This window comes from Arachis ipaensis, chromosome B3 (genome assembly GCF_059453495.1).
Source record: "Arachis ipaensis isolate K30076 ecotype BB chromosome B3, ASM5945349v1, whole genome shotgun sequence".
Classification (NCBI taxonomy): Eukaryota; Viridiplantae; Streptophyta; class Magnoliopsida; order Fabales; family Fabaceae; genus Arachis; species Arachis ipaensis.
The window spans coordinates 138,176,890-138,248,978 of record NC_142438.1 but is presented as its reverse complement, the minus strand read 5'-3'; the positions used below and the strand labels follow the sequence as shown (position 1 = coordinate 138,248,978).

General features: G+C 35.3%; 6 protein-coding genes and 1 pseudogene across 9 annotated transcripts in view; 4 read left to right on the top strand and 3 right to left on the bottom strand.

Moving 5' to 3' along the window:
* The first annotated feature begins 414 nt into the window (after positions 1–414).
* Positions 415–1,542, top strand: LOC148572587 (uncharacterized). The gene is made up of 4 exons (XM_088507611.1): positions 415–470; positions 541–670; positions 790–1,278; positions 1,408–1,542. Exons 1-4 carry the CDS (start codon positions 415–417, stop codon positions 1,540–1,542), a joined length of 810 nt encoding a protein of 269 aa, XP_088363737.1.
* A 5,777-nt stretch (positions 1,543–7,319) lies between these two features.
* On the top strand, positions 7,320–8,104 carry LOC107633831 (MLP-like protein 423 pseudogene; annotated as a pseudogene).
* Positions 8,105–14,453: 6,349 nt separating this feature from the next.
* On the bottom strand, positions 14,454–16,624 carry LOC110270394 (uncharacterized). The gene is made up of 3 exons (XM_088507610.1): positions 16,169–16,624; positions 14,914–15,766; positions 14,454–14,845 (listed from the first exon to the last, which is right to left on the bottom strand). Exons 1-3 carry the CDS (start codon positions 16,622–16,624, stop codon positions 14,454–14,456), a joined length of 1,701 nt encoding a protein of 566 aa, XP_088363736.1.
* A 3,212-nt stretch (positions 16,625–19,836) lies between these two features.
* On the top strand, positions 19,837–21,023 carry LOC148572586 (uncharacterized). Its single transcript, XM_088507609.1, has 2 exons — positions 19,837–20,175; positions 20,547–21,023. The coding sequence occupies exons 1-2, from the start codon at positions 19,837–19,839 to the stop codon at positions 21,021–21,023; spliced, it is 816 nt and encodes a 271-aa protein (XP_088363735.1).
* A 4,267-nt stretch (positions 21,024–25,290) lies between these two features.
* LOC107631454 (transcription factor SRM1) lies at positions 25,291–30,596 on the bottom strand. 4 transcript variants are annotated; one of them, XM_016334902.3, is made up of 3 exons: positions 30,266–30,596; positions 28,035–28,702; positions 25,291–26,200 (listed from the first exon to the last, which is right to left on the bottom strand). In XM_016334902.3, exons 2-3 carry the CDS (start codon positions 28,418–28,420, stop codon positions 25,726–25,728), a joined length of 861 nt encoding a protein of 286 aa, XP_016190388.1. In that variant the 5' UTR covers positions 28,421–28,702; positions 30,266–30,596; the 3' UTR covers positions 25,291–25,725. The 4 variants fall into 4 exon arrangements, with proteins under 4 accessions (XP_016190388.1, XP_016190389.1, XP_020975321.1 ...); XM_016334903.3 differs by lacking the exon at positions 30,266–30,596 and adding an exon at positions 29,365–30,241; XM_021119662.2 differs by lacking the exon at positions 30,266–30,596 and adding an exon at positions 29,748–30,160.
* Positions 30,597–47,717: 17,121 nt separating this feature from the next.
* Positions 47,718–48,050, bottom strand: LOC107633833 (uncharacterized). Its single transcript, XM_016337430.1, has one exon. The coding sequence runs from the start codon at positions 48,048–48,050 to the stop codon at positions 47,718–47,720; it is 333 nt and encodes a 110-aa protein (XP_016192916.1).
* Positions 48,051–64,871: 16,821 nt separating this feature from the next.
* LOC110270393 (uncharacterized) overlaps positions 64,872–72,089 on the top strand; it is an 11,875-nt gene continuing 4,657 nt past the window's right edge. The window contains exons 1-3 of the mRNA XM_088507608.1: positions 64,872–65,197; positions 69,189–69,300; positions 69,577–69,678. Of these exons, the coding sequence (XP_088363734.1) occupies positions 64,872–65,197; positions 69,189–69,300; positions 69,577–69,678 (540 nt within the window). The remainder of the gene's footprint in view (positions 65,198–69,188; positions 69,301–69,576; positions 69,679–72,089) is intronic.

Genomic DNA, 72,089 nt, shown 5'->3' with positions numbered 1-72,089 from the left:
CCACAACTGTTGAATTTATACTTGAGATTAAAGTAATTTTTTTTTATATATGTGAGTTGAATTTATACTGCAACTTCCGTAACCACCCTTTTTTTTTCAGTTTTCTAAATTTGAATTTTGAAATTGGACATATTAAAATTTGAAATTTAAAGTATAAAATTTAACAGTTAGAGTAACGTCCAGGTATTTTAAAAAATTGAATGCTCATTAATGTGATAACAAGTTTCTGTATTTGATATTGAATTAAATTTTTTTCTGAATTAAATGTAATAAAATCTCGGGATATCTCAATTAATTTCACTTGATTTGTTTCCTGTAATTGTTCCTTTATAAAATTCATAACGGCCAGCCAGTTGTAAATCCTATTTGTTGTCAACCAACCTAATCTTGTCGGCAGTATATTTTACAATTTCAATGGCCACTGCAGAGAATGTCACTGCAGTTGCACCTGATTCGGTCTCAAATTCTAAGTAAATAAATTTACTTTTCATCAATTTCAATATTTACGTGATAGTAAATGTTTCTAATATTTGGTTGCAGGTTTGAAGCTGACCCTTTTATGCGTATAAATGGTGTGGAATTTGTTGCAACGAGTGCAACCCCTACGCAAGACCCGACATCGCCGCAACTGCAGAATATTTCTATAGATGAGTTATTTCGTGCAATTGAAGTATGTTAGCCATTAGATTATATTAATCCAATAATCCAAAGGAATAAAATCATTTAAATAAGTCTCCACTTCCGACTTGATTAGCCATTAATGTAGACCTTGGTGCTGTTTATTTACAGGACTTGAGGAGAGATGTGAAGGAGCTAGGAGAGCTAAAGAAGTCTATGGAAGAACTAACTAAGGCTTCTGGAAACATAGAGAGATCACTCAAGGTGATGGAGTTTAAGTTGTACCATAATGAAGATAAGTGCAAAGACCATGATGAGTACAACACAAACCTACCTCCCAAAGATTCAGTCAGCAACGTTGATTTTACTCAGCAAAGTATAGACAGGAACCCAATGATGACACCAGTCGCTGATCCACCATTGAGAAAGAGGTTGAGATGCAGCCCCGCACAACTCGACAATGATGTCACCATTGATATCTCTGATGTCGAAGATGATGCCACTATATCAGATAAGCATGAATCGAGGTTGTCTCGGGCATCACAATCTTCACGACTTAACAACATTAAAGGAAAGTGCATTGTCAACCCTCAACTTAGAACCAAGGCTAAGTCTACAGCTTTCCTTGCCAGCAATTACTGCAGGACATTGCCGACTAAGGTAATGGAACCTTGGTTATTGAAACTTTATCTTCAACTATTTTTTACTTGCTAGCTTAACCTCAAACCTCATTGCATTATTTTTACCTAAAAATTGGATGAATTTCATATTCTAATGGTTATTTCACAGGTTGAATCCTCATTGACTCGAGGAAAATTGCTCACCTCCCCTTCTCCTAATATGCGAGTTGCTAAGATGACAAAGACAGGGGATGCCACATTATTTTCTGTTCCACGTCGACTTCCTACTTATACGCAACAATGAGTTGCTCTTAAGAAATCATGAAGCGCGCCCAGTTGGCGCCGCCCCATTTCTTGAAGCAAATGCGGCAAATCATAACCCCAGAAGAGGTAAATGGCAAGGTTTGGGTAATAAGAAAAATTATGGAAGAAAAATGAATTATGTTCACAAGAAAGGATCTCACCAGAAGTGGGATAAAGAAAGGAATAATGAGCAAAATAAATCAATTAAGGATAAATATTTCTGTTGTGGTGGAAATGGCCATTGATCACGTACCTGTCGTACCCCAAGGCACCTAGTCGATCTTTATGAAGCATCTTTGAAAAAAGACGACAAAGAAAATGAAACAAATTTTGTTTCAAATAATATTAAAAATTTCACCATCCATTATGATATATCTAATTTTTTTGAGGATCCTGAAGGAAATATTGGTCATTTGATCAATGATGGAATAGTTTAATATGTGTTTGTTAAGTATTCATGTGAATAAATAATGTAAGAAATTTCTTGTTAAGTTTTATGCATTTAAATTTCAAAATTACTGAATGTGCCAAGATAATAGTAATAATAAAATTTTTAGTATATACTATACTTCTTAGAAAAATATTTTCAATCAAGAAAATAATTTTACTGCGTAAATATTTTTACTCATTTTATTATTATTTATTTTTGAAGAAAATGGTAAAGACATATGGTGAAGATATTTGCCTTACAGATAGTGCAATTTTGCACATCATTCTCAAAAGTAATATATATTTTACCCATATTGTGCCAAAAGAATAATATGTTAATACTATTATTGGCCAGGGTAATGTGATAGAAGGCTCCGGAAGAGATATAATTTTGTTTCCTGGAGGAACAAAATTCATATAAATAATGCACTATTGTCTACTAAGTCTCTAAAAAACTTATTGAGTTTTAAAGATATTCGCAGAAATAGATATCATATTGAGACAATGAATGAGAAAAATCATGAGTACTTGTATATCACAACCCATGATTCAAATAAAAAGGTTATATTAGAAAAGTTACCCTCACTTTCATCTGGGTTGTATTATATTAAAATTATTACAATTGAATCACATGCCATTGTAAACCAGAAGTTTACTAGCCCAAATGAATTTATAATTTGGCACGACCGATTGGGTCATCCGCGAACAACTATGATGCGGAGAATTATTGAAAACTCTCATAGACATTCACTAAAGAACCAAAATATTCTTAAATCTAGTGAATTTTGTTGTGTTGCATGTTCTCAGTGGAAGTTAATTTTAAGGTCATCACCAGTAAAAATTTGATTTGAGTTTCCTGAATTCCTAGAAAGGATTCAAGACGATATACGTAGACCTATTCATCCACCATGTGGATCTTTTAGATATTTTATGGTCCTAATAGACGCATCTTCGAGATGGTCACATGTGTGTTTATTGTCTTCTCGCAACCTGGCGTTTGCGAGATTACTGGCTCAAATTATTCGATTAAAACCACAATTTTCAGAAAATCCAATCAAAGCAATTCGTCTTGATAATGCTGATGAATTTACTTCCCAAGCATTTGATGCTTATTGTATGGCTAATGGAATAAGTGTTGAACATCCAGTAGCTTATGTTCACACACAAAATGGGTTAGCAGAATCACTTATTAAACGCCTCCAATTAATTGCTAGACCCTTACTTATGAGAACAAATCTCCCAACCTCAACTTGGGGGCATGCTATTTTACATGCTGCAGCACTTATTCATTTGAAGCTAACGAGTTACCATCAATTCTCTCCTATGCAATTAGCTTTTGGCCAGCAGTCAAATATTTCTCATTTAAGAATATTTGAGTGTGTGATATATGTTCCCATTGTACCACCTCGCACCAAAATAGGACTCCAAAGAAAATTGGGGATATATGTTGGATATGATTCTCTCTCTATAGTGAGGTATCTCGAGATACAAACTGGAGATGTATTTAAAGCCCGGTTTGCGGATTGTCATTTTGATAAATCAAAATTTTCAACATTAGAGGGAGAGAATAAACTTCCTGAAAAGGAACTTAATTGGAAAGCATCATCTTTGATGCATTTAGATCCTCAATCAGGGCAATGTGAACTAGAAGTTCAAAAGATTATATATTTGCAAAGAATAGCAAATGAATTGCCTGATGCATTTTTCGATACAAATAGCATAACCAAATCTTATATACCAGCGGAAAATGCTCCAATTCGAATTGATGTCCCAGTAGGACAAGTAGCCACTGAAGCAAATTCACGCCAGAAGCGTGGCAGGCCTGTCGGTTCCAAAGACAAAAATTCTCAAAAAAGAAAAGAGGTAAATACGATCCCTGTTGAAAAAGTCATAGTAGAGACATCTGCAGTTGTCCAAAATTCTTATATAGTTTTAACGTCAGAAGACATTCAGGTACCTGAAAATTGTGAAAATGACGAGATCTCGATAAATTATGTCTTTACAAGACAGATATGGGACCGAAATAAGACAATTGTCAATGAAATATTTGCATATAATGTGGCATTAAATATCATGCATGAAAGTAAGGATCTTGAGCCAAGATCAGTCGAAGAATGTCGACAAAAGAATGATTGGCCAAAATGGGAAGAAACCATGAAGGTTGAGTTAGACTCACTTGCAAAACGTGAAGTCTTTGGACCTGTAGTCCGTACACCAGAAGATGTAAAACCTGTTGGATACCGATGGGTATTTGTGAGAAAACGAAATGAGAAAAATGAAGTTGTGCGCTACAAAGCCCGACTTGTGGTACAAGGTTTCTCACAAAGACCCGGTATAGATTATGAAGAAATGTATTCCCCTTTAGTGGATGCGATAACATTGTGTTATTTTGTCAGTTTATCCGCATATCATAAACTACATATGCATTTAATGAATGTGGTAACAGCTTATTTATACGGCTCATTAGATCGTGATATCTATATGAAAGTCCCTAAAGCACCGAAGATATCTAAACCATCCAATGAATATTCGCAGGGATTATACTCAGTTAAATTGCAAAGATCTTTATATGGTCTAAAGCAATCTGAACGAATGTGGTATAATTGTCTTATTGAGTATCTGACCAAAAATAAATTTAAGAATGATGATATCTGCTCATATATTTTCATAAAGAAATCTGCATATGGATTCATTATAATTGCTATGTACGTCGATGATTTAAATATCAGTAGAACTCTTGAAGAGATTCCAAAAATTATAAAAACTCTAAAAGAAGAGTTTGAGATGAAAGATCTTGGAAAAACTAAATTCTGTCTCGACCTGCAGATCGAGCACACAACAAATGGGATCTTCATTCGTCAAACAACATACACAGAAAAGATCTTGAAGAGATTTTATATAGATATGTCACATCCATTAAGTACCCCCAATGATCGTAAGATTTTTAGATGTGAATAAGGATCAATTCCGTCCTAAGGAAGAAAATGAATATATCCTTGGTCGTGAAGTACCATATCTTAGTGCCATTGGAGCACTAATGTATCTTGCTAATAATACACATCCCGATATATCATTTGCTGCGAATTTACTAGCAAGGTATAGTTCCTCTCCAACCAGAAGACATTGGAATGGAATTAAATAAATCTTTTGATATCTTCGAGGAACGGTTGACATGGGATTATATTATCCATATGAATCCAAGTCACAATTAGTTGGCTATGCAGATGTTGGATACTTGTCTGATCCACATAAAGGGAGATCTCAAACAGGATATCTATTCACATATGGTGGTACAACTATATCATGGAGGTCCACGAAACAGACAATAATTGCAGCAACATCCTCTAATCATGTTGAAATACTAGGGATTCATGAAGCAAGTCGTGAGTGTTTTGGCTTAGAAATTTGATTCAATATATTATGTCATCATGTGGATTAATTGATCAAAAGATAGCTCTGACTGTCCTGTTTGAAGATAATACAGCATGCATTGCTCAACTTAAGGGTGGATACATCAAAGGAGATAGAACAAAGCATATTTTTCCCAAATTCTTCTTCACTCACAATCTTCAAAATCAAGGCACAATTAATGTCCAACAGCAATCAAGTGATAATCTGGTAGATTTATTTACAAAGTCACTCCCAAAATCCTCCTTTGAAAAATTGGTACATCATATTGGGGTGCGTCGATTTTGAGATGTTAAATGATGTCGACAAGAGGGAAAGACTGTACTGTTTTTTCTTTGGTCAGGTTTTTTCCCATTGGATTTTTCTTGACAAGATTTTTAACGAGGCAGTCCCCATCACAAAGGATATTATACTCTTTTTCCTTCACTAACGTTTTTTCCCATTGAATTTTTCTTTAATAAGGTTTTAATGAGGCATAATGCTAAATGGTCATCCAAGGGGGAGTGTTGTGATAAGTATGAATGATGTGGATGACCATTAATAACATGAGTGGCTCAATATTTTCATGGTAGAATACTCATATTACCAAGAAAACTTACATTTAATAAATGTTAAAAATATGGACCCTATATATATTTAAATAGGGGTATGATACGAAGCAATACACAACTACAATCAATAACAATTTTTTTTTCTATTTATATTGTTTATATACAAAACTCTTCCTTTCTTTGTTTCTTTCATACGATAATATATATATATATATATATATATATCAATCATGATTAATATTATTATCTAATTATATTTCTTTACTTGTTACTTTTTCCTTAATTATTTATTTATTTCACAACATTTTCTTATTTTTGTTAGTACATTTGAACGAAAATGTTTAAACTTATTTGCTCAAATTTATAGAATCTGTATCTATTTAACACCAAGTATGTACATTACTGCATTTGATTAATTTAGATTGAATAAGTATTAAATACTTTGGACTTATTAATTGAAAAAATAAATAAAAATTATTAAAAAGTAGTAGTTTTTTAAATTTTATTAGATTAAAATATTATAAAAAAGTAATAGTTTCTTAAATTTCAATAATTATTATATAATTTTTTTTATTAATGTAACAATATAGTATAAATTATTTGTATAATTTAGAATGTATATCTTATTTTTTATTCTCTTAATGACATAAAATTATCAAATATCTACCTTTTTAATGAGAAAATAAAATGTGAAACATTTTTATTAATTATAATTCCATTTTTTGAAAAAATTGTTTATATATGATTTTTTTTTAAATTATGTTATATTTTTTATAATTATGTGAAACCAATTATTTTAATTTATTTATTAGATATATTTTAATAAAAATTAAAGATAATAACTTAAATACAATGACCATTAAATGTATTTTCTCTTGTGAATTCAATGAATATATTAAATACATTGTTTATTGTATACTATTTATTAATTACATTTAATCTCAACTATTTAAATTAAAGATTTAGCTAATATGTATCCTAAGACATATAATAAGCTAGCTTATCACTAATAAAAAGTTTTAAATTTTTTTATTTAATAAATATAAAATAAATGTATTAAAAATTTAAATTTTTTATATTTTTAATAAAAAAATTTTAATTTGTAAATTATCCATACAATATGTAAAACATCCAAATGTGTCCGTACTTGGACTCGCCATTATTCATAAAAAAAAAATGAAACTAACATTTTATCCATAAAAAATGAATATAGTATGATAAAAATACTCAAAAAAATCTAAAAAACTAACTACAATATAAACCAACTAAACCAACCGTTATAATAATTTTCGATAAAAATCTTTTTATTGGTCACACTTGAACCGTTTCCATTGTTATATATGTGCAAATCTTTTAGTACGTTCTCATAAGTCACAACAATTCTCTCCCCCCGCTCTCTCGCTCTCTTATTTTTCTTCTTGAGTTGATATAAGCAATGGCTGGTGTTGTTGGAAAGCTTGAGGCAGAAATGGAGGTGAAATCAAATGCAGACAAGTTCTGGAGTGCTATCAGGGATTTTGCAACCATATTCCCAAAGACTTCACCATCTATTTACAAAGGCACTCACATTATTCAGGGTGATGGCAAGGCTCCGGGCTCTCTCATGAAAGTAACTTTAGACTTAGGCATGTAATGTCTTCCTTTTTTTAATTAATTTTGATATATTTACATAACATAGAATATTTTGCTTATTAACTTCTTATAATCAGTCAAACTTAATTATTTTATTTACATCATAATATATAATTATACGCATTATTAGAACCATATATATACTATACCTTTTCTAGACAAGTATTAATAAAATTTAAAATAAGCAATAAAATGAGATTTATGTTATTTGTATTTTTCATCAATAATTCTTTTTTTTTTTTTTGGGTCTCTCTCTTTCCAGGCCATGAACTTGATGTGAAGACAGTTACAGAAAGGATTGAAGATGTTGATGATGCAAAGAGGACAATAATTTATAGTGTGATTGATGGTGACCTCCTTAAGTACTTGAAGAGTTACAAGGGATATATTAGTGTAACACCAAAGGGGGATAATAATGGAAGCATTGTGAAATGGTGGTGTGAGTATGAAAAGGCTAGCCAAGAGGTTCCTGAACCTATTTTAATAAAAGAATTTGCTTACAAGATCTTCCCAAATGTTGATGACTATCTTCTTAGCAAATAAATTTATAATGGGTTATATATATATATATATATATATATATATATATATATATATATATATATATATATATATATATATATATATATATATATATGCAACAATAATGTGATGTGTTAGTGTAAGAATAATGTTGCATTTACATATATCATATATGCGTGTGAAATACTCTGTTGATTTACATCTCATTCATCTAATAGGATCGTCGAGAATAATTATGTAGATAAATAATGGAATGAAATGTGATACGGTATAATATCTAATACAATATCTATTCACATGATATCATGTGTTTTTTTTTTTAAGAAATATGAATTTAAATTATTATGAAAAATATTAAAAATTAAATAAAAAATTATTCAAAATCTAAAAAATATATCCAAAATTTAGAAAAAGACTCTTTGTGGCATAACCGCGATAGTCATTCTCTCGTGTGCTGTGAATCATAAAAGATGTGTTGTTTCTACCAGTAGACGACTAATGTGTGGGTGATGGGACGTAGAGGAAGCAAAAGCCGACAGACAATTGGTGCACGGGTGATGGGCGGCATGCCATGCGACGTACAGTGATGACTTCTACGGAGCGAATTTGACAAAAAAAAAAAAAGAAGAGATAGAAAAAGAGGAGAAAGAAGAAGACAAATGCACAAATATTTAAAAAAAATTTTGAAATTTAAAAAGTTAGCCCAAATTAGCTGCATATATAATTGGTTACTTATATATATTTTTTGAACTCCGCTAGGAAGATAATGAAGAATCTTGACTATGTGTACAATGTGTTTTAAATTTGGTCCAATACAAAGAATAAAAAGAAACCAAAAATAATCATCCAACATTTGTTAACAGTATATAATTAAACTGAATCAAACAAAATAACCATCTAATTAAGAATTAAAATAAACATCTACATAACTAGTGAATCAAACATCAGCATCTAAATCAAAGTACAGCGGCAGCAACAATCCGGACACAAAGTCCTCGATTCTATTTATCAGCCTCTCTGCGAAATATCCTCCTTTCGGAATAGTCAATTCGAACACGAATGCACCGAAGATCGAGTAGATCCCGATCAGATCCGTCCTAAATCCCGATACCATCACTCCAACGAGAGTTGCTGCGTGGCTGTGGCAGCAACGGCACATCCAACGGGTGTTGGAGAGGCATGGGTGTGACTGCGGATGGATCCGTCTCCGCTACGAATGAACAGGTGCACGAAGACTGGCTTCGGTGATGTCGACAGTCTCCTCCAGCAACGATGGTGGCACGATCGGTATGAAGGGGATGGAATGACAAAGGTGAGGGTGCGGTGTCACGAGAAGGAAGGGATCTAGCAGTTATTATGAAATTAGAGTTATCATATTTAGTGTGAATAAATTCAACTACTAATCCTAATTTTTAAAATTTTAAAATCTGAATTTAAATAATTATTAAATAATTAATTAAAAATCTAATTTTTAATTTTTAAAATGCTTTTTTTTTTAAATTCATTATATACATTGTACACTGAATACATTAGTTTCCATACTTTCTCATATTTTTTTAACAAAGTCTGTTGGTTTAATTTATTAGACATAAATAATGACCTGAACTAACACTTAATTAGATCGGCAAAGTACATTAACTAGCTAAACACGTAACAGCTAGAAATCAAATAATTATTATTGTATGCCTGATGAATGATGACTGATGACCTGGTATCGTACGTGAGTGTATATATATAATATGTAAAGTCAAGCCTCTAATAAAAATGTTTGGCCTTACTTAACTCCTTTGGAAAAATGAAACATCTCATATTTAGCGTTGACCAAATAATTTATAGAGGTACAAAATTTTCGTGGGACTATATACAATAAAAATATTTGATTTATTTGACAAATATATATATATAAGAAGTGAGTAACTTGACCAGAGAAATGGTCTTCTATGGATTACTTTTATAATAATTTAAGTTTTTGTTTTTTTGTTTTTTATAAATAATTGTATAAGCTAAGTGAGATATAGGGCTGCCCACGCATCATATCAAATTGGATATAGTCTATAATTCTATCCAATCCGCATTATATTTATTGGATCAGATCGGATACGATATCCGTATTTTTTCAAGTTGGATCCGATCCAATCCGATCAGCATACTTGCGGATCGGATCTGATTGAATATCAGGTATATCCGTATAATTCAAAAAAATTGTTGTAAGGCCCTTTTTTGTTCTAGAAAATCTATTTTTTTACATGTTTAAGATTATTTACTCTTAAAATATTATCAATAAAAGTTATTTTAAATAATAAAAGAAAAATAATAACACAAGATATAAGTTTAATTATTTAAGTTAAAGTACAACATAAAAAATTAAAAATAAGATATCATAAAATTCATATCACATTAGGATTTACTTTCTTAAACTATGCTATTTATATGAGAGGTGCGGATATACGGATCGGATCCGCGAATATCACTGTCAAATCCGCAATCCGATCCTACCATAGTGCGGATCGGATTCGATTTGATCCGACGGCTCTGCGGATTGGATAATATCCGTAAAATTCGGATCAGATGCAGATAATTACTGCGGATATGTGGATATTATCCGATCTATGTGCAGCTCTATGAGATAGCTATGTATGATTAATTTTTATATTTAATCCTATAAATTATAGTAATTAACCTTGTCGTCCCGCAGCCAGGGGTGACAACGGGGCGGGTAGGGGCGGATTTTCGCTCTACCTGACCTCGTCCCGTCTTACAATAACTCGCATAAAACTCGCTCCGCTCCTATCTGCGGGTAGTAAATGGTTGAACCCTAACCCGCTCTCGCGGGTACCCGCCCCACCCCTATAATTATTAAAATCTAATAAATAAAATTAAATTTCAAAATTTATATAACCATCATCAAATACATAACATAAATTAAAATAAAATTTTAAATATGATACAATATTATCAATCATTTTGCTAATTATTTTACATATATTACACATATTATATATTAAAACTATATATTATATATATATACCGAGACAGGTAGGGGTGGTAGTACCTAAAACCCGACCCTGTCCCGCCCCGCTAAAAATCCGCCTCCGGTGCGAAACGGGTACCCGCCCCAAACAGGTAGGAGCGGGATGGGTACCCGCAAATTCGGGTAGTGTTGCCATCCCTACCCACAACTAGGTCTTCCATGATGTGTCACACTATGATTTGGCAAAATAATTAACGATTTTTAATTATCAACTTCACATAAACAAAGCTATATTTAAACTTATCCTAATATTATTGGCACTAAAACTACTTTGACTTCTTGTATTAGCTAGTGATTGCAATACTATATATATTTGGAACACTTGAAGCGTTTCCATTATTAATTATATATGTGCAAATTTTGTTGCAGGTTCTCATCATAAGTCACAACAATTCTGTCTCTTGATATAAGGAATGGCTGGTGTATGTTGTTGGAAAGCTTGAGGCAGAAATTGAGGTGAAGTCAAAAGCAGACAACTTCTGGAGTGCTATCAGGAATTTTGCAACCATATTCGATCCCTAAGGCCTCACCATCTCATTACAAAGGCATTCACATTATTCAGGGTGATGGCAAGGCTCCTGGCTCCTCCATGAAAGCAGGGACGGATGTATGTATACAAGTGTGTGGGTAATCGTCGCCATTACGATTTGAAATTTTTTTGAGTAGTATAAGATAATAATATTTATTTGTCCCCACTAAATTATTAAATTTGACCCCACAATAATTTTTTATTCAACTTTTGGTACTTCATAGTCAATTTAAAAATTTCATATTAGATGTCATTAGAATGATCAATTCTTAATTTAAATGGAATTTGTGTTTTTTTCTTAAAAATCAACTCGAAAGAGTATTATTTATCTTTTTTTATATTAGTTTTAATTTTTTTTTCTGTAACTACATTAATTAAAAGAACTTTTTCAACTATGAATCTCAATAAGAATTAACTTCTAATTGTACAAGAAGATTTTTAAATAAGTATTTACTTATATATATGTAAAAGAAATATTACACATCCAAGTCTTTTTATGAACTAAGTCTAACTAAGTTAAACAATAAAACTTAAAATAATATTAGTCATAACTGATTTTTGTTGTCTTAGACAAATTTGATTGGACTTGGTTAACAAAAAAATATGAATATGTAGCATTATCCTATATAAAAAGACAGAAGTTTGGCAAAAGTTTTGTTGTTGAATCGATCTTAAATTTTTTGAAAAATTAGCCGTCAGGGGTATATTTGATGCAAATCGAAAATTTTTGGGACAAAATTGAAATAAAATAAAACTTAAGAATATTTTTAAAACTTTTGTCAAAATTTAAGGACGAAAAATATATTTTACCCTATTTATACATGATTATTTTAGTGTTTTAATTTGTAAAATTAGATATTATAAAAACTAATCATGTTATATTTACATCGAAAATAACTACCTGTGTATATATATTGAAATAAAAAATACACATTAAAAATAAATTAAACAATACATATATTTATATACAAATACATAATGATTAATAAATAATTTGATAACTAATTTTTATATACACATAATATTTTTATTATATAAATTATTATATATATATATATATATGTGTGCCCCCACTATCAAAATTTTCTGAATCCGTCACTGCATGAAAGTAACTTTAGACATAGGTATGTAATGTTTTCTTTTTCTTTTTTTTTTTTTAAATTCGTTTCGATATATATACATATACATAACAACGAATATTTTGCTAATTAAGCTCTTATAATCAGTTAAAAAATAATTATTTTTGTTTACATGATAATATATAATTATACCGCTTGTATAAAAACTTTTTACATCCTGACCACAAAGAATTTAAGTTCATTTTCTTACATTATTAGTATTATTATTAGGTTTAATTACTCTGTTGGTCTTTATAGTTTTGCAAAATTTTCAATTAGGTCCCTATACTTTTTTTTCTTTTAATTGGGTCCCTGCACCTATTTTTTTTTCAATTAGGTCCCTATTGACAGTAAACGTTACAAAAAACGTTAAGAATGAGTGATTTGACCATTATAACCCTTGCTTACCCCTTACAAATGAACGAGACTCAGTAGGGTTCTGAGTTGTAACTCTCTTCTCTTCGCCTCTTCCTTAAACTTCTCCTCCTCCGTTTTCGTCCCTTACCCTTACTATGTCAATACTCATGGATCAGAGTCAGTTATCTTCAGGAGTTTGTAGTTCCAAAACCCTCGTCAAGAAGAGACATCTTTGTTTTTGTGGTGAGGCAGTTGCTGTGATGTCTTCTTCGACAGTAGCAAGCCATGGAAGAAGGTGTGTTGGTTGTGAGAGAATGCCAAAATGCAAGTTCTTCAAGTGGATTGATGATGAAGAAGATGAGAAGAGTGGATGGTTGAAGCAAAAGGAAATGAGGGTTCGTTGCTTTTGTGGAGACACTCTGATTCTTCGTAGTTCAAGTACATCAAAAAATCTAAACAGAAGATTCATTTCTTGCCCTAATAGGAGATGCAAGTTTTTTGAGTGGGTTGATGGGAAAGAAAAAAAAGTTATTTAGAGAAGATGGAGTAAACAGTTCACAGCAAGTACTTGGAAGGGTTAGAGAATTGGAGGCACAAGAAAGGAAGATAGACAGATTAAGTGTGGATCTAGAGAGATTAATTGCAGAGGTTGGAGAAATAGATGCCTGTGTAAAAAGGTTATGTGCTGAGCTGAGATCAGTGGAAGAGCAATTTGCTAAACTGGAAGATAGTATAAAAAAGTAATACAAGATGCTAATTATGCTGGTTTTGATATTAGGTGTTTTGATTGTTGCAGTGTTATATGTAAAGATATAGAAAGCATGGCTGTTATGATAATCTAATAGTCTATATAAGACAATAGTGTATTGTTTATGTTGAGTACAATAAAGTCATATGAAATGTTGTTTAATTTCTCTAAATGAAAGTTGTTCCTTTGTTATTTAATATGCATACAAGTATGAGACTGAGAAAAAAGTAGGTAAAACAAAAGATGCATTGAATTATAATAGATACCATTGTTTTTTACATTATATAATGGAGGACATCTAGATAGCCACAAAATAAATGTGACACCCACTCATAACAGTTTTTCACCCATATAACAAAAGTAGTCCACAACACATAATAACAGTGGTTCAAACTATAAAGAAAGCAAAGTCACATGTGAACACAAATCCTACATAACACTAGATATAAAAAAGAAACCCTAAACTCTCTTCGACCTCAATCAAGTGTGAGGTCAACATGTTCAGGCGGCTGATTTGTTGCCTTCCTAACTCCAATTTTGAGTCTTCCACTTCTTCTCGCACCAAAGATTTTGGTCTTGGGCAAAGGTTAAGATGCTGGTGCAGTGAGCAGTGATGCTGGTGTAGGCAAGGTGGTGGGCAGTGATGCTGGTGTGGATAAGGTGGCCGGCTGTGATGGTGGTGCAGGGGTTTGTGGAGGCTGTGATGGTGGTGCAGGGATTTGTGGAGGCTGTGATAGTGGTGCAGGGGTGTTTGAAGGCCTTGATGTTGGTGCAGTCATGGGTGCAGCCCTCCCTCTACCCCTTCCTCTGCCCATCCCTACTGCTGCTCTTCCTCTGCCTCTCCCTCTAACCATCTTGGATCTAGCAGTAGGAGTAGCTGCAGATCCATTTGCTTCAACAGCAGCACCAGGTTTATTAGCAGCAGCATCAACTCCTCCAGTTCCAGTTGCAGCATCAGATCCTTGTGTGCCTTCAGGAGCTACAAAATGAAATAGTAGTTAATAATAGTTCCTCAACATATGAACAAAATAAGTTAGCAACCAATACCTGTCACTATAGGGTTTGGACAAAGTCTCCTATTGTGTCCGTATTGGCCACAATTACTGCAGGTAACAGAAATTCCAGTTCTTCTATATTTTGTTTGTGTTCTGTTTTCATCGGGTTCCCTTATCCTAACCATCCTTGGCCTTCCTGATTTAACTCTGAAAATTGGAGGGATGATGGTATCACATTGTATCTTTGGCCACATATTTTTTCTATTGATTGGTGATATTGACTGCCCATATGTAGCAAGATATGCTGCCTTGCTGTAATAGTTACTACAATAATCTTTCGGGTTGTCACCCTTCTCAAAGATAGCACAGCAAGCATGTGGACAGGGCATACCACACAAACCCCAGAACCTACAACTACACCTTCCAGCCATCAAATTGACCACAAACCTTTCCATGATCATCATGTTCTTATGGTGCACTTCAAACTTCAGGTCTCCTGCCCATTTAGCTTGCCACTCCATAGCTCTAACCACAATGATATCTAGCCGTTTCTTAGGTTTTGGCAAAGCAGAGCCCTCATACCTCTCTGCCTTCTTCTTTTTCTCTGCAAACCTTGTCATCAAGTAGCACCTAATCCATTCAAACATAGTCAGAATTGGCTTATCTCTTGCCTCTAGGATTCTTCCATTGAATACCTCCGAGATGTTGTTCATCAGCATGTCACTCTTGGCCAGAAATGTGAAGTGACTCTTGGTCCACAATTTTGGATCCAAAGCAAACAACTTGTCATAACAGTCTCTGTTGATCTCCTTTAGTTGATTCATCCTTCTTTCCCATTCTTCCACATAGGTAGCTTTGACAATAGATAGAATGAGGTCCCTTAGTACAGTTTCACCCCCCATATACTTTTTTACAGTTGGCATATAAATGCCTCAAACAAAGCCTATGCTCCAGTGTTGGCAATGCCTCTTGAAAGACTTGCATCAGTCCCTGATTTATTGTTTCAGTGCAGAAGACAATATACCCATGTAACAGATTAATATAGCATCTAAACATAGCAAATTAATGTTCACTAACATATCAAATTTTGAAGCAGCTTAATATTCACAAACCTAGTAGATTCATGTTCACAAGCTTAGCCATTGCATATATGATCATATACATTTCAGATTTATATCCACAAACTTATCAATTGCATATATTATCATATACATATCAGATTAATATTCACAAGCCTCCAGTTGCATATATCATCATATACATAGCAGAGTTATAATCAAATTAGTGGGAAAAAAATTTAGTGATACCTTTTGTTGGTCACTCATGAAAACCCACTTTCTTGATTGTCCAATGTCATTTAACAGCATCTCCAAGAACCACCCCCAGCAGTCCTTAGTCTCTACCTCTACTACAACTACGACAATCGAAAAGTAATTGTTATTTGGATCTCTGCCAACAGCAACTAGCAGCTGCTGTCTATGGTCGCCCTTCAAGTGACAACCATCCATGCCAATAATAGGTCTACAACCCGCCAAGAAGCCTTTCTTGACTGCATCAAGGCACATGTACATTCTCATAAACCAGGGCTGGTGTGTAAGAGAAGGCCTATCAACCAATATACTCAGTCTAGATCCTGGATTTGCCCTAAGTATCTCTGCACAGTAATCCCTTAGCTTAGCATACTGTTGGATTGCCCGCCCATGTACCTCTTCTCTTGCCTTCCTCCTTACCCAGTAAGCCTTACCAACACTGATATTGGCCATGTATTTGTCTTGGATAGTCTAAATAACTGTCGCAAGCTTCATCTCCTCCCCTCTACTGATGTTGTTGGCAATCTTCTTTGAGATCCAACTACTTGATGCAAGTCTTCCGCTATAGTTCCTTCCACATGTATGTTTTCCATTCAAAGTCTTGATCCTGAAACAGTCAGAACCCCCGACCTTACTCACAAAACAAATCCACTTGCACTTTCTCTTTCTTCCTTTGCAAACAACTCTACACCTCACCCTATCATTTTTTCGAAACATAATGTACCTACCATTCAATAGGGCATGCTCCTTAACAGCCTCTTTGAATTGACTAAGTGATTTAAATTTTAGCCCTACCTAAAATTCATACTCTCTGTTCATCTCTGCCTCATTGTATTTAGGGAACCTCCTCTTTTTTATCATATCATCAGAGTCTCCCTCATAACTGTCTATGTCATCAGTCTCATATCTATCAGATATGCCCCAACTTGATCATCACCCTCCCTTAAACCTTCATCACCTTCAGCTGTTCCAGCTGCTGCAGTTCTCTCATCATTTAGTGGGCCAGTAAATCCACCAAATGTATTTGATTGTGGATCATTATCATCAACCTCAAACTCAAAGTGATCATCATGGTCACCATCATCAGCACTATCATCAAATACCTCTTCTTCAGTAGAAGGTTCTGACTCAGCATCCACTTCAACCTCTAGCAACCCAAAAACACTATCTTCACATTCCTCTGGCACATAATCAGCATCACTTGAAGTGATTTCAATCCCGTTACTTTCTCTGGCTCCATCGACAACATATACCTCACAATGTTTGCATGAACTTGACACCAGTGACCTAGCCATTCTCATTGCATCCCCATCGGACTTCATCTCTTTAAGACCTGACTTCAAATCCATCCCAGGTTCCTTGTACCATACCCTGGCGAAACCCTTATACCCTAGTTACTTTAGCTGATTGACAATCTCTTGCAATGACCATTCATCAACATCAAAATGTAAATCCTCCACAACCATTCCTCCTAAATACTCTAATCGTTTTCCACTGTCAACAAATTTGCCACCATGGTGGATTTCGATAGTGAAATCCGAATCACCCATAACTGCATACCAAAAAAAAAATAATGCCATAAATCCCTCTTGAAACATTTTCAGAAACAAAAGGAAGCTCTACTAAACAATATGACAAATTTTTCCAGGAGAAAAAAAGAAAAATCCTTCAACGACTGAAAGGTTGAGCATTGTCTTACTTAGAGGCAGCACCAACGCCTACGACGACGGCAGTGATACCGGAGACGCGAAACCCTCCAGCAATATTCCGGTGGAGTTGAAAGACTGCAGCTGAGCGAGTTGGCAACCAACGAATGTGAATGGGTTTTTTCTCTAAGTTTGGGAGAAGAGAACGAACAGTTTCTTAAGTGTGGGAAGGTAAAATTGTATTTCAGAAAATATGAGTACAACGCGAGTTAGGAATTTCACATAAAGTTACAGAATCTTTAATTTAGGAATGGAATATTTCGTTAAATCTAATTGTTTGGTCACGGTAGGGACCTAATTGAAAAAAAAATAGGTGCAGGGACTCAATTAAAAGGAAAAAAAGTATAGGGACCTAATTGAACATTTCGCGAAACTATAGGGACCAACAGAGTAATTAAACCTTTCTGAAATACAATTTTACCCTCCCACACTTAAGAAAATGTTCGTTCTCTTCTCCCAAACTTAGAGAAAAAACCCATTCACATTCGTTGGTTGCCAACTCGCTCAGCTGCAGTCTTTTAACTCCACCAGAATATTGCTGGAGGGTTTCGCGTCTCCGGTATCACTGCCGTCGTCGTAGGCGTTGGTGCTGCCTCTAAGTAAGACAACGCTCAACCTTTCAGTCGTTGAAGGGTTTTTCTTTTTTTCTCCTGGAAAAATTTGTCATATTGTTTAGTAGAGCTTCCTTTTGTTTCTGAAAATGTTTCAAGAGGGATTTATGGCATTATATTTTTTTTGGTATGCAGTTATGGGTGATTCGGATTTCACTATCGAAATCCACCATGGTGGCAAATTTGTTGACAGTGAAAAACGATTAGAGTATTTAGGAGGAATGGTTGTGGAGGATTTACATTTTGAGGTTGATGAATGGTCATTGCAAGAGATTGTCAGTCAGCTAAAGCAACTAGGGTATAAGGGTTTCGCCAGGGTATGGTACAAGGAACCTGGGATGGATTTGAAGTCAGGTCTTAAAGAGATGAAGTCCGATGGGGATGCAATGAGAATGGCTAGGTCACTGGTGTCAAGTTCATGCAAACATTGTGAGGTATATATTGTCGATGGAGCCAGAGAAAGTAACGGTATTGAAATCACTTCAAGTGATGCTGATTATGTGCCAGAAGAAGGTGAAGATAGTGTTTCTGGGTTGCTAGAGGTTGAAGTGGATGCTGAGTCAGAGCCTTCTACTGAAGAAGAGGTATTTGATGATAGTGCTGATGATGGTGACCATGAGGATCACTTTGGGTTTGAGGTGGAGGATAATGATTCCCAATCAAATGCATTTGGAGGATTTACTGGCCCACTAAATGATGAGGAAACTGCAGCAGCTGGAACAGCTGAAGGTGATGAAGGTTTAAGGGAGGGTGATGAGCAAGTTGGGGGCATATCTGATGGATATGAGACTGATGACATAGACAGTTATGAGGAGAACTCTGATGATATAAAAAAGAGGAGGTTCCCTAAATACAATGAGGCAGAGATGAACAGAGAGTATGAATTTCAGGTGGGGCTGGAATTTAAATCACTTAGTCAATTCAAAGAGGCTATTAAGGAGCATGCCCTATTGAATGGTAGGGACATTAGGTTTCAAAAAAATGATAGGGTGAGGTGTAGAGTTATTTGCAAAGGAAGAAATGGAAAGTGCAAGTGGATTTGTTTTGCGAGTAAGGTCGGGGATTCTGATTGTTTCAGGATCAAGACTTTGAATGGAAAGCATACATATGGAAGGAACTATAGCGGAAGACTTGCATCAAGTAGTTGGATCTCAAAGAAGATTGCCAACAACATCAGTAGAGGGGAGGAGATGAAGCTTGCGACAGTTATTCAGACTATCCAAGACAAATACATGGCCAATATCAGTGTTGGTAAGGCTTACTGGGTAAGGAGGAAGGCAAGAGAAGAGGTACATGGGGGCCAATCCAACAATATGCTAAGCTAAGGGATTACTGTGCAGAGATACTTATGGAAAATCCAGGATCTAGTCTAAGCATATTGGTTGATAGGCCTTCTCTTACGCACCAGCCCCGATTTATGAGAATGTACATGTGCCTTGATGCAGTTAAGAAAGGCTTATTGGCGGGTTGTAGACCTATTATTGGCGTGGATGGTTGTCACTTGAAGGGCGACCATGGACAGCAGCTGCTAGTTGCTGTTGGTAGAGATCCAAATGACAATTACTTTCCGATTGCCGTAGCTGCAGTAGAGGCAGAGACTAAGGACAGTTGGGGGTGGTTCTTGGAGATGCTGTTAAATGACATTGGACAATCAAGAAAGTGGGTTTTCATGAGTGACCAACAAAATGTATCACTAAATTTTTTTCCACTAATTTGATTTGAATATAACTCTGCTATGTATATGATGATATATGCAACTGATATGTTTGTGAATATAAGTCTGCTATGTATATGATGATATATGCAACTGGAGGCTTGTGAATATTAATCTGATATGTATATGATAATAGATGCAATTGATAAGTTTGTGGATATAAATTTGAAATGTATATGATCATATATGCAATGGCTAAGCTTGTGAACATGAATCTGCTAGATTTGTGAATATTAAGTTGCTTCAGAATTTGATATGTTAGTGAACATTAATTTGCTATGTTTAGATGCTATATTAATCTGTTACATGGGTATATTGTCTTCTGCACTGAAATAATAAATCAGGGACTGATGCAAGTCTTTCAAGAGGCATTGCCAACACTGGAGCATAGGCTTTGTTTGAGGCATTTATATGCCAACTGTAAAAAAGCATATGGGGGTAGAACTGTACTAAGGGACCTCATTCTATCTATTGCCAAAGCTACCTATGTGGAAGAATGGAAAAGAAGGATGAATCAACTAAAGAAGATCAACAGAGACTGTTATGACAAGTTGTTTGCTTTGGATCCAAAATTGTGGACCAAGAGTCACTTCACATTTCTGGCCAAGAGTGACATGCTGATGAACAACATCTCGGAGGCATTCAATGGAAAAATCCTAGAGGCAAGAGACAAGCCAATTCTGACTATGTTTGAATGGATTAGGTGCTACTTGATGACAAGGTTTGTAGAGAAAAAGAAGAAGGCAGAGAAGTATGAGGGCTCTGTTTTGCCAAAATCCAAGAAACGACTAGATATCATTGCGGTTAGAGCTATGGAGTGACAAGCTAAATGGGCAGGAGACCTGAAGTTTGAAGTGCACCATATGAACAGGATGATCATGGAAAGGTTTGTGGTCGATTTGATGGCTGGAAGGTGTAGTTGTAGGTTCTGGGTTTTGTGTGGTATGCCCTGTCCACATGCTTGCTGTGCTATCTTTGAGAAGGGTGACAACCCGGAAGATTATTGTAGTAACTATTACAGCAAGGCAGCATACCTTGCTACATATGGGCAGTCAATATCACCAATCAATGGAGAAAATATGTGACCAAAGATACAATGTGATACCATCATCCCTCCAATTTTTAGATTTAAACCAGGAAGGCCAAGGATGGTTAGGATAAGGGAACCCGATGAAAACATAACACAAACAAAATATAGAAGAATTGGAACTTCTGTTACCTGCAGTAATTGTGGCCAATACGGACATAATAGGAGACTTTGTCCAAACCCTATAGTGACAGGTATTGGTTGCTAACTTATTTTGTTCATATGTTGAGGAACTATTATTAACTGCTATTTCATTTTGTAGCTCCTGAAGGCACACAAGGATCTGATGCTGCAACTAGAACTGGAGGAGTTGATGCTGCTGCTAATGAACCTGGTGCTGCTGTTGAAGTAAATGGATCTGCAGCTGCTCCTACTGCTAGATCCAGGATGGTTAGAGGGAGAGGCAGAGGAAGAGCAGCAGTAGGGATGGGCAGAGGAAAGGGTAAAGGGAGGGCTGCACCCATGACTGCACCAGCATCAAGGCCTTCAAACACCCCTACACCACCATCACATTTATTTTGTGGCTATCTAGGTGTCCTCCATTATATAATGTAAAAAATAATGGTATCTATTATAATTCAATGCATCTTTTGTTTTACCTACTTTTTTCTCAGTCTCATACTTGTATGCATATTAAATAACAAAGGAACAACTTTCATTTAGAGAAATTAAACAACATTTCATATGACTTTATTGCACTCAACATAAATAGTACACTATTGTCTTATATAGACTATTACATTATCATAACAGCCATGCTTTCTACATCTTTACATATAACACTGCAACAATCAAAACACCTAATATCAAAACCAGCATAATTAGCATATTGTATTACTTTTTCATACTATCTTCCACTTTAGCAAATTGCTCTTCCACTTATCTCAACTCAGCACATAACCTTTCTACACAGGCATCTATTTCTCCAACCTCTGCAATTAATCTTTCTAGATCTACACTTAATCTGTCTATCTTCCTTTCTTATGCCTCCAATTCTCTAACCCTTCCAAGTACTTGCTGTGAACTGTTTACTCCATCTTCTCCAGATAACTTTTTTTCTTTCCCATCAACCCACTCAAAAAACTTGCATCTCCTATTAGGGCAAGAAATGAATCTTCTGTTTAGATTTTTTGATGTACTTGAACTACGAAGAATCAGAGTGTCTCCACAAAAGCAACGAACCCTCCTTTCCTTTTGCTTCAACCATCCACTCTTCTCATCTTCTTCATCATCAATCCACTCGAAGAACTTGCATTTTGGCATTCTCCCACAACCAACATACCTTCTTCCATGGCTTGCTACTGCCCAAGAAGACATCGCAGCAACTGCCTCACCACAAAAACAAAGATGTCTCTTCTTGACGAGGGTTCTGAAACTACAAACTCCTGAAGATAACTGACTCTGATCCATGAGTATTGACATAGTAAGGGTAAGGGATGAAAACGGAGGAGGAGAAGTTTAAGGAAGAGGCAAAGAGAAGAGAGTTACAACTCAGAATCCTACTGAGTTTCGTTCATTTGTAAGGGGTAAGCAAGGGTTATAATGGTCAAATCACTCATTCTTAACGTTTTTGTAACGTTTACCGTCAATAGGGACCTAATTGAAAAAAATAGGTACAGAGACCCAATTAAAAGGAAAAAAAAGTATAGGGACCTAATTGAAAATTTTGCGAAACTATAGAAACCAACAGAGTAATTAAACCTTTCAGAAAATATGAGTGCAACGCGAGTTAGGGATTTCACATAAAGTTACAGAATCTTTAATTTAGGAACGGAATATTTTGTTAAATCTAACTGTTTGGTCACGGTAGGGACCTAATTGAAAAAAAAATAGGTGCAGGGACCCAATTAAAAGGAAAAAAAGTATAGGGACCTAATTGAAAATTTTGCAAAACTATAGGGACCAACAGAGTAATTAAACCTTATTATTATTGTTGTTGTTACATGTCAATGAAATATAGGAGGCTCAAGAGCATTGGAACCATATATATATAGACACTACCTTTTCTAGACAAGTATTAATCAAAATAAGCAATAAATTAGAATGAATGAGTATCCATAAGCATGTAATAGTTAAGACTAAGACATTATGTTATTTGTATTTTTCATCAATAATTTTCTTCTTTTTTTTTTTTGTCCCTCTCTCTCTCTCGAGGCCATGAACTTGTGAACACACAAACAGAAAGGATTGAAGATGTTGATGATGAAAAGAGGACATTGATTTATAGTGTGATTGATGGTGACCTTCTTAAGTACCTGAAAAGTTACAAGGGATATATTAGTGTAACACCAAAGGGGATGATAATGGAAGCATTGTGAAATGGGTGTGTGATTATGAAACGGTTAGCCAAGAGGTTCCTGAACCTATTTTTATCAAAGAATTTGCAACCAAGATCTTCCCAGAGGTTGATGACTATCTTCTAGAAGCATAAATTGTTAATGGGTTTTATGCAACAATAATGTGATGTGTTCATGTAAGAATAATGTTGCATTTACATATATCATATATGCGTGTGAAATACTGCGTTGATTTACATTTCATTCATCTAATAGAATTGTCAAGAATAATTATGCAGATGAACGGAATGAAATGTAATACGAGACAATATCTAATACAATATCTATTCGGTGAAAACTCAGGTGCAGTCAACTTAATGTGAAGTTGATAGTTGAGAGATGTTAAATGAAAATTTAATCAAATCAATTAAATCATCTAACGCTCTCAGTTATCAACTTCACCTGAAGTCGGCTGCACCTAAATTTCTATCTATCCATCTATTTACATAACCATGTTTCTACCTATCTATTCACATAACCATGAGATGGTTCTGTCCCTTTTTTTTTTTTTTCAATTTTGTTAGATAATTAACTAATAATGCACTGAACTATAATCAACTAATAAAAAAAGTCCATTAAAAAAGATAGGGACTAATTTAAATTTTTTTTAATTGTGAATAATAAATTTGTCTTTTGAATATATAGTTAGAGGGTGAATGCTATGGTGCCTAAGTCATGTTACCTAATTTACTAAAAAAGGCAAAGAAATAATATTTAATAAATTTTAAATATTTTATTTTTATTTTATATATTTTATTTTTTACTTATAAAAGCAAGTTAGGCAATTTAAGCACAACAATAAAAGACACCATGAAATCCACCTAGTTAGAGATCAAAAATAATATTTATTTGTAATTTTGTATCTATCACTTATAAATATATGATAGATTATAGACTAGGATTATGCCAATAAATTATAAATCTAATTTAAGAATGAAGTCTAACCTTACTCAATCTAAAATAAAAGCATTAGGAATTTTGTAACCATATTCCCAAGGGTAAATGCATTGAGATTCTTCAGGGTGATGGTACGATGGTTCAAGGAGTGACAATAGATAGGATAGGGTATAATTTGAAGTTAACTCTAACCTTATTTGTGGGTTGAGATTTGTATATAAACTCAATCCTACTCTATTTTGAGTTGAGAATATTCCAACCCTAATTCTACCGTACTTAACTCGCGGGCATTTAACCTTACCCGCGGATTATAAAAAAAATACAACATTATTATATAACTTGATGATAATTTAAAATAGAATTGACTTTTATATAAAAAAAAAAGTATTAAATTATCAATTAATGATTTTCTTTTAATAACTAAGGATCTTTTGTATTTAATGAGAGGTCTTTAGTTCAATATCCACTTGAAACATATTTTTATATAAGTATATAATATTTACATATATAGGGTGCAGATTGATCGGATAAAGTTGAAGTTCAACCTGCATCCTATGATTGGATACTGACGGGTAGGGTGCACAGATGGTTGGCTCATTTTACAAAATAATTTTAGGAGGCGAAGGTCCTTTTTTTCAATTAGTTATTTGATATGATTATTTAAGCAGTGGATATAAAAAATAATTAAATTATTGATGTGATACTACATAATTATCTACAATGAGTGACAGAAGACTGAAGGTGTTGATGATGCCAAGAGGACAATAATTTATAGCGTGATTGATGGGGATCTTCTTATATTATGTACTATAAGTATAAGCGTTACAACATATTACAAGTGAAATACATTGTCTGACTCACATCTCATTCATCCACTGTAATCTATAAATTTAATTCAATGAATGAAATGTAAGTTTGATCAAGAACATTATGTGGCAACTGGCAACTTATACACCTTACCGAAATACAAGACATATCCACAATTTTAATATATATTATGATTATGACTAAAAATAATAAGCTAAAATTGTCTATGAAACCACTCTACTTCTATGCTGTCAACTGCTTCCAAAACAGATAACATTAAATTGCTTCATCCATGGTGTTGCTTATTTCAAATAATTGTCAAATGAAAAGAACAATAAAATTCAGAAGCCATATCTATTTGCTGTTTTTCTGTACATTAGGCCTCACAACAGCACATCACCTATGAGATGTTGGGGGCATGGGGTATGCCACAGCACCCATGTTCATCGGAGCCCCGGGAACTGGAGCTCGGACACCATAAGCCATGTGTGCATTCACTGGCGTGCCAACTGCAGACACAAGGGGTCCTCCTCCTATCGGTTGTCCAATGGTCGGAGCACCAAACAGTCCTACAGTTGGAGGACCGGTTGGGGTTGGAGGGCCTTGTTTTGGTGACTTTCCCGTGGAATTTCCAGCTGAACCATTCGTTTGACCGGTGATTGGTCCTTGAGGTGCCGACACGTCTCCATTGTTCACACTGGTGATATCGTGTATGCTTGATCGCCTTCGATCTTTGTTCATCGAGTTCAAACGAATGAAATATTTTTGGGCGTGGCTTGCTACTTGTGTAGGAGTTCTTGTCACCACAAAATTCCTCGATATACTTCGCCAGTCACCCTTTCCATACTTCTCCAATCCAAGAAGAAATAACCTGTTCAACCAAAATTGAAGATGTTCAAAGAATAAAGATTAGACAAGCGAATGTTAGCATCTGGAAGAAAGCATATGACCATACCCAAAATACTAAATGAAAATCAGCAACCAAAACATGAATAAGAGGAATGATAGGATACTACTCTTGAGATCAATTGCAGCTTGAATAGAACCGGAACAATCCATCACAATTTTGAAGAATATGAGAACCCAATGACATTATAGAAGTGAGAAAATGAATTTCTCTGAAGGAGGGGATGCAGCCTCATTAGCAATTTAGTAAGCAGAAGAATGACAACACAACCAACTTAGCTATTAGATTTTGGATTTAGTCTGATGACCCACTTTATGGTCCCTACACGTATTCGATATTTCCGTCTGGTTTCTACACCCAAATAATTTTTGGTTTATGCCCCCAAGAATGTAACTTCGGCATTGGCATATATAAACTTCAATTAATGTCTCCCTAATATATGTCAGTATTTTCCTCTAAGGATTGGTTTTGGAACAAAGTACTGATGACTAATGAGGCTATCATATCACTATCTTAAAGATCATTTGGTTTTGCTGTTAGAACTTAAAATCCTCAAGGCTCAATACAAGCAAAATTTCTTAACCTCAGCTGCAGAATCTGCTATCTAGGTTGTAAAAGATGCTGGGTTGTGGGTGACAGTACTTTATTATTGAGCCACAACTCATAAACCATAAACCGGATAACAGAAATTTGATACGGAAACATTTCATTGATCAGCAAATATGTAAGTTTTAAGCATGAAACCTAATTTTGGTTGTACCATACTAAGGCTGGAATAGAATTTCTTGCTTCATGAGAATGTTACAAAACTGTTCCTCCTTATAGAATGAAATCCACAGTCCTGATTCTGATGAAAGCTAAAAAGTCCATAGCATCCAAGATGTGCCCATATTTCGAAAACAAAAGACAATATGCGAAACATGTAGAACAAGAAAACATAACAGTAACCTACATCTTCTATCCCCACAAAGCATGCCTTAATGAGAGTTAGAGATCCAAGTTGAGAAATTTCAACGATCCATTAATTACATACACTATTCTTTGACAATTCCATGTCTACTTAAGATTTTGTACTAAGATTGAACTACATTTCACTCATGTGTAGGCAAAGTAACCATGCTTATGATACACACACATATCACTTGACTCACTCCAGCCACCCAATAGCCTACATGCTAATTCACTAAATGATGCAAGAAACTAGTCTCCGTTATTAATTTCAGAGTGCTTTTGACATCTAAGAGTGTGAGAATGATTAATCGTTACTTTTTTTTTACCGAAGAATGAATCCAGGGATAGGATTAAAATTGGAGGTTGTTCAACCCTATTAATTGAGCCAACCCAGAAGCAAATAAAGAAATGACCTGTCAAAGAAGTACTCTAACAAATACCTCAAAACACATCAGAAGAAATTACTCTTCGAAAATAATTAATAATCAAAGTGCTGTTGATTTCAACCTACTGGAAATCAATTATAACCAGAGCAATGGCAACCCTGCCAAAGGAGCACTACAAATTGGCTCAACAATTAAGAGTAAATGGAAACTAAACTCACAAGATTAGAAGAAACAATTTGTTATGGTGGAAAAGAACTTCTAAGCTGTCATGACACTCACAAAGATTGAGCAGGATATGGAGACTACAATCAGATAAAGCTCCAAAATGATATGGTTTAACACAACAAAATTGAGATGAAATGGTAGCAAATTAAGATAGATAAACTACCTTATGAAGTTTACTACAGCCATATATAACCGTACCCAGGTTCTCTAAATACTTAAGTAAACAATAAACTGACCTGTGTTCATCTTCTGTCCAAGCAATACCCTTGCGCCGTTCCTGATCTGATCTTGAAGCCTTAGATCCATTATTAGACTCGCTGTTTGAATTCCAAGGTTGGCCACCCTTCTTGCCAGCTCCTTCATCACTAGCATTGCCTGTTGAGCCTTCTGAAGTAGAATTATAAGCCGGTAGAGTCACACGCCCAGATTCAATTAAGTTGACATCATCAACCAGAAGCTCATAGTGTTGTTTAACCTCTTCCAAAGTCTTCCCAGTTACATCGGCAGCAATCTTCTCCCATCGATCCAGATCGTCCTCAGGGTAAGTACCCAAGGCATTCTCAAATGCTTTATCCTGCTCAAAGCTCCACTCAGAGCTACTACCTACTTCATCACCAGCCATCTGGTTTTGTTAGATTCACAAAGGAGAGTAAAGGTCTGTATCTAACAGCTCCACAAATCTAGGTCAACACATGTTAAATGCCACAAACACTTTGGCTTGTTCTATCAATTGCTAAATTATTGGACCATACATGTTGGCCTACACTGTAAAGTTCTGAACCAGAGCCAACAGAAAATGCCAGGAATCTGACAGTGTTCAAAACCAATAAAAACCCCCAATACTCTCTTGATGTATGTGAATTTCAAGGGTGATTTTGCTCCAAGATTTTGTGAATTGCTTACCCTATTGATGAAAGAAAAGGCAGGAAAGAGTAAAGTTAGAACACGAGAAAAATCTGACTAGTGACAAGAATAATAAATACATAGATGAAATATATGGTGTTTTAAAGCAAGTGGAAAATAATAATAATAATAATGAAAAAGGGGGAAAAAAATCAGAAATTGATGTGAAGGTAATTAGGGTTGTAGAGTTATAAACTTATAATAGAGGACAGGGACCTCTCAGACACAAACAAACTAGAAAAACCGAGAAGACTGTAATGGATAACAATAACATTCAATATTTGCCAATTTCCCCATTCCATAAAGGAAAAAAAAATTCAATTTATCCAATTGCCCTATTGATAGGAACAGGTTTAACAGCATAGGACCACAAAAAAAGATAATTCTTTCAAACCATAACTGTGAGAGTATAACTGTTACAAAACTCTTTTTTCACATAACAGACATTCAGCATCCTCAAATCTTTGTTTTCCTATTCTTGTGATATATAAGAGACAGCATTCAACACTCAAAAAGTTCAAAGTTTTCAACTAGAACATAAGAAACAAAGGCCAAAACAACATCACTGACATAGCTAAGGTTGAATTCTTAGAAGAAGAAATACATGGGTATGAATAAAACAGTGATGAAAAAAAAAATTGGTTTAAATGGGCCATACTTCACCTTAGACACATTCAATCTCTTTAAAGATGCCTAATCTCAAAATCCTTTGATCAAACACCTATGAAGTACAGCTTAACATACCTCCAGAGTAAAACAACTGTAGGTTCAGTAGGTGAATGAGATTACATAGGTATGTATTATTCAGAGTGATTACTGATTAGCATGTAATCACCTGAAAGAATAAAGTGTTAAAGGAAAAGAATAAGTACAAAAGCTAATTTTTTTTTTTTAAAAAAAAAAAAACAGAATCCTCAATCCTCCATACTCCAAAACATGGAAAGTTTTAATGGTCCTAATCAAAATAGGAAGGAAAAAAAAAAAGAAAAGGAAATACATTAAAATTAATAATCAACTCAATTAGACCAGATAAAAAGAGAATCTACCTGAATAAAGGAAAAAAAAAAGTAAAATCCAAAAAAAATCAATAGGGTTTAAGAGGAGGAAAAGCCCTAAACTTGAAATTCACTTATGAGTGTAAAATCTTGAAAATAATCATATTAGATGATTAGATGATGACATTGATGGTTATCCTGAAATATCCCCAAAGAGATGTTTAGAATGGGTCACTCAAAATTGGTCCCATCAATACAAATAGGACAACTGGGGTTTGAAAAAGCCACAAACACCAACTTGGAAACACCACTGGAATCTGCAGTGCCCCATTAATATCTGACATATGATGCTACCTAATACAATATGAAGAGAGAGGAAACAGGGAAAAGGAATTGAGGAATAAACACACCGAAAAAAGAAAAAGAAAGGATTTTTATCTACCCCTTTTGCTTTATACTTTTCCAATTTTTTCCGTACCCAACCAAGATTAAATCTTTTAAAGAATTTTGATTGTTGTTATCATGATTTGTAGGAGCAACGAAGCGTATGAAAATAAAGAAGTAATCACCTTTATCTTCTTTCTTTCTCCCAGAAGCTGCAATGCTTTTTCTTCTTCTTCAATCTGCTTTTGGCCGCAAAAACAAACTTCAGTTCTCAGTCACAAAAAAAGAGTCAAATAAAACTGTGTGGGTCTATATATATGTGTTGAAATTTGATCAGTGACAATCTTGAATCTTCTCTCTCATGATCTGATCCACTTTTTTTGTTCTATTAAACAATCAAAACCATACCCTTATCGAAACCAAATCAAATCAAATCAACGCATTTGTATTACACTATTACACAGTACTTAAGCTCTAATAAACTAATGATGAAATGTCTTATCATCGCCTATTTATGGTTAATTCGAAATTTAGAACAGAGACGTTTGTATTTAAGTTTTAGATGTATAAAAAAATTGATATTAAAAAGTATAATTTATGTAAAACTTTGTATATCAAATAAATTAGAAATTTTCTGATAAATCGATAAAGCAATCATTGGTATCAAATATTGTCTAAAAGGCCTACTACACATATAAGTTTTTTTAGCTTACAAGTCTTACAAGTTGATACAAGTCCAATAAAACACACGCATTACACTCTTATATTCAAGTGTAAATAAACGCACGTTATTTAACCACTTCTTGTTTATAAAGCGCACTACTCACCATGTATTATGAACGACTCTTTTTCTTCCTCCATGAAAACGAGTTTGTTGCCAAATTTGAAGATAATGGAACTTCAAAAATACACCCAAACGATTACAGAAATACACACAAACGATTACAGAAATACACCTAAGCGGTTACAGGAATTCACCCAAACAATTATAGAAATACACCCAAAAAATTACAGAAATACACCCAAATGATTACAAAACTACACCCAAAGGATTTAAGAAATACACCCAAAATTTGTTGAAGTACACCTTATGCATAATCTATAACTCTTTCTATTTCTCCTCCTCATCTTCTGCTACTTCTTCTTCTTCAAAAACGATTTCAGAGCTTGATGTCAAAAAACAATTAGAAATTGAAAATAACAAAGAAAGAAAACAAAGAGAAAAATACGTAAATGAAAAAGAAGAAAGATAAGGCAAGAAACGAAAGAAAAGAAGAAGAAGAGGAAGAAGAATGTGCAGCAAGAAAAAGAAGGTGCAGTAAAAACGTGCAGTAACGATTCAAAGCGCGTTAATATAAATGACTTATATAAAAAAACACTTGTATGTGGAGAATTAGTTTTTTTTATAAAGTATTTTTAGATTTCTTTTACTCTAACACTTTTCAATCATTTTTAAATCTAAATGATAGAACTCAATTAATAAACTGCGAAATTTTTTTAAAAAATATATATATATATATATAGTATCATTTAAGCTCTACAGTGAATTAGTCTTCGGTATTGTAACAAAATAAAATAAAATAATTTTTTAATTAAATATTTTTTATCAATCAAAAAAAAATATATATATATATATATATATATCTTTTATATTGTTAGCAACTATTTATATTCTTAAGGCAATTCATATCCTAAAATTAATTAATTACTACCGCATAAAAGATTTTATTGATTTCAATAGAAAATATAAACGGCTGAAGATTTAGAAATAATAATAATATTTTTAATAATTAATCAGTTATCAATATAATTAAACATATTATAATCCAAAATTATCAAATTGTTTTATGAACACCAAATACATATTTTTGTATAACAACTAACTTTTATGTTTACTTAGCATAATTATATTATAATAGTCTAGTATATAATAGAAATTGAGAAAAAAAATTATACAATTTTTTTAACAAATATCCTTCACAGTATATATTTAAAATAAAAAGTATTTATCATCTTAATTAATTTTATATTTATTATAATTATTCATGATAAATAAAACAGCAAATTAATAAGAGTAATAATAATACTAGGAATGGATGAATGATTGAATTGTAATTATTTTTAAGATAAGATCATATAAGAATAAATAATTAAAGGGTTGTTACCTTTTTATTTTGGCTGTTTTGGATAAAGTCCACTTTATGCTCCAAGTTGCCTGCCACGCTTGCCGTGAAGTGAATCAATGATTGCATACCACCTCAGATGCACTTCAAATTTTGCACATGCATTTGCCATGCATCCCTCCTCTTTTTTCAACTAACTCATATGCATATAGCTTTCTGCTCACAAATTCAATTTAATTTTAAACTATTTCTAATTACGAAAGATTTAAACGCTAATAAATTTATTCATGAAAAAATAAAATAAATAGTATTTTAGTTTATTGATATTTTGTGCAAAGAATCTGTACACTTTAAAATTTTTTAAATACTTTAGTGATTAAGACAATTTATTTTAATTCGTTATGGCGCGTTTTTTTAGTAAAAAAATGGTGAGCGAGTTGATGGAAGACGATAAAACTAAAATTGTCAAATATTAAAATTAAAGGTGAGGGAAGTAGTGAAAGAGAAAAAGAAAGAGAGGTTGTAAAATCAAATTTGGTAAATAAAAAAGGGATAATTTAAGAATTTTAAATATTTTTTTAAGTTTTAGTTAGTTTTATCAACTGAAATCTATATTTTATGAGTACAGCATTAATTTTGATTTTTTATAAGTAAATTTATTAGCACTTGAATCTTTCATAGTTAGAAATAAATATTTACTCTTTTAAACAATTTGAGAAAAAAGATTAGTTATTAATTAATTATCGTATAAAATATATATTTAGTGTTTATCAAATAATTTGATTATATTATTGAAAAGTTTAATTATCTTATTTGGTTAGATTTAATTATTTTGATAAATATATGGTGATTTATTTAGTAGTTGGTTTTTAATATTAATAAAATATTTTTTAATTTTCAAATACAAAATCCTAAAATACTTAAAAGTTATGATGACTCTTCAAGTTTTTCAAAATATAAAAATGCGCCTTCAAATGCGCTTAACGTCATCCATTGTACCATGTAATCAAGAGAAAAAAAAAAATATATATATATATATATATATATATATATATATATAGACCTTTAAGCATAAAGAACTCTTAGATCATTTGTATTTTAGTGTTCACTATCAACTTCAAGCCATGGCCAGCTACATCAAAAGTTTTCTCATTGTCATAGCATTGTTTTTTTTTTTTTTTTTTTTTTTGGTCTTGGGCTAAGCCCATAAACCCTACCCAAACCCATAATCCAACCCGCCCAAACCCAAACCCCAAACTGATCTTTTCCCTCTCAAGGCGTTGAATTGCAACAGCAAGAGATAAGCTTCCATGGCATCCAAGCTAAGATCCTGGTTTCTTCCACTTTCCGATTGATCTTGTCTGGAATCAAGGCGTGGTTTGGTTCATGAAGTCCACATCAGGTCTCTCTGTTGGCATCACCTCCGCAAGAAGCTTCGCCCCAGAGGTTGAGTCACTGCCTGAACCCATGATTTTTCAGGTTCTTCTCCTATATCCTCTATTGGTAACCTCGTTATCTTACCTCTACTGACCCTATCTTTTCTGAATTATCAAGATATTCTGAATTTATCTTTTCTTAATATTTCCGCAATTTCTTGTGTAGGATATATACACCACGACGCATGCAGTTTGTTCAAGTTTGTTAGCTGAGCAATTATATGAGCCAGACGATTTCCATTCCTAGGAATCCAGGTAAACCCACTGTCTAGCAATCGGTTTCTTAGAATTTGAATATCTTGCAGAATTGCTTCAATTTCTCCTATTGAACCTTGAGATTTTATTGCCTGAATTAATTGCTGGTTGTCTGATTCAATAAGCGTTCTTCCCATTCCCAGATTTTCCACTATTATAAGTGCTTGTCTAATTGCATTTGCCTCTGCTGCTAAACTAGAGTGAGCTTTAATTCTTCCGGAGAATCCCAGCTCTAATTCCCCTTTATCATTCCTGAATACTACAGCAATTGCCCCATCTCCAGTTTTCTTGTCAAAGGCGGCATCAACATTAGCTTTAAGCCAATTTGCAGGAGGAGGTCTCCATTTTGCTTGTTGAGTGCTTCTTTTTTTGAACTCTTTAGTTACTGTCTTGTCCTGTTTTATTGCTTCTCTGTGAGTTCTTTCCATTAATTTAGCTCTTATGATAGTGCTTTTGGGATTTGTTTGTTGTTCCTCGAATACTGCCTTATTTCTCGCTTTCCATATTTCCCAAGATAGAAATCCAATTCTACTAATTCTGTCTTCGTGGTCATCCCCTCCACTCCTTTTGATTTTCAAAATATTGTCTATCAACCAATTACCGAATGATGTTACTGTGTATTTGGTGGGTATGCAATGACATTGTGCACCAAACCAAGTTCCCCTAGTCCATTCACAAAGCAACACCGCATGCTCCACCGTTTCTTCCTCCTTTTTGCAAATTGAACATATTGGGTTGTCCCGCAGCCTTCTTTTGTATAAATTAGAGTTTACTGGAATAATGTTTTGAGCTGCCTTCCACAAAAACATCCTGATTTTCGACGGAACATTCATATTCCAAATTTCCTTCCAGAGTTCCCGGTTATCAGTGCTTGTAGATGGATTCTCGCTCAAACCTTCCAGTGTCTCCAATTTTGCTACTTGATACCCTGTTTTTATGCTATAGTTGCCATCCTCTCTGAAGGGCCAAAATAATGAATCTTCCTTTCTTACTATGCTTATGGGAGTTTTAAGAATCTGCTCACATACTTCCGGTGGGAAGAGGTCTTTGATTTTTGATACATTCCACCCTGTTCCTTCTGTTATAATTTCCTCCACTTTTTGAATGTTTGGATTTTCAGTAATTTCAGATCTGATTTCTCCCGATATCCATCTATCTCTCCAAATATTGACTTGAGATCCGCTTCCTATACTCCATTTACCCTTCCTTTTGAGAAGCTCTCTTCCTATTAAAATACTCTTCCATAACCATGACGCGTTTCTCTGAATTTTGGCATCCCAAAAGTTGCTATTAGGAAAATAGACAGCCTTAAGGACTTGAACCCAGATTGCATTTGGATTTTTCATAGCTCTCCATGCTTGTTTAGCTAAATGGGCCACATTCTGGCACTCTAAATCTTTGAATCCTAGCCCTCCATCTCTCTTACTCTTGGTTATTGAGCTCCATTTCTTCCAGTGGATGCCTCGTTCTTTTCCCGACGACGCCCACCAAAACTTAGCAATTTTTGAACTAAGTCTTTGACAGAAATATTTTGGGAGCTTAATCACATTCATTGCATATGCTGGTATGGCCTGTATGACTGCTTTAATTAAAATTTCTTTACCTGCCTGACTGAGAAGCTTTTCCTTCCACCCTTCTAGCTTGTTTAAAACTTTTTCTTCGATCCATGTAAGTACTCCGGCCGTTGATCTTCCCCAATATGCCGGCAATCCTAAATATTTCCCTGGCGAGTCCCACGTAGTCATTCCTAAAATCTCTTCAATATTGACTCTAGTTTGTATTGGGACTTGAGATCCAAAAGTGATTCCCGATTTCTCCAAATTTATTCTTTGTCCCGACGCCTCTGTATACTTGTTTAAGATTGAAATGATTTGGAAAATCTCTTCTTCACATGCCTCAGCCAAGATTATGCAGTCGTCAGCAAATAATAAATGAGTAAGTGTTGGTGCAGTGGAAGCTATTTTAAATCCTGATATGAGCTTTTTATCTTGTGCTTCATTCATAAGTATTGTAAGAACCTCAGCTGCGATAATAAACAAGTACGGTGACAATGGATCGCCCTGCCTTAATCCTCTCTGTGGTATTATCTTTTTGGAAAGCTCCCCGTTAATCTTGAATCGATAGTGGATGCTCTTAACACAAGCCATCAAGCGCTTAACCCATATTTCATGAAACCCGAATGCTCTTAGAACCTTTTCAAGAAAATCCCATTCTAGTCGATCATAGGCCTTATTCATATCCAATTTTATGGCCACATTTTGTGATCCTCCATTTTTTCTGTTATTTAAACTATGATAAACCTCTTGTACTATAATAACATTATCTTGAATTAGTCTGCCGCTCACAAATGCACTTTGCGTTGGAGATATTATGTCTTCTAGTATACTCTTGAGTCTCATCACCATCACTTTTGCAATGATTTTATAAATAAAATTGCAACAGCTGATAGGCCTAAGTTGATTTAAGCATTCTGGATTTTTAGTTTTAGGAATGAGAACCACCACTGTTTCCCCAAATTCCTGAGGTAAACTCCCTTCATTAAAAAATTCTTTGACTGCACCATAAACTTCCTTGCTTATGATTTCCCAATGTTCTTGATAAAATAAGCCATTTAGTCCGTCCGGACCAGGTGCTTTTAGGCCTCCCATGCTGAAAACTGCATCTTTTACTTCCTTTTCTGTGACTTCTTGTAGCAGGTTCTGGTTCATCTCTTCTGTGACTTTCCTTGGAATTTTGTTGATGCAATCTTCCCAATTCAGCCTCTTTGTTGAAGAGAATAGATTTGAAAAATGATTTTCAATCAGAGACATGAGTTCCTTGTTCCCACATACCCACTGTCCTGCTGTGTTCTTAAGCTTCTCTATTTTGTTTTTGTTTCGCCTTTGAATGGTTGTTGCATGAAAGAAAGCAGTATTCTTGTCGCCCCATTGTAGCCATTTTAGCCTTGATCTTTGTCCCCAAAATTTCTCCTCTTGTCTCCATAAGAGCGTAATACTTTCCTTTAAGGCTTGTATCCTTTCTTGCTGATCCGCTGTGAACTCAGAATTCTGCAATCTGCTCAATTCTTCTTTCTTGCTCTGTATTTCTCTATCCGCTCTCTTAAAGGTGCTTCTACTCCATTTTTTTAATTCTTCCTTGCAATTTTTTATCCTCAATCCTACTCCAGCTCCTTCACTATCTGTCTCCCCCCCTCTGTTCCATCCCTTTTTAACAATTTCTTTGCACTCCTTGTGATCTGTCCAATATGCCTCAAATTTGAATGCTTTTTGAATTCTAATATTCTGCTCCAGCTTCAGCACCAATGGACAGTGGTCTGAACTCACAGCCGGTAAGGCTGAAAGGGAAGCATGTTGGTTTAAACTCCACCACTCCCAATTAGCCATGGCTCGATCTATTCTTTCTCTGGTTACAAACCCATTTCTTGGGTTACTAAACCAAGTAAACCTGCTGCCTTTTAAATCTAAGTCTATCAAAAAATTAGCATCCACAAAATTTCTAAATTCTCTCACATGTGCCTGAGGTTTTGGATGCATACCGATCTTCTCTTCTTGACTCAAAACATCATTAAAATCGCCTATGTACAGCTGCGCCTCCCCTACATTGGTAGTGGTGGCAGTGATATTTCTCCACTGTTTTCTTCTTTGCTTATAATTTGGGCAACCATACACAAAATTACCAATCCATCTGTTACCTTTTCTATCATCAACATAGGCTTTAATAAGATTATCATTCCAAAAGTAAACCTCAACATCATATTTTTCATTCCAAAACAAGGATAGACCACCGGACAAACCCCGGGGTTCTACACAAAACATGTTTTCAAAATGTAACCTTCTTTTGATTCTGCTAACATTTTTTTCTTTTGCCCTGGTCTCTATGAGGAATACTATGGCTGGCTTTATTTTTTTACATATATTTATAAGTTCCGAAACTGTCGCGGGAGCCGCCAGCCCGCGACAGTTCCAACTTACAATACTCATGGCTGAGTTGGGGGCATGTTAAGGCCCGCCTCCCCAGCCATTAAAATCTTCCCTATTTCCTCTTCGATCTGCATCACTTGCCCTTCCTGTTCCTCATATATTGCCTCTTTTCTGCACTTTTTCCTTCCTCGCAAGTGTAGACCAGCACTTTCTGCGTCCTCTTCTTCATTCTCAGCACCTTCAATCATCATTGGTATTTCATCATCCCTTCTTCTTTTTAATTTCAGACTCTTGTTAATGTGGCTAGCCAACTCTGTCTCCCAAGTTTCTGCTATAGATTCCGTTTGTTTTGCTACTTCATCTTTCTCATCCTCTTCATTTGCTAATTCCACGATGTATAGGTCTCCATCATCTGAGCTGTAAATTTGTTGTCCTGCCTGTAGATAATTACTAACTGTCTTTGCTTGTTCCCTATAATTCCACCATAAATGTCTTTGGTCAAGGTCATTCTCCCCCTGCACTCTTTTTCCTAATTCATTCTTTTCTTTCTTATCCTGTTTGTCTCCTTCCATGGCCCTCTTAAAAAATTCCACCTCTTTTCTTCTTATCCCTATCATTGTTGATATATTTTGTTCCCCTTTAGTTAGCCCAATTTCTGTTATGAAGTTAATGCCAATGGGCTTGGATGTACTGCTGGCCCAATATTTTCTTTCCTCTGGACTATTACTAGGCTTCTTTGATTCACTTGCTTCCCTTTCAGCATTCTCCATTTCTTTTATCTCTCTAACTTTATTTTGCTTGTGGGTTACTTGCATGGGCTCAACTCCTTTCTCTTTTAGTTTCAAATTATGGAAATGACCTTTTAAAGCTGACCCAGTCCCCTTCTCATAAATTACTTTCTCACCCTCCCCCTCTTCTAATGTTATTCCAACAATTCTTTTATCTTTTTTTGTTTCTTTCCCAACGTTCTGACCAGCACTATTTCCAAGATATTGTGTATCTTTTTTCCGGTTCATTTCTTCTATCTCCATCTGTTGTTGGAACCTTCTAGTTACCTGTAGGTCTGCTCCTGTGCCACCAGCTTCTACAGTATTTGCCTGCTCTTGGATAGGACTGCCTTCTCTTCCTCCTTCCGAATCCCACTCTCTATTCTGTGTGTTTTTTCCACGCGCCACCCATAAATTTGACTCTGAAATTTTAGTTCCGTTGCCGTCTTGCCTGATTCCAGCTTTTTCAGCCAATGAAGAAATCGACCGGAGTCCCAGAGCTGAAAGATCTGGCCCATATCTTGGTAAGTTTGAGTTATCAATAGCCATTGCCTTCTCCTCTTTGCAGCTTCTCTTATCATGACCTATCCTTCCACAATTATAGCAATAATCATATAACCTTTCATATTTGAATGAAGCCCAAGAATAGCTGCCATCATTTCTCTTGTACCAAAATCCTGTTTTCAATTGCTCCAACGCATTCACTTCTACTCTAACTCTCAAAAAGTTTCTAAGCAAATTTCCGTCAACGTAAGGATCTTCTGCTTCTAATAGTTTTCCCAGAGAAGTTCCTATCCTTTCAGCACTACTTTTATTCAACTTTTCCAAGGGCAAGGCATGAACTTGGACCCAGAAAGCGATGGAGTTATAACTTACCTCTTCAAATGAAAGCTCTGGCCTCCACCATTGCAAGCTAAGCATATGTCCGTCCACCCTCCATGGCCCTTCTCCATGAATTCTTATGGCATCTTCTTCATGCTTGAAGTTGAACAAATATGTGTTTGTGCCCATGCTTGAGATAATCAAACCCTGAGGCTCTCCCCACATTCTCTTGATTGATTTTTCCACAGTGACCCTGTTTACATTCTTCTCTGTCAAAATTCTTCCAACCAACTTCTTCCTGATCTGCTGTTCCTCGACAGCCTGGTCTCCATCAAGGTGAAGAACTTCTCCACCCAATGCTGCCATGAGTTTAAAATGTTAACTAGCTAAACTGAAAAACTAGACTCAGAAATTTGTGATTGTTTTGGTTGCTGATGTTATGATTTTCTCCTTCTTCCTTTAACAGAGCTCCACTACCGAAGATAAACAAGCTTCCTGTCGAAGTAGTTGCTCTAGCTATCTAGAGAAATCAGCTCTCCTTCCGAGAGAAAAAGCTATCACCCATTGTCATAGCATTGTTAATGGCAAGCATAAGATTTTTTTATTTTTTGGTCAGAGGCAATTAAAAGTGATCAAATTCGAAAACCCATTTATAGCCCATTTAAACTACGTCCATTTTACTGTCACACATTTTTTTGGACTTGCATTTTACTTTTAAAACATATCCGACCCGTTTAAACTGCGTTCTATTGGGCCCATGCTCATACTCGGTCCAACTGTAACACCTCCAGAATCCGCACCAACATATAAGATGTATTTGGAAGAGAGAGAAAGGCTGTCCAATCCACTTGACCAAAAAAAAAAAAAAAAAAAAGAGAAAGATAAAGATTGAATGATAAAAATTGAAATATATTATGTTTGGTATAAAATATATTATTGGATTGAATTATGTTTAAATAATATATTTGATTTAAGATAAACATAAAGAATGAATGATAAATTTAAAATTTAAAAAGCTAAATGAGAGTATTTTTGCAAAAAATATTATTAAAGTTTTAGTTTTCAAAAAATTTAAGCCTTTTTTATTCTCACTTTTTGAAAGTATTAAAAATATTAAAATTTTGTATCGCAATATCAAATATAATAGTAAGTCTCAATCCTTAAATTTTAACTTTAACTTTAGTCTCTAAAACAAATATTATTATAGAGTATGGACAAAACTATACTCCGTTTTGGATTATATACTAAATAAATTACGGATATTCTATGATTTTAGAATATAAAACATAATTGTTCTTCTTTCAAAATATATAATTATCAAATTTGAACCAATAATTAATCTGATTAAGATATTGAATCATTGAGTCACTAGTTTAATTAATAGGTCAGAATTGTACTATTTAAATTATAATTAATAAAATAATTTTTAAAAAATTAATTTAGTTTCATATATGTTATATATTTAAAAGAAAGTTACATTTAATGACAAGTGATTTGGTCTAATAATTATTAAGCTGCTGAATAACCCTAATATTTCTAAAGCCAATTCTATGGTATCTTTTGTTTGGTGTCTAACTTTTGCCTAAATTATTTTTTATAGTAACTTTAAAATATTTAAAATTTTTTAACTTTTATACTTTTAAATTTAAAATTAATTATTTTACCTATTTTAGTAATTAGACAATACTTTTTAGACACCATAGCAAATACATATTCCTAATTTGATCACACCGATTTTTTTGGATTTGACCAATTTTCAAACTCAAACAATCAGAGCATAAAACTGAATTGGATAAGAACCTCTTCTAACCTTGGACTTAGTTACCTTAATTATATAATATTATCATAAATAAAGAAGACGACTTTATGATCTTCATCTTGTGATATCTTTACTACATCTTTATTGCTTTGTTATTGCTAGCACACTTTATATGTGAGACAACTGCGCATTATGAATATGAATTATAATATTGAATAAAAGATGAGAAATAATATTAGAGGATTAATATTTTTTTTGTTATTAAAATTTAAAATATTAATTAAAGAGAAAAAAATTTTGTTGCGATGGGTAATCGGAGAATAGTGGTTGGACTTGTTGGGTTGGCCCAATCATTTGAAGGAGGAAGCCTTCGACTGGGTTAGCATCTGAGAGTTTCCGTCCGATTTGTATGTATGAGTGACTGAGGGGTGGTACCTGCAAAGACACTCTGAGGCCTAAGTCAGCAAGGGTCTAAGCAAGTTTTAGATAGTATTGGAACTTAGAGATACCTGAGGGGTGTCAGGGTATTTATAGTGGTGAACCAATAACCACCGTTGGAGTAGTTCCACCTTTTAAGGAGGATAACCGTACCTCTATCTTAGGGAAGTTGAGATATGACTTTTGGAAGTGCGTTGAGTGATTTTAGGGGCAGTTATTTATTTGAATAGGGTTATCTGCTAGCTAATCTTCACCCCCAACTTCCTTAAAGCAAGTCGTAGTTGGATCCGACTTCTTGAGAGAAGGTTGGTGTTGAGTGAGGACCAACCTTTGGATTGGGCCTTTTACTTAGTCCTGGACCTTAGTGTTGGGCCAGGGTATGAACAGTGTCCCTACTCGAGTACAATCTCTTTTCCTTAAGAGTTGGATTCAAGTATTTTAACTCGGGCTTGTAGCCGACGTGAAATGGGAACCAACGTGGCTTTTTAACCGACGTGATTCAAAATATTTCCAACAGTCGCGTCTAATCAAACGTCGCGCCTGTTAGGGCTTTTCGCATCTACACGTGGGGTAGCAGTTACATTGGTAACGGTGCGTTTCTTTAATGATCGCGTCGATTTACCATTATGCCCCTAACGTGTTTATAAATGCTTTTTCCTCTCTTTCTTTATTTTCTTTCTGAAAAACTTTTCGCCTACACACTCTGTTCTGAAAGAAAGCTTCTTCCTTCTTAGAGTGCATTGGTGTCGCTGTTTCTGCTTCCTTCCGCGCTTATTAACAAAGGTTAGCCTTTTCTCTCTCCTTTTTATTTAAATGCTTTATCTTGCATATTTAGAGGAGTTTTTTGCGCATCTGTAGTGAGTCTGTTGATAGGTCTACTGACTCTGCTTTGGGACTTTTAGAGACCCTATTTTTTATCTTTTTCCATTTTCTTTTGTAGGTCTCGTTGCCCTTTCTCCTATTTCTTTTTACTCGGAAAAGATGACTTCTCCCGTTTTTTAGTGGGTTGATGTTACTGTTCTTGGGGAGGAACCTCTAGTAGACATAGATTATATTACTGACCTCCGCACCCACCATAGAATCTGTGGCTCTGATGATGATGAGCCTAAGTATGAGTTGATTGCCCCGGGTCGTGAAGACCGGGTTTGCTTTGGGAAAGCTACTGACGCTGACCCTCCTTTCTTTTTTATGTACAATTGTTTGTTTACCCGTTTGGGGGTTCTTCTGCCATTTTATGACTTTGAAATAGCTGTGTTGTCTCATTGTCGTGTTGCTCCCACCTAGCTTCACCCCAATTTTTGGGGTTTCATGAAAATTTATCAACTTGTTAGTCAAGAATTAGATTTTCTGACTTCTTTGAAGATTTTCTTCTTTCTTTTTCATATGACCAAGCCCTTTAGTGGGCAAAATAATAAACAACAGTGGGTATCTTTCCGGGCCATTCAAGGTCGGAGAATTTTCAACCTTTTTGATGAATCTTTTCATGACTTTAAAAACTTCTTCTTTAAAGTTCAAGGCGTAGAAGGTCACCACCCCTTTTTTCTGGACCAAAATTCTTCTCCTTGGTTTCCCCTTTATTGGTTAGAGGCCTCTCCTGTGGAGAAGTATGGCCTGGATGACCTGGATGAGGCTGAGGCGGCTGTTGTGGGGTTCTTCCGAGAGGTTTGGGGAAGAGCCCCTTATCTGGACACAAAGAAGTTCCTTCAAGGGTCTCCGAGCTTCGTTCGGACCCAAATTGGTAGATTCGTTGTTGATTTTCAATAATTCCCGACTTGTTTTTTTTTGCTTCCGACTTTGAGATCTTTGTTTTTGATTTGCAGACTGATTCTTTTATTTTTTTTCCTTTTTATAGATATGGTGAAGAAGAATTCTAGTTCTTCCTACCAGAAGGTCCAAAATGCCAAGAAGAGGTCTCGGGACCGAGTTGACGCTGCTAGGGCTGCTGGCACTCTTCCTCTTCCTTTTCCCCCTCCTCCTCGCAACTTGGGGACCTCTTCTCATCCTATTATGATATCCTCTTCTTCTGCTTCTTCTCTTCCTTTTCCTCTGCCCCGATCTTTTTCTGAACCAGAAAAGAAGAAGCATAAGACTTCAGAGTCTGGCTCTTCTCTTGATGAGGAGGCTAAGTTTAATACCCCCCAATTCGTTCAGAATCACATTTATCCTCATACTCGAATAAATATGGATGATGTTTCCATTCGAAACCATCTCAATATTCTGGTCCAGGGGAGTGTCCGTGCGGATGGAGTATGTACCAAACTTCTTGATATTTTGGAGAAGACTCCCCTTAGTTCTTTGGGTTCCACCCAAAAGGTTGAGGAGCTAGAGGGAAGGATCTTCCTTTATCAAAAGGAAGAGCTTAAGGAGGAGGTCGCCGAGCTGAAGGAGGAAAAGGATCGTCTTTAGGAGAGGGACAAGAGGTTGATGGGCCAGTGTGCCATGGCGGAGGGCCTTAAGAAGAAGGCAGAGAAGAATTATATTAGGGTTTATGGGAAGAATCTTGATTTGAAGAAGGGGCTGTCCGAATGTCGGGAGGCTTTCCAAGACCTGGAAGATTCGGTGGTTGAGGGTGCAGAGGAGGCCTAGAGGGTCTTTAAGGAGCAATTCGGGGTTATTGCCCTTGACCTGGATCTTTCTCCTCTTGACCCCGACAAGATTGTAGTTGATGGGGCCATTGTCTACCCTCCCCGACCTGAGACTGACTCCGACTTGAAGACTCGCGGGCAGAAGATAATAGAATCTCCTCCTCGTGAGGAGCGTCAAGATGGATACCTGCCGAGTTCTTCAGAAGTTCCTGCTCAAGCTCCTGAAAAAACTGCTCCGTCCTCCTCTACTGCTGCTCCGACTTCTCTCCCTGCTGATCTTTCTTCTGGTGGTGTTGATCTTCCTTCTATTTGAGCTTTGGCCATTGGGGCCCGGCCTGTGGGCCCCTTATTTTTTAAATAATTTAATATTCTGTTTGTTTGTTATGGCGGTTTGCTCCTGACATTTCTTGGCCCTTTGTGGCCGTAAACAAAATTTTGCTTAAAAATACCCTTTTTTGGATAAGGGTTTAGGATATCTTTGGTGTGTGCATGCTTTAGGTTAAAAAAAAAAGCCTTTTGATCTTTTTGCTTTAAAATCTTTTATCTTGGCTGGCTGTCTTTTGTCTAAGTTATTTTGAATTTTTCAAAGACTTGGGACAGCATCTGCCTTTGATTTTTGATGGATTTTCTTATATCTTTTTGTATTCCTTCTACTCAATTTTTGTTTTATTGAGCTTCTGTAACTTAGGTTATTTTCGCGATGCATTTCCATTCTTCTCGATTTTGTCGACTTGTAAATCGACAAATTTCTGAGTTTATCATGATCTACTGTTATAACCAAGGTTCTGAAAACCGGTTCGAATCGTGAACCGGTGAGGTTTTCGGTTCAGATAGAAATCATAACCGTCCTTTTTCAAAACCGTTATCAAACCGCCGAACCGGCCAGGAACTGGCCAGTCGAACCGAACCAGGACCCGGCCGGTTTTCAGATTTTCCACCAAAACCTAATCCTCTTCTCCCGTCCTTGAGCACTCACTTCACTCACACACACACACTACCCGCAGCAACATTTAGCCTTCGAGCTCCTCATCACTTTGTCACTTGCTCCGTCCAGCCACTGCCGTGCCAACCCACCGTCGCAACTGTCATCTCCAGCCACTCTCCTCCAAGCCATTCCCCCAATCCTCAGTCCTTCCTCTCTCAACTCTCAACCCTAGGTTACAGTCTCCCCCACCGTTGCAAGGCTCGACTCAGCGCTAAACAATCGGTGCCTCCGCCTGTATATTCTCCTGGTAGCCCGTTGTCCGTCACACGTCGTGGGTCGTTGTGCTCATTGCCTAGTCGACCGTCACCCTCACCTTCTCATCACCGGCGTTCTTGCTCTTTCTCCTTCATACTCTGCTCATTGCTCACTTCTCAGAGTCTCATACCAAAAGTAATGGTTAGTTTCTTGCCTTTTTTGTTCATTTGTTGTTCAGATTCAGAGATGTCCCTTTCCTCCTTTGCTTTGTAAGATTAGTATGATTTAGTTTATTCATTCAAGATCTTGCTTAGTTTTTTTTTATGCTTAATCACTTAGTTGGGCATTTGGTTAAATTGGAGATAATTGTGCAGAACAATTACTGGATGAACGTTGCAGATCATGTTTTAGTTAGTGGTTCTTTTAATTAGTAGGTTGTAGTTTTAGTTCTTATTTGGTTGTTGGATTGCTATATTAACTTATTTTGTTATGCTCTTGATCTTTCTAATTTGTTACTTTGATAAATTGTTGTTCTAGGGACTGTTCTTGATTTTGTAAACTATAATTGTTAGATTGTGCTGGTTTTGACATTTTAATAACTTATTAATTTGATAAATTGTATTTGTGGTTTGTTATTTTTTATTTTGATATAGGTGCACAGGGAAGGAACTAGACAAAAGGTTATTCAATGTAATACTGAACACTATTAGTAATACGAACAAAGGTAATTCAATATTCTTCACATCAATTCCTTAGTTCTAAGCTTGATGCAGGTGTCCACAAGGAAGGAACGAGAAGCTGTCTTAGATATGCTTCCTTAGATGTTATGTTTTTCTTAGATGAGTTTGTGGAATGTTAAGAAAACCCATAACGAGAAGCTCTGTTCCCCCGCGCTCCAGCTTTGTTTTTAATGATTAGTATATTGTTCCAGTTCTTGTTTTCTTGTTGGTTTGCTATATTTTAAAGCTTTAGTTGTTCTTGTTATTTTGATTTTCAGTTCTAATTGATCTTATTAACTTGTTAATTTGATAAATTAATGTTTTAATGCTATTCTTAACTTTTAAATTTTAGATTGTTAAGTTGTTATGTTGTTCTTGACCTTTTGATAATTTGTTAATTTTATAAATTGTTCTTGTTATGGTTTGCTGTTCTTAATTTGATAAATTGTTCATGTTATTAATGTTGATTTGATAAATTATTCATGTTGTTGATCTTAATTTGCTAAATTGTTCATGATGTTGAGCTTAATTAATTGTTCTTGACTTCTTGTTATTAGAAAGAGAATGGAATTGAGGTATATCAATTTACAGGTAGCTATAAATTAAAAAGAGGACACTCACTGGACAGAGCTCCTTTGTTACTTCATTAAATGTTTTTTTGGGTTTCTAATGCAATACCTGAGATTGAGAATTGAATGGAAGATGAGCAATTTGGCATGTAATATAAAGATGGCGAATAATTGATTGGTTTGTGATTGATTATTTATTTTTTTTGTTATTTGACTTTTGTGTTTGTATTTGGATAAGATTATAATAGTGGTTGATGTAATACTTTTAATTTGGATAATATTTAAAAGATTATATTAGTCTATAATTATATTTTTGTGTGTTTATTTATATTTTATTTATTATTTTTTTACAAAACATTTTTTCGGTTCAACTACAGTTGAACCGGTTAAACCTATAAACCAGTGAACTAGTAACTAGAACGGTTCGATGACCGGTTCGGTTTTTAGAACCTTGGTTATAACCTCTTTACACCGACTTGTACCTCGTCGTTTTATCCTGACGACCTTCTAGGTCGGTTCATGGGATTTTCACGTTTTGTCGAGTTTAAGTCGGTGCGTTTCGTAGAAAAGAGTGATAATAAGGTAAAAGGAATTTATAAAGATATATGGGAAAAAAGATCTTTATTTATTCACAAAGGTACTTTTTGCTACTAAGAGGTTTGGAAAATTGTCGCCCCTTAGCCCTCATTTTGATGCCTCGTTAAAACCCCCTTCAGGAAAATCCTTTTTTATTTTTGGGAAAAAACCATGAAGTCGGAAAAAAGAGTACATCAGGGAATGGAGTTCGCTTCTAACTATAGTACCTTTTCATGTTACAAACATGCCACGACCTAGGTAATTCGGTGTCGTTCAAGTCGGTCACCTTGTAGTAGTCTTTTCCTAGGACCTCTTTAATTTTGTATGGCCCTTTTCCAGTTGGCAGTAAGCTTTCCATACCCAGATTTGTTAACTCCTATGTCGTTTCTGATCAAGATCAAGTCATTCGGGGCGAAGCTTCTTCGAATGACTTTTTTGTTGTATCTATTTGTCATCCTTTGCTTTAGTACTGCTTCTCTTATCTGGGCTTATTCTCGGACTTCAGGGAGTAGCTCGAGTTCTTCTTTGTGCCCCTGTATGTTTCCAACCTCGTCGTAGAAGCTTACCCTTGGACTTTGCTCGTTGATTTCAACTAGTATCATGGCTTCTATGCCATAAGCAAGTCGGAAGGGTGTTTCCCCTGTGACAAACTGAGGTGTAGTCCGATAAGCCCATAGTACTTGAGGGAACTCCTCAACCCATGCTCCATTTGCTTCTTGCAACCTTTTATTCAACCCTGCCAGTATAACTTTGTTGGCTGCCTCGCCTTGCCCATTTTCTTGTGGGTGCTCTACCGAGGTGAACTGATGCTTGATCTTCATACTGGCTACTAGGTTTCTGAAGGTAGAGTCGGTGAACTGGGTGCCATTATCAGTGGTGATGGAGTAAGGTACCCCATACCTTGTGATAATGTTCTTGTAGAGGAATTTCTAACTTCTCTGGGCAGAGATGGTGGCCAATGGTTCTGCTTCGATCTATTTTATGAAGTAGTCTACTCCCATTATTAAGTATTTTACTTGTCCAGGTGCTTGGGGGAAGGGTCCTAATAGGTCCAATCCCCATTTCGCAAAAGGCCATGGAGAAGTTATACTTATGAGCTCCTCAGGGGGAGCGACGTGGGAGTTTGCATGCATTTGGCATGGCTGACACTTCTTTACAAACTCGGTGGCATCTTTCTGCAAAGTCAGCCAGTAGAACCCGGCTCGAATGACTTTCCTAGCCAGGGACCTCGCTCCGAGATGATTTTTGCAGATACCATTGTGGACTTCTTCTAAGACTTCTGTTTTCCTTGAGGTTGGGACGCACTTTAATAATGGTCTTGATATCCCCCTTTTATAGAGGATATTTTTTACCAAGGCGTAATTTTGTGCATCCCTCCGAATTTTCTTGGCCTCTTTTTCCCCTTTTGGTAGGCTGCCGAATTTCAGATATTCGACTAATGGGTTCATCCATCCGAGGTCCAATCTGGATACTTTAAGGACATATTGTTTGACTTCTGCCTTTGAGACCGAGGGTTCTTGGAGAGTTTCCTGGATCAGGCTTCTATTATTCCCCCTGGCTTGGTACTTGCTAGCTTGAAAAGGGTGTCTGCTCTGCTGTTGAGATCCCAAGTTATGTGTTTGACCTCGGTCTCAGCAAATCATCCAAGGTGCTCCAAGGTTTTGTCCAAGTACCTTTTTATATTGGGGTCTTTAGCCTGATAATCTCCATTTATTTGAGAGGTCACCACCTGGGAGTCGCTGAACACAACTACCTTTGTTGCACTGACTTCTTCTGCCAGTTTTAACCCTGCAATCAAGGCTTCATACTCTGCCTGATTGTTAGAAGCTGGAAATTCAAATTTGAGGGAGACTTCCACTTGAGTTCCCTCCTGGTTAACTAAGATTATGCCTGCACCACTTCCAACTTTATTGGAGGATCCATCCACGTATAGCTCCCATGTCGTGGAGGCTTCTTCTTGGTCTCCTGCATATTCTGCCACGAAGTCGGAGAGGCATTGGGATTCTATTGCCATCCGAGTTTTGTACTTGAGGTCGAACTCGGATAGCTCTATAGCCCATTGAACCATTCTTCCCGCAATATCCGTTTTCTGAAGGATTTGCTTCATGGGCTGGTTCGTTCGAACTCTTATTGTATGAGCTTGAAAATAAGGCTGTAGTCTCCGAGAGGCTACTATTAAGGCATATGTGAACTTCTCAAGTTTTTGATACCTTTTCAGGGCCTTGATGACAAGTCATCTTATGCTAGCTTTTCAAGCATTTTTCACTTGTTTCATTAGGTTTTATGCACCTTCTTGCATTATAAGTAAGTGATTTGGAGTAGATTTGCATGGTTATGTTAAATCAATCAACCAACAATTACTTGACACAAAATCATAAGGTTTAAGCTAGAATTAGTTGGTTTTTGAATAATTTAGAAATCTTGTGAAATTGGAGATGCTTTGATTGGTTGTTTTGATTATTTGTAGGTGAAGAAAGAGTGACAAAAGGGATTTTGGCACACTTTTGAAGTTAGAGCACGCTTTGGACTTTAGGCCACGCTTTGAAAAGCGTGACCCAAGACACAAAAGTGTGGCGCTCACCAAAGGGGCATCAAGAGGCCAAGGCATAGCGCTCACTAATTGAGCGTAGCGCTTTCTATTTGAGCGCTAGAGACCAAGCAACCAAAGCCAAGTGCACAAAGGCAAGGATGCTGCGTTGAAACAAGTAACTGAGTGCCCAAGGGAACAAGGCAAAGGCATAGCGCTCAGTTAACTTAGTTAACTTTATCGGGCTCCATTCCAAAGAAAATTATGATGCGACAATTGCTAGTGAAAGAGCCAGGATTCGAACCCATGAACCAAGAGAGGGAAGGAGCGCTAGTATGCAAGAAAAGTGTCCAAAATGAAGCTAGCAAGGTTCGAACCAGGCACATGCTAGCAAGGAAGGAGTGCTACAAGGAAGCAAAGAGAGGGGCGCTCCGTTCTCTTACTTAACTAAGCGCTACTCTTCATGAGAAATATGCACCAAAGTGAACTCACTAAGGCTCAAACCCAGCTACATAAGGAAGGCAAGTGCGCTGCGTTAATTCCCTTCACTGAGCGCTACCTTGCACAAGAAATAGACATAATGCATTTACTATGGTTCGAATTGGGAACCTCCCACTCAAGCATGTAAGCGCTGCATGAAATTAGTTCACTAAGCACTATGAGCAAGGCTTGGACGCAACAAAACAAGCCCAAACACAAAGCAAAGGGAGCGCTACGTTAAGTTATATCACTGAACACTCCCTGGAGGTGCCTTGGTCCATTTCCAACTTCAATTACCATTTTGGATCCAATCCTTCACCAATTTGAAAAGCCCACTCCACAGTCTGAAAGTAAAAAATTAGAAAGTGTATAAATAGGAGTTAGTTTGATTTAGAGAGGACCTTCTTTTATTTTTTGTTTTACTTTTTAGCTAAATTTTAGTTTTCACTTTAGCTTTGATTTTGAATTTGGGAATTGGGATTGAGAGCGGAGTTCTCTTCCTCCTTGTTCTTACTTTGGCAATTTCTATTTTCTGTCTTTGAATTTTGGATTGAGATTGAAGGAATTCTGTTTCAATTCTTGATCTGCAATTTATCTTTGTTTTCTTCTGCATAATTCTAAGGACTGGGAATTGGATTTAGCTTTCTGCCTTCATTTTCATTTCTTTTGCAACTCCTGCTTTCTGTTCTTGGAATTTGAATTGAGATTGAAGAGCTTCATTGATTCTAAGTTTGAGAATCATCTTTTACCTTTCTTCTCAATTGTTCTAAGAATTGGATCTGAGTTTTATTTGCTGTTCCATTTACATTTCTTCTGCAAATTATTTTCTGATTGATCAAGGAAGGAATTGAGATCTAGATCTACTTTCTAGTCTCATTGATCCCCTGAGATCTTGAATTTCTTTCCTAGATTCTACAATTGAGTTGAGTTTACTTTCTGTTTTGTTCTTCAAGCAATTTTACTTTTCTGTTTAGATCTTCAGCAACTTAGTTCATCTTCTACTTCTCTGCTTAATCTCTCTTTACAATCTTTTGTTAAATTCTGAATTCCAGCTCCCACATCCCTTTATTATTTAAGCAATTTACATTTCTTGCACTCTAAGCTTCAGCTATTTACATTTCTTGCAATCTAAGCTTCAGTCATTTACATTACTTGCTCTTTAAGATTCATCTCTTTTACTTTCTTGCACTTTAAGTTTCAAGCAATTTACTCGTCTGCACTTTAAGTTTCTATCAAATTCCCCTCTCCCTTTTAGTTTCATGCAATTTAGCTTCTGTTTATCACAATCCACTCAAATCATCAATTGTTTGCTTGACTAAACTAACCACCTAACTAAAATTGCTCAATCCATCAATCCCTGTGGGATCGACCTCACTCTTGTGAGTAATTACTACTTGATGCGACCCGGTACACTTGCCGGTGAGTTTAGGTGTTGGAATCCATTTTCCACACATCAGGCCTTGTAGGACTTTGCTGGTGAAGTATATAGGATGCTGCCCGACCTTGTCTTTCCGTATTAGAGCTGATGCTACAGCTTTGTCTGCTACGGATAAATACAGGGCGAGTTCTTCCCCAAATTTAGGTCGGGTCAGAATGGGAGGTTGGCTTAAAAATCTTTTGAATTCCTGAAATGCCTCTTCGCACTCAGGAGTCCATTCGAACTGGAATCCTTTTCTTAGTAGAGAGAAGAGTGGTAGGGATCTTAATGCTGATCCTGCCAAGATCCTAGAGAGTGCGGCAAGTCAGTCGTTCAGCTGCTGGACCTCCTTTAAGCAAATCGGGCTTTTCATTTCTAGGACTGTTTTACACTTGTCAGGATTGGTTTCGATTTCCCTTTGTGTAAGCACGAATCCTAGAAATTTTCCTGCCTCTACCGCGAAGGTGCATTTTGCAGGATTTAATTTCATCCCATGCATCTTTATGGTGCTGAAAACTTGTGAAAGGTCAGCCAAAAGGTCGGCCTCATCCTTGGTTTTTACTAGCATGTCGTCTACATAGACTTCCATCAATCCCCCAAGGTGAGGTGCGAACACCTTGTTCATCAGCCTTTGATATGTGGCTCCAGCATTTTTCAGTCCAAAGGACATGACCACATAGCAATAGTTTGCCCTAGGCGTGATGAATGATGTTTTTTCTTGATCCGGCTTGTACATCGGGATTTGATTGTACCCCGAGTATCATCCATGAATGACAAGTACTGATACCCTGAGCTAGAGTCTACTAGGATATCAATGCTTAGAAGTGGATATGGGTCTTTGGGACATGCCTTGTTTAGGTCGGTGTAATCGACGCACATCCTCCACTTGCCGTTTTGTTTTTTTACTAGCACCACATTTGCCATCCACACCGGATATTTGACCTCTTTGATGAAGCCGGCTTCTAGGAGCGCTTGTACTTATTCTTCTACAACTTGAGCTCGCTCTGGTCCGAGCTTCCGTCTTCTTTGCTGAACAGGTCGCGAACCGGGGTATACTAATAGTTTGTGTGACACGAGTTCGGGATCTATCCCTGGCATGTCGGAGGCTTTCCAGGCGAAGAGGTCAGAATTCTCTTGTAGGAGCCTTATAAGCTTCTTCTTCAAATCTGCTTTCAGGTTGGCTCCTATGTTGGTATTTTTTCCTTCCTTTATTCCGACCTGTACCTCTTCAATCTTTCCCCCCGGTTGTGGTCGCAGCTCCTCCTTAGCTCTGACTCCTCCGAGCTCAATTGTGTGCACCTCCTTGCCTTTTCCTCTCAGGTTCAAGCTTTCATTGTAGCATTTCCTTGCCAACTTCTGGTCTCCCCTAATGGTTGCTATTCCCTCTGATGTTGGGAATTTCATGCAAAGGTAGGGAGTGGATACCACTGTTCTGAGCCGATTTAGGGTAGTTCTGCCGATTAGGGCATTGTAGGCTGACCTCACATCGACGACTATGAAGTCGATGCTTAGAGTTTTGGATTTTTCCCCTTTTCCAAAAGTTGTATGAAGGGGTATGAATCCTAGTGGTTTTATTGGTGTATCCCCCAGCCCATACATGGTGTCAGGGTAAGCTCTTAATTCCTTTTCATCCAATCCCAGCTTATCAAATGCTGGTTTGAAGAGGATGTCGGCTGAACTCCCCTGATCTACTAGGGTTCTGTGAAGACTGGCGTTGGCAAGGATCATAGTTATCACAACTGGATCATCATGTCCAGAAAAGATTTCTTGCCCATCTTCTTTGGTGAAAGAAATAGTTGGTAGGTTGGAAGCTTCGCCTCCGACCTGATAGACTTCCTTCAAGTGTCTCTTGCGAGACGACTTTGTGAGGCCACCTCCACCAAATCCTCCCAAGATCATGTGTATATGTCTTTCCGAGATTTGTGGTGGTGGATCTCTTCGGTCCTCGTCGTCTCGCTTCCTTTTTCCGTGATGGTCTGACCTTTCCATGAGATATCTATCAAGCCAACCTTCTCTGGCCAACTTTTCTATCATATTTTTAAGGTCGTAATAATCATTCATTGAGTAACCATATATCTTATGGTACTCACAGTAGTCACCACGACTCCCCCCCCCCTTTATTTTTTGATGGGCCTAGGGGTGGTAGCCTTTCAGTATGGCAAATTTTCCTGTAGAAATCAACCAGGGAAACTCGTAGAGGAGTATAGGAGTGATATCTCCTAGGCCTTTCAGGGCCGACCTCCTCTTTTTTCTTGGGTTCTCTTTCCTTCTCTTTTGATGAGTGAGAGTGCCCAGGTCACCAGCTCAGCTCTCGAAGTCTGGCATTTTCCTCCATGTTGATGTACTTCTCAGCTCTCTCCTGTACATCACTTAGGGAGGTCGGGTGCCTTTTCGACATGGACTGGGAGAAGGGACCTTCTTGAAGTCTATTTACTAGGCCCATAATCACTGCCTCCGTGGGCAGGTATTGGATCTCTAAGCACACTTTATTGAACCTCTTCATGTAGTCCCTCAAAGGTTCTCCGACCTCCTGTTTTACTCCCAGGAGGCTTGGTGCGTGCTTTACTTTGTCTTTCTGGATGGAGAATCGCATTAGGAACTTTCACGAGAGGTCATTGAAACTGGTGACCGACCTCAGGGGAAGACTATCGAACCACTTCATCGCTGCTTTCGTCAAGGTTGTCGGAAAAGCCTTGCAGCGAGTAGCATCAGAAGCGTCAGCTAGGTACATCCGACTTTTAAAATTGTTTAAATGATGCTTTGGATCAGTGGTTCCATCGTAGAGGTCCATATCAGGGCTTTTAAAATTCCTTGGAACTTTTGCCTTCATAATGTCCTCGCTGAATGGATCTTCTCCTCCCAATGGAGAATCTTCTCGGTCGCTGCGGGAGCTTCGACTTCTAAGAGTAGACTACAACTTCAAGAGTTTTTCTTCTAGCTCTTTTCGTCGCTCAATCTCTTTCCTCAAGTTTCTCTCTACCTCTCGCTGTCGTTCCAGCTCTTGTTCCAACTGTTCCAGGCGCCCTTGATGGCCATGGAACAATCCCATGAAATCAGCTGCGTGGGGTTGTCCCTCCTTTCCTGATTCGCGCCCTTCAGAGGAGTTTGCCTTCGGGTTTTTCAACCTTGAGGTGCCTTCTCTGTGTTGATTGGTCACCCCTTGGTGAGTGTCGATGTCGTCATTGTTGTTTCCAACGTCTAGATTTTCCTGCTCGGAATTGGACGCTATGTGGCCATCTTTGTGTGAGTCATCCGCCATTACTGGTTGATCTCTCGGGTCCCCAGTAACGGTGCCAATGTTACGATGGGTAACCGGAGAATAGTGGGTTGGACTCGTTGGGTTGGCCCAATCGTCTGAAGGAGGAAGCCTTCGACTGGGTTAGCGTTTGAGAGCTTCCATCCGACTTGTATGTATGAGTAACTGGGGGTAGTATCTGCAAAGACACTCTGATGCCTAAGTCAGCAAGGGTCTAAGCAAGTTTTAGATAGTATTGGAACTTAGAGATACCTGAGGGGTGTCAGGGTATTTATAGTGGTGAACCAATAACCACTGTTGGAGTAGTTCCACCTTTTAAGGAGGATAACAGTCCCTTTATCTTAGGGAAGTTAAGATATGGCCCCTAGAAGTGGGTTGAGAGATTTTAGGGACAGTTATTTATTTGAATAGGGTTATCTGCCAGCTAATCTTCACCCCCGACTTCCTTAGAGCAAGTCGTAGTTGGATCCGACTTCTTGAGAGAAGGTTGGTGTTGAGTGAGGGCCAACCTTTGGATTGGGCCTTTTACTTAGTCCTGGGTCTTAGTGTTGGGTCAGGGTATGAACAAATTTAAACGATTCTTGATAATTACTTCGAAAGACAACGAAATTTTTAACAAAAAAAACTTCATTTTCGATCATTAATCTTTACTTCTACGAGACTTGTTAGCTTTTTTATCAATATTTTTTTTATTAATGCAATTAACTTATATGGCATGTTAAACTATTAATTTATTCATTAAGAGTTAATTAGGATTGACAAATTTTTTTTTGTAAGGAATCTCATTGTCTTTTAAGGATAATTATAAGGGTCGTTTAGTTATTTTTTATTTTTTATATTTTTTTTAAATATATTGACTAAATTTATTATGTAAAACTAAAAAATATTAATAATTTTTAAATTAGTTTTACTTATAAAAATTAAATAAAAAATATATTAATAATCAATATTTCATATAAACATATTTTAAAGAGAAATAATTAATAGAAGAACTAATCAGTTTCACAAATTAAATATCAAAAATCAAAATAAATATTTTTTTATTAAAGACTTTGTAACTATTTAAAAAAATAATCAAGAGTCAAGATGGTATATACTCTTAATTAAGTATTATTAAAAAAATTAATTTTATTAGTAATGTAGTGTTAATCATAAAAGATTATTGGTAGTATGGTGAGTGTTAGAAACTTCTATGTCATTTGTATTTAACTATGGTTTTGTCGCATTATTTTGATATAATAATTTAAAGGAATGGTTTATAGATTTTTCTTATAGAAAAATAGTTAGGTATACGTTTCTAAAGCAGATTTTATGTGTGTGTTGTAAAAGTAATTATAAACAGCAGAAATTTTTGGTGGCTTCCAATTTTTAGCAATTTTAGACAATATTTAGTTAGTATAAATATTAAATTATTTTTAATAAATAAATTTTATTAATTTATATGTGTAAATTCTAATAAATATAAATTTAAATTGTATTAATTTATGTATGTAAATTTTGATAAATATAAATATAAATTCTATATTTTTGTGTGGAAATTTTTATAAATATAATGTATAAATTATTGCTAATAAAATACTAATCTAAAGTAATAATATTTGTTGCTTATATAACATTAATTTTATAGCTTTGTGTAATTTTGTATAATGTTAAATGAACATAAGTGATTGTATTTGCTCACGAAACACAAATAAAATATATATGTTCTGAGATTATTCAAAAAGACAAATACTAATTATATATTATCATATCAATAAAATAGTTTAGGCAATTAATTTCCAATGGAATAACAAAGTTACTTATAGATTTAGGGTAATTCTGTGAAAAGAAAAAGATAAAGAAGAGAAACTATGGATAATAAAGGCCTATGTATAACTCTCTGGTCGCCTTCTCATTTTGTTTTAGGATTTAACAAAACTCATTTTGTTTAGCAGTTCTAACAGCGCGAGGAGTGTTTTTAATGGAGTTCTTACAAAGAAATTAAGAGAAGAGTCACTTAGTTTAGTTCAATTTCAACTATAAGACTGTTTTACAATTTTTATCAAGTTATTAGTTTTCATTTAAAAAAGTAGGTTCAACTTATTGGGAGCTCATTCCTTTAGCCTAACACCTGAGAACCTCAGTCCTCACACTCCTTTTAACCATGCTTTAAAAAAATACATAATATATATGAAATTACCTTTAATTAAACAAGAAAATATATAGAACGATATGTTATTTATCTATCACAACTAAATTAAGAATGTCATTATATAAATTCACTGATGTTCTTTTGAGATAAAAAGAATAAACAATTATTCCGAAACTTCATTTAAAAAAAAAAACGATGAATATTAAAAGGGATGAAATACTTTTTTAAAAAAAAGTATCGAATTATCAGAATTTATTATTTTTTGTCATCACTTAACTATCACTTAATTTTTTTAGTGTAGTTATTTTAGTCTAATAATTCAATAATATATTTTATCTCATCATTTTAAATATTAATAATTAATTAATAATTAAAAATAATAAATTTTGATAGTTCTATAATTTTTTTCTTTTTTATATATAGAATCTCAAAACGATGAAAGGGTGTGATGACTTTTCAAGTTCTCCAGAACCACATGGGCACTTCAGATGCGTTTAACATCTATTTGGAGTATTAGTTTTTCATTTTTTTTAAATAAGATCAAGTACTATATATACATATATATATCCCTTCACTTCTCATAGAATTTATCTTAAAACATATAGACTCCTCCTTTGCACCTTAATCAAAACTCTTGGATACAATTATATAAATATTTATTCACTATATATCAAACCATGGCATATGGTCAATCCTTCATCAAAATTTTCTTAATTGTCGTAACATTGTCAAGCATGAGCTTGAGCCTAGCACATCCTCACTTTGGGCCAAAAAAGCCCATCCCAATTGGAGCACTTCATAGACACAATGTGTACTATTACCGACCCAACATGTACTATGGTCACAACCATATTCCACTCCCACTCATTCCTGTTATTCCAGTTGGAGACTCAGAATTGGTTGAAGACCCAAGAAGAATTGGACCCACTATTTCAAAAGAATACTATGGTCCTATTCCAAGGGGCTTCCCTTCTCATCTGAATTAGGGTTCAGTAATTAACATATCCTCCACACAGAAACAACCTCGCTTAATTAATATCAACTTATAAATAAACTAAATAAAAAGACCTTGAGGTGTGCATCATCTGCTATATCTCTAGTTAGTCTTGCACACTAGCTAGTGCATGGGGGTAAATGTGACCATGTGAGAAAGTTCCATGGCGTGGGGGATATTATATTAGTGTGAGAATTTTTTTTGTGGTTTGTATTTTGTTTTCTATCTTGTTGCTTGTGTTTTTGTGATAATAATAATAATAATAACCCATCTTAATGTCCATATAAGGTATTAATGTTTGGGCTTTTTTACCTAAATGCGCATGCAAATAACTTTAATTCCCAAAATACGCATGGCTGAGAATGTTTCTGAAAATGCGCACTGCCAACTCGTAAGGATCACAAACGAAATGGAAATATGATACATATCAGGAGGGGTGTCCACAAAATGGGTTCTGGCCACTGACACAAACCATTTCATTTGTTTCAGGAACGAAATGGAGCACCTCACACATGGCACACACGAAATGCACCATGTCACTCATGGTACACATGAAATGCACCAACTCACATATGACATCCACGAGTTGGGCACTTCATGGAAGGCACACACGAAATGGCCATCCTCACGTGTAGCAGGCACGAAATGGGGAGGGGCCAGTCAAAGCAGCAAGTCTCAGTGTTGCAGTTCCCGTACGAGCATGCATTGGGTGATTGGGAGGCAATTTATTGTTGTTTTGTGAGTGTGAAGCATATAAAAGGAGGTGAAAGGAGGGGAGGGGACCAATTCGAAGGTAAAAAAGAGAAGAGAAGTAATGGGTTGCATGAGAAAGTTTTATTTGTTGGTGGGGTGAAAAATTTTTTTTGTGCTGGAGGAATAATTTTTATTATTAAAAAAATGAGTGGAAGTGGAATTAATGTGGAAGAAAACTTTAATAGGTTGGATGAATTTCACATTTATGCTCATTTACATATTAAAGTGAGTTTTTTTCAATAAATAAATAAAAATTTGTTAATGATTAAAAAAATTGTTGTAAACTAAATAATTGTGTTTTGATCTATTTCAATTTCAGCCGGCACGTGTGTTGACTCTGCATGGCACGCTGGTCAATATTTTCTCTGTAGACGAAGCAGATCCGAGTATGGAGATTAGGAGGCAGATGCTTGAGCCGTATCTAAGAAGAGCCGGCTTCTATTATGCATCTCTGATAAAGCGTTTTGAGTACGACAACCCAATGATTAGCGCTCTTGTGGAGAGATGGCGTCCTGAGACCCATACATTCCACCTCCCATGGGGTGAGTGTACTATCACTTTGGAGGATGTTGTCATGCAGGTGGGGTTACCAATCGACGGTGAGCCGGTGAGCGGCACTCTAAGGTCATGGAGTAAGTTCCACCAGAGGGATATTTGGCAATGGTGTGAGAAACTCCTTGGAGAAGTTCCTGACGGACATGTTGGGATCACAAAGTATAACATAAAACTGAAGTGGCTCAGGAGTAGACTACAACAGATGCCTCTTGACTCTCCCGAAGAGGCCCTCGTACGGTATGCACGTTGTTACATTATGTATTTATTGGTGGCGTTTTACTTCCTGACAAAGCGAACAACACGGTTCACGTACGTTATCTTCCTCTCTTGGCAAACTATGATACCATTAGTACATATAGTTGGGGCAGTGCCGTGCTTTGTTGGTTGTATAGAGGCATGTGCCTACCGACTGATTATAACGTCGAGGGAATGTCTGGCTGTCATACACTGTTGATGTCTTGGATATACTTCAGGCTTCCTTTCTGGGCACCGGATGTGATGAGCCCATACACGTTTCCGTTAGCTACAACGTAATATATTTTCTTGCATATCTTCCGTATTATTACTTGTGTTGTTATTTCGTTTGCCTTTTTATTTAAATGTGGTTATGATCATGGTGTTCTTTCGTAGGTGGGCGGGCAAGAGAGGAAAGAATGACTATGCCGAGCAACGCTTACAAAGGCACCGTCTGAGGTTGAACAATTTGAAGGTGGACGAGGTAACTATTCCTGTTGTATGTTCTAGCATGAATTTGTTTTGTCCTTGAAAGTTCGTCTACCTGTGTAAATGACACTCGGCTTTGGTAGTTTCTGTGGATGCCGTACAGGGATGCACGTATTCTGTCGAGGGTGCCTGCGGAATTTCTTGGAGCTCCACATGGGGATTTCTATACGGCGGTCGTGCCACTTATTCAGTTCTGCTGGATCGAGATCGTTATCATCGATAGAGTCATGCGACAATTCGGCGGCAAACAAGGTCCACCGAACCCTCCATTAAACATAGACACCTTCCATCGCCCTGTCGTGTGATATCACAAGCATTTGCGTGATTCCCTCCCTGTTGGCAAGTATTGCATTTTGCAAGAAATGCGAAAAGATCTGGCCACATGCAACCTGTGCTTCTGCCTGCTGACCCTTCTGGACAAACAATGCATTTAAACGGTGGTACGTGGACTTCACAATTGCACACACCGGAAGGTTACGAGTTCCCTTCATCACAGAGTTGATGCACTCAGAAAGATTAATTGTCATGTGACCATATTGGCGACCCTCATCGCGGTGTTGGAGCCATTTCGGTGGCTCTAACCCTCTTATCCAAGCCATCATTGCAGGAGATGTGGCGGGATCCTCCGCACTTATTAACTCTAGGTAGTATTGTGCCTGCTCTTGGGTCTTCGAGTATGCCGCGCTAACAAGATGTCTTTTGGCTTCCTTACTCTTGAAGTTTGTTGAGAAGTTGGACGCAATGTGTCGGACACAGTAAACATTGTGTTCCCAGCCACAACCCTCTTGCTCGAGCGCAACCTTTATAGCCGCATGCCTGTCAGAGATCAGTAGAACTTCCGGTTGAGTAGCCACATGTCTCCTTAAGTTGGTCAGAAAGAAGTACCACACATCTGTGTTCTCCTGTTCCACTAGCGCGAAAGCTATGGAAAGAATATTGTTGTTTCCGTCCTGTGCTATTCCCATCAACAAGGTACCCGTGTACTTACCATACAGGTGTGTTCCATCAACCAAAACTAGGGGCTTGCAGTGCTTGAATGCCTCGACACACGATGGGATGACCAGAATACTTGATGAAACATGACACTTTCGCGGTCGAGCGTGTTGCCGACATAGTATGGTCGGGTTTGTAGGTCGACAATTGTACCTATGACGAAATTGCAAATTCATAAGAACATGATAACTATTACAAAACAAGTATGCAATCCGATAGAAAGGCTTACCTAGAACAAAAGTTTGCAACGCATTGAAGTATCTCTGTAGTTGGTTATAAGAATCATCCCAGTCTCCATATATTCTCGCTATTGCCTTTTGCTTCGCTAGCCAAACCTTTTTGTAAGACACCTTGTATCCGTATGCCGACTCCACGGATCCCTGCAACACCTTTATGCAAATGGTTGCGTCTGCTTGAACCATGGGGAATATGTGCTGGCATATGACATTTGAATCGAGTTGAGTATGATCTTGCGAAGTCGCAGACGTCAAACAACTGTGAGGCCCTTGGTATTTTCAAACTTCCCAAAATCTGGACGCCCTCGTCTTCGCAACCCTCATCATCCAGCAACATTGGTCACCAAAAAGTTTTCATTGACAAACATACCTAGTATGATCTGACTCCACTTCTTTGAATTCTGCACTTTGACGGATGTTGTAGTTCTTAATAGCAAGCATTGCTGCATCCTTACTCAGGAATTTCAAGCCAACCTCTAGCTCCATTTCACCGGTCAAACCATAGTTACTGGGTATGTCCTCTGTATTTGTTGAGTTCATTGGACCAAGACTGAGGTGCAGGTAATGGTCGGGGGTGCCGCTGGAAAGACCTCCAACCCTTGCAACATTTATCGGTTCAACACCAGTTGGGATGACCCTTTCGCCTTGAACCGGTTGGATTTCTGGAACAACTTCTGCTTCCTCTCCACTATCATTCTCAATCTTGTCTTCCTCAAAGGAGTCAGCCAACCCATCGGCCATTCCTTCCGGATATGCGACATGGACAGTAGGGAAGGGACGTCGGTCAGGAATTTCTACATTCTGGGCAGGGGCCACGAAGGCGTTAAAGGACGGACTGCGAGCCCTACCTATCTCCAAAAATGGAATGCCTTCACTAGCACCAGAATTTCACATTTCCTCCACGTTATTCGAACTAGATGAGCTGCCCCCCACATCATGGAGCTTCACACAGAGTTCCATCGAATAGATGCTTCCGATGCTACGATGATACGAAAACATCATCGACACGTGCTGGTCAGATTTAATATGCATTTTCTGATATGTAAACGAACTTGCTACAGCAACCGGCATCCTGTAAATAAGCGTATTGATCTCCTTTTTTCCAATCAGCCCAGTGTTCATCAGAATCATATTTTTTAGTTGTTGTAGACACGATTGTGGAAAAATCATTATCCAAAGTGGATCGTCACACATAAAGGTCACTCCTCCAGCTGTATACGAAATTTCTCCGTTGGGATATATGACCACATAAATATATTCAGATGCCATTATGACACCCAAAAATTAGTAAAAGCAACTTCTATGAGAGTGGAATTTTCGGAGAAGAAGGAAGGGTAGAAGAAGTGAGAATTAGAAATGTGGCTTTAGTTCTGCTGGAGAAGGGTTTTTATAGCCTAGCCGTTGTTCCAATTCGTGTGCAGTACACACAAATTTGTCACATTTCGTGTGCGGTACAAGAGACATGGTGTCTCAACTCGGCAGTACACCCATTTCGCGCATGCCTGCCCAGAGTTCTTCCTTCCATTTCGCTACTGTCACTATGGAAATAGAAAAACCATTTCGTGGGAGCTGGCCCTGACATGAATTGCCCATTTCGTGGGCACCTTGAATGAAATGGAGTTCAAATCCATTTCACGGGCACAGGCCAAAAAATGACAATGCGTATTTTCAGAAAGATTTTCAGCCATGCGCATTTTGAGAATTAATGTTTTTTAGATGCGCATTTAGGTAAAAAAGCCTTAAGGTTTATGTGCGTGACATATAATTAATAGAACAATTTAATTAAATCATTTAAGGGTGTGTTTTGAAACGCAATGAAATCAAAATTATTTTTATTTTAATATGAAATAATTTTTTGTATTATTTAGGATGAAAATAATTTGGTGCATTAAAAATGTTAAAAAAACATATTTTTATTTTTTAAATATTAATATAAAAAAGAAGTCATTGGAAATGAGACGAGATTCGATGCCTTGGTGGTCCAGTTATTTACAATGTGCGGTAGTGGCAATAAGTATAGATGTATTTATAAAAATAGAGGTAGACAACTTATTCTTCTTTAGAATAAATGACTATTTGTATCTATAAAAGATAAAAATACTGACATATGTATCTACACTAAATCAAAATTAAATTTGTATCTATGTAAGATGTTTTTTGTGTGACAAAAGTATTTTGTCTTTGGAGAGTTGGAGTGCCACATAGATTACTTTTGTCACACAGAAAATATTTTGCGTGAGTATAAGTTTAGTTTCGATCTAATGTGAATATATATGTCAGTATTTTCATCTTTTATGGATACAAATGATCATTTATTTGTCTTCTTTATTAGAAGTTATTTTTCGATGATGGTGAGTAGTTATCCCTCCATTATATAGGCAATTACTAAATAATGGAGTATTTTCCCCTTTCTATATTATATATGTAACCATAATGGGAACTTATTCCTATGGCTGATTTTTTTATATTGGAAGATTAATTAGTTGTGATTTATGTTAATATTATTATATTTTTGTGCAATACGTTAACATATAGAAGGTACTTGATGTAATTAGAAATCATGAGTAACAATTTTATATAGGACAATGAATTGAAAAAGGCTTCCTAAAATTGTCTACCTATACTTTATTTTGGATTTATGTAGCATATGTATCATTAGTCAGTTTTTAAATAATATTAAAATTTAAAAATAGAATTTATTCTAATGGGAGAATATTTTAATATTTATTCTATTTTCAAATATCTAATATTTTTCTATTTCTTCATATGGTATATAGTTACCCAACCGCAAAGGGTTAAATAATCTGTAGTACGTACATCTTATTCTTTAATTTTACCTATTTGATCATTTCAGGAGATCAAAATTGTACATTCTGAAAGTTTGTGGATGAAGTGGACATGAATAGAAGTTTGAATTTTATATTTGGAAAGTTTAGGTAGACAATAAAAATACTAAATAATGTGAATAATAAATATATTAGATGTTTAATTTACTAGATGTATAGATGGTTATTCTAATATTAAGTTTTAGGTGGGTAATTTGGGATGTAGTGTAGTTTTATTTTATTGGGCCAATTATAAAATTTATTGTTCACATTATTCACAAAAGTCATTGTCTATTTTGTCAAAATTTTATTTAATTCCAAATAAGTGTCTAACTTTTTTTTAAAAAAAATAATGTTAAATACACAATTTTTATGATTAATAAACTAAAATATTCTTAAAAGATGCATGTATCCCTAGCTAACCACATAGCCAGGGTGTATATTGCCTTTAAAAAAATTAGACAACTAATATTGTAATTAACTATTTTCAAAAACACTACTCTTATTAATTTTTTAATATAGAATCTTAAAAACAAAACAAACAAAAAAATGCGACGACTCTTCAGCTTCTCCAATACCATAAATACCACTTCAAAGACATCAAATGTCTCATTATATTTTTATTGGATATAGTACTATATATATGTCTGGTGCCTTCTCATCATGCATATGTACAATCTCAAATAAAATTATTCCTTCTTTATTTGCACATTATTAACTAAAACTCTTGAAATTATATCATCGATCAAGCCATGGCCTATGGCCAATCCATGGTGACAACTCTTTTAATTGTTGTAACATTGTTGAACACCATGAGCTTCAAGCTAGAAGCTCGTCATGATCTTACGGACACAACTGAACCGCAGCTATTGAATATGTACAACTGGAACTACATTTCATTCCCAACAGCATCAAATATGTACGACCTGAACCACCAACAGCCGCCGCGCCTTGCGGCTACGACCGGTGACTCTCCTCCAAGTCTATACATGATTTACCCAAAAGACCCTCCTATTACTGGCCGTCATCGTCCCATTCTTCCCCAACCGCCGCGACCACGTCTGCTTCCATCACTTCCGTATCTACGTCGTCCGCGTGTGCCGCACCCGGGGTGGCCACGGTCAACTTGGCCACCACCACTACCTCATCATGGCCTTTATTTTGAAAGAAACTAAAATGAAAACCCTAAGGTGTTCACCATGTGGCCATAAGGTGAAAACTCATGTGCAACTTCTAAATGAGAATTGTTAAATGATTAATGACTCTCAGTTATCAATTTTATGTGAAGTTGACTATACTTGAGTTTTCATCACTAAACGAATAAATATATGCATGCACTATTATGTAATAATTGTTTGGTCATGTGTACGTGCTAGTCCTAATTATAAATAATGGGTGATTATTTATCATTATATATATCTTTGCCTTCTCTCCCGGTGTGATAAAAACCTATTGTAGTTTGTGTTTTCTTATTAATTATAATTAATTATGTTGCTATTGATATTCTTATTATATATACTTATTCTATTCTACATGATGAACCTGATTTGTAAACATATTTAAGAACCTAATAATCATGAAGAAATCAAGTTCATCCACATATGTGCTTATTTATACTTGCATTGCACGCATCGCAGGGAGAGCGCTAATTATTAATAAAAATGTTTACTAAAAAACCTCGTTTATTTGCTCTGCTTAGATTGTTTGATTAAGGGCTAACAAATTTCAAACTGTGACAGTTGGTAGTTATAACTGTCTTAACTGCTTGGCTCATATAATTTAAGCTGTGCCTCTTTATTTGTAATGATATGATACAATGAAAAAATTTAGGAAGCCAACATTTTTATTAAAATTTGGCCACTATACTTAATCAACAAAAGAAAAGTGAGTAATCATATACCATTAGATGTAATCTCATACTATTAAAAATACTAATAATAACTAATTAATAACTATAAATCACAAATTTACTGCTTCTAACACTCCTCTAATACAATTCCGTCCATTCAGTTGCTGCCATTGCAGTAATAATTAACCTTATTAATTTCCTGCTGAACAGAAACCATAACAATTGTGTTGTTCATGAGAATTTTCAATTAAGTGCTACTACCTAAGGGAAGAAAAAGCTTGGGTTCAAAATAGAATAATAATACTATAATAGTTAAGTCTCTTATGAATCACTATATCCTTACAAGTTACAACAATAATAGGTATCATAGTTAATTTTTCTACTAACACTACTTAAATTATCAACAAATTATTTTATGTTACACTACAAAAAAAAAAGCTATTTCAACACTTTTTTTAACGATCATAATTAAGTGTAAAAATTAATATATATTTTTAACAAATATTATAAATGTCAAATTTTCTATTTTTTTTTTATAAATAACTTTACCGTCGAAAATTATTCTTCAATTTTGACGGTCCCAATTTATTTCACTAAGAAAGAAGAAAGCATCATACTGCTCTTTTCCCTTGGCTCCGTCAAAAATATCACACTCCTCTCAGTCATTCTTCAGCTCCAGTATAATGATGATGAAAAAGTATAGCTATGCATGTTAACATAAATTACTATAACTTCAGTCTTAAGATCTCGTTTCATTTTTGAGTTCCAAAATCAACTTCGTCTTGTTAGATATTTTTTTTTCCTCTCTCAAGATTTTTTTATTCTTTCATAAATCTGTTTTAATTTTTGTTTTCATGCTTCAGATTTCAAAATTTTTATATTCAAGCTTCTTATTATTTTACGTATTAAGGTAAGTATTCATATTCTTAGATCTATTCTCTAATTTATATTTTCTGATTTGGCTTTTTATTGATCTGTTTTATAATTCGTAGTTTTTTATTTGTTCGTCATACCTAATTGCTCTTGAATTTGTTCCTCATATCTGATTTGGTAATTAGTGTAAATCTGTTCTATATATTCGATAATTTGCTCTACTCTATTTGATTTTTCTATTTCTTTTATTCATAATAAAAAAGTGAGAGAAAGATAACTGTGACTTGTTGATGTAATTTTAGTGTTTGTTCTATTTTAGAATTTTATTCAATTTATGTTTTATCTAATTTGACTTCTGATCCTTTATTTTTTTTTTCTTATCAAACAATTTTATCAATGGCCAAATTGCTGTTGAAGAAACACAAGTCAACCAGTTGAGGCAAATATTCTTTATTATTGAAGCTTACTCTTAGTTAAACTTAAAGAATTTTAATTGTGTTTAGTGGCATTTTAATTTTTCATGTACTGCAATCTCACTGCTCTTTTAATGGTTTTCAGCCCCTTCATTCCTTCATCCCAAACATATATATGTACTTCAATATTTTATTTTATTTCATTTGGTTCTTACCTGTCCTTAAATATTCTGGAGGGGTGAAGGCTAAATTTGTACTATAACTTTTGCCATCTCTGCTGTTTTTCATTAGTCCAAAACAAGAGAGTCTAGGGTTGCCATCCTGTCCACCATTGATACCATGTAGACATAAACATTGCTTGATAAAACATACTGACTTAAGAAAAGGAATAAGCCTACTCGTAGAAGCTTAACTACCTAATCGAACAAAATTCTATAAGCATTAAGATCATGGTATAATGCCCTTCCTTGACTGCTGCAATATTCCAATGCTTGTGCCAAATGCAAGGCAACTCTCAGCCTCATTGCCCATTCCATGGGCTGGGACTCCCCTGCCAGATAGATTTCGCACAAATCACAATCACAAATCAGTGGTTATTAAGTTAACATTTCTGAAAACATTTAGCTTCTCATGCAAAATGTCTAGTCCATGGCAATTGTTGACACAACATGGCATATCTCAAAACATTCATTCCCTCTATATGTTACAAATGATTACAATTAACAAAACCAAACAGAAAAAAAAATGAATGGAACTCACAGTGAAAGAGGTGCTTGGAGGGAGTTTCATGGGGCATAAACTCTGCCACAAGGAACCTCTCTTCTCCTTCACAGCAACAAAACCAAAAGCTTATTCTTTATATGACCTTTTTTCTTTTTGTTGGTATTCTAGGATCTCCAAATCTAGCCAACACTTGTTCACATTCTCTTCTGCTACTCCACAGCATTTCTTCTAGCAAAAATCACCCTTAGATTATTTATTCTTTTTAAAGTTTGAGTGCTTTTTTTTTAACTCTCTGAACTACTTATCCTTAGTTTTTGTCAACTGAGATTTCATTTTCTATAATATTCTGTTAATTACTTCAAGTAGATTTGGCATGCATGAAAGAATTTCTAGCTTTTATAAGTACTACCACTTTAATCTCGTTTGTCGTGGCTCGTTTGTTAATTATCTGTCAATTAAGTAGTGCATGTATGTTCATTTCTTTTTGCTTCAACTTTTAGGATCCCTAGACACCACATATTTATGCCTAATGCATAGAATTAAATTCCCTAGGTTCATATAGATTTGGATTTTAATTTAGATGATTGCATGGATTATTCATTATACAAAAAGTGATGTTTGCATTATTTTTTATTATTTGTTATACATTTATTATGATATAAATAAAAAAATTTATCTTTTATCATAAATATTAATTATTTTTTAAAAGAATGTAAAAAAAATTATAAAAATTATACATAAATAATAATAATAGATATAAAATTCTAGTTTTTAATTTAAGGTACATCAGTACATTGCACCAATGCATATTAGCGCAGTGTTGGGATAGTAGCCAAATAGGTTCGAGTTTGGAGGTTTCCGCTTTTAGGTTTAGGCGTTTCTGGAACTTAGTCGCAACAAGATCACAACTTTGCTTTCAGATTTTTTCTTAACTGATTTCTATTGATTATTTTTAGCTTTTGGTATAGACTCTTGTTACATGCATTCTTTAGATTTTATTATAGCTACACTTGTGTTTTAACTTTTTTTTTTTCTATTGAGGCTTGTGGTCTCTAGTGCTTATTTTTAATATTTTTTTTAGGTATGTTAAGCTTGTCATATATTCAATGAACAAGAATTGGATGCAAATTAAGAATAGAGCCCTTTTACAATATAGTATGGGCTCAAATGAATTCTTCTTATCGGAGTTATCGACATCTACTAAAAAAAAGGTATTTTGAACCTTATGATAACCCTGAAATTGCTCGAACCAATATACCATTGGAAATGGAAAAAGAGGATTGGGATTACGTTGTGAATCTTTGGATTGATGAAGGCTGGCAGGTTTGTACTTCACATGACATAATCAATAATTGTTAATTGACTTAGATTTAACTAGCCTCTTTTATCACATGTTATGACATATTTTGTTAATTATTAGAAAATAAGTCAACAAAACAAGATGAGTTGAGCTGCAAATAGCATTATCCATACCACTGGTGCTAAGGGAGCCCAACAAAGAACTGAAGAGGCGGTATCTAAATTTTACTAATTTATAGACTTAATTTGAAGATATATATTAGTTGCTATATTTATAAGATATGTTATTTGTGGCTACAGTTTGAGCAAATAGGACAAGAAATTGACCGTCTTCGTCTTTGGGAGCTTACACATACCCGTGCTAATGGACAAGCTTGCAATGAAGAAACTCAAGAAAAACTTGTAAGATATGTTATCACATGTTATGAGTTTTGTTTATTACTTTGATAACTTCTCAAAATTATTTCTTCCTTTTTTGATAACTTTGTAATTTTTTAAATAAGTTCTACAGAAGATAAAATTATTAAAAAATTAGTTGTGCTTTGTCGAAAGCATTAGTATATTAGGAGCTATTTCTGCTTCAGATTTTGTTGTTAAAGTCTTGAAAAATTGTGTTTATTTTGTCCTTACTTTATGTATGTTAAATTTTCTGCCTGTTCTGCCTGGCATTTAATGTTGCTAATTGGTTTTTTTGCGGTGAATAGTTCAATTCTTTAACACTCTTCCAACAAAAAAATCATTGTTAGTCTGTAATTATAGTAAGATGGTAAAGTGTGATGCAATATTTTCAATCATTAAAGTGCTATCAGCTGAACATGTACATGCAGATCTTTTGATGCTTGATTGACATTAGAAATTGTCCATAGTTTTATTTTGCATAAGAATTCTTATTACATTTGTGTATATATGTAATATTGTTGGCTATCCACAGAAGCTGGTTATTGATTATTAAAGCTCTTAAGCAATTCATATCATCATTGCTTATGAAGTGATTATGTATAACTTGTGGGCTGTGGTGTAATTGAGTGACAGTGATATCCAAAATACAACCTGCAGAGTTTCATTTGCATAATAAATGTGAATTTTCTATAAGTATATGTGATTTATCTGAAGTTATCCTTTTAGGTTGATTTTTATTGATTTTATTAGGTTGATTTGATCATTTTTAGGATTTACTTAAGGAATTATCATCTCAAATAAATGAAGGAACATTAGAGATGAATGAACATGAGGTGATGGTAGAAGTATTTAGACTTGAACGACATGGACGAGTTCGTGGTTATGGGGCTGGCGTGACACCTACATAGTTATGGGGTCCTAGATCATTCATATTTTTTAATCTCCAAACAAAACTTCAATGTGCAGAAAAAAAAATATGAAGACTCTAAAATAGAGGTGGAAGATTTAAAGAGAAAGGTAGATCATATGGCAGGAATACTTGAGCAACTATTGGATGGAAGGTTGCCTATAATTCAAAGTGATAACAATCCTACTTCACTTGATTAATGCTCAAGACTTTGATGAGTTTATGTGTGATTCATATAGCACTATACAAAAAAACATTAATATGATATTATGATATTGAGTATTGGTTTTGGTACTTGGTGTTAATTGTTGTTGATATACTTGTCAAATGCTAAATAAGGATCAGAATGCTATTTGTATTAGTTTTGAATCATGATCAATGATCAAAATTGCAAAGTTCTTGTTTGATTTTATACAATGATTATGTATGATAAAGTGAAAGCATATTCATGTCATAGTGGTAGAATTTTTATTTTGTCTATTGTTATAGTAATTTTTATTTAAACAACAAATAATAGGTGAAACCTTAATTTTTATAATAATGAATGTAAAAAAAATATGATTGAGTTTTTTTTATGGTAAAAAATTGTCAAAAAATATTCATGATATAGTATATTTCATGGTTAATAATTGTAAAAAATTGTTGTTGAGAATTTTTTATGGTCAATAAGTGTCAAAATAAATAGTATTTTTTACGGTTAATAAGTATCACAAAAAATATATTCTCAAATTTTTCTAACATTATTTTTGACGGCCAATATTTATCAAAATAAGATTAAGCTTTTTTGACAATTACTTATATGTTAAAAATACTATTTTTGACAAAACTTTTATTAACATATTTTTATAATTAAAATAGTATCAAAAATTATTTTTTTGATGATTTTTAATTCTTTTTTGACACATATAACCCTAAAAAATAATCTATATTGTTGTAGTGGTTGTTTAGTTGTCACACTGTACTTTACATTGTCAATAGTGTATCCAAAATAACTTAATTCAATTATTAATTTCCCATTTGTCACTAATAATAAGTAATAATGAGCGATCAAATTTTGAATAAAATGTTTTTTAAACCAAACTAAAATTCCAACCACATACATTATTTCAAAATGAGGAAATTAACCCAAAAAAAAAAAAATCACACAAATTTTATAACTGCGTAAGTTCCTTTATTGCTGCTCAAGTGTCATCAAGTTTGGAAGATCTATTCTTTAGTGGGATAAAAGCTATAATCACCAATGTTTTTTTTCCGCTACAATATACAAGACAGGTTGCAACAGTTCTTTTATGATTTGGCAGCGATTTTTGAAACAGCAACAAATAAACTACTGTTATTTCATATATATTGGTTTTGTTGTCCACTCTTTGTCTTTAGACAAAGAATGAAGATATTTATAAGAGACTTTGATACTTAAGTTAATAAATGTTTTAGTAGAATTTAAAAAAAAAATAAATGATCTTTTACCTGAAATGTATATGTATTTATAAAAATGGAATGTAGATAA

Coding starts and splice junctions, on each gene's coding strand:
- LOC148572587 (XM_088507611.1), top strand. CDS start 415: ATGGCCACTGCAGAGAATGTCACTGCAGTTGCACCTGATTCGGTCTCA. Junction 471..540: donor GATTCGGTCTCAAATTCTAA/GTAAATAAATTT, acceptor ATTTGGTTGCAG/GTTTGAAGCTGACCCTTTTA. Junction 671..789: donor AGTTATTTCGTGCAATTGAA/GTATGTTAGCCA, acceptor GTTTATTTACAG/GACTTGAGGAGAGATGTGAA.
- LOC110270394 (XM_088507610.1), bottom strand. CDS start 16,624: ATGGCCAATATCAGTGTTGGTAAGGCTTACTGGGTAAGGAGGAAGGCA. Junction 15,767..16,168: donor TCATGAGTGACCAACAAAAG/GTATCACTAAAT, acceptor ACTGTAAAAAAG/TATATGGGGGGTGAAACTGT. Junction 14,846..14,913: donor TCCAAACCCTATAGTGACAG/GTATTGGTTGCT, acceptor TTCATTTTGTAG/CTCCTGAAGGCACACAAGGA.
- LOC148572586 (XM_088507609.1), top strand. CDS start 19,837: ATGGAAAATCCAGGATCTAGTCTAAGCATATTGGTTGATAGGCCTTCT. Junction 20,176..20,546: donor TCATGAGTGACCAACAAAAT/GTATCACTAAAT, acceptor ATAATAAATCAG/GGACTGATGCAAGTCTTTCA.
- LOC107631454 (XM_016334902.3), bottom strand. CDS start 28,420: ATGGCTGGTGATGAAGTAGGTAGTAGCTCTGAGTGGAGCTTTGAGCAG. Junction 26,201..28,034: donor TGGACAGAAGATGAACACAG/GTCAGTTTATTG, acceptor TTGGTTGAACAG/GTTATTTCTTCTTGGATTGG.
- LOC107633833 (XM_016337430.1), bottom strand. CDS start 48,050: ATGAAGATCAAGCATCAGTTCACCTCGGTAGAGCACCCACAAGAAAAT.